This window comes from Notamacropus eugenii, chromosome 5, assembly GCF_028372415.1.
Source record: "Notamacropus eugenii isolate mMacEug1 chromosome 5, mMacEug1.pri_v2, whole genome shotgun sequence".
NCBI lineage: Eukaryota > Metazoa > Chordata > Mammalia > Diprotodontia > Macropodidae > Notamacropus > Notamacropus eugenii.
In genome coordinates, this window is record NC_092876.1 from 25,544,079 (window position 1) to 25,605,026 (window position 60,948).

A 60,948-nucleotide genomic window follows, 5' to 3' on the forward strand; every position below is an offset into this window, starting at 1 on the left:
CAAGTCAAGACAAAACTGAAGGGAGTGTTGGTGCATGGTTTTCTGTTTGCAGATGATTGTGCACTCAGTGCAGCCTCTGAAGCTGAGATGCAATGAAGTATGGATTGATTCTCTGCTGTCTGTGCTTATTTTGACCTAACAATTAACTCTGAGAAAGCATAGGTGCTCCATCAGCCACCACCACACCATCCATACTCTACTTCATTAGAGTAAATGAAGTTTTGAATGTTGTCGATTGTTGGGGTGTAAGCTCTGTTCTCACGTGAACAGCTTTGGGTCAGGTAAAGGTGAGGGCTTCTAAACTGCCAAGCTCTCACGAGGCCCCCCTGGGAACAGCTGGGAATTGAGGAGTGAAACAGGAGCTATCTAGTTTTTCCACCTCTTCTCAGTGGAAACTTGCTGGGGAGAGCATCCCACCCTTGAGATTGGTCCGTGGTCTGAGCACACCTTGTTGTTAAGTGGCTAGGGGCTTTGAGCATGCACGATGTCCATGAGCGAACTAAGCAGCTGGGAGAGCTTAAATGGGGACAGGAAAGCTTGAGCGTTCCCTCTTTTCCTTGCTCCTCGGGAGGGAGAAGTAGGCTCCCACGGGGCGTTCCCTTGGGGAGCACTAGCCCTGCATACTGAGAGGGGGAGGGTTCCTTTCTCCTCCGGAAGGAGAAGGGGGCTCCAAGGGGAAAACTCGTCCTGCATGCTGACATGTGGCTGGTAACCAGAATAAAGCCTACACTTGTTTGACTCTGGAGGTCTCTTCTCTCATACGTTTATCTGGCTGATCACCGAGGACCTGAGTTAGGTAAGAAGGACCCAGCAGCCCACAACAGTTAGGCCGGACAGTAGACAGCAACAACCACACTGTGTGAGGAATTTTTCTGATAGACTTAGCCCTTCACAGCAATGCAACGACCTAAAAATTCCCCACAGACTCTTGAGGCAAAATGCTGTCCACATCCAGAGAAAGAACTATGGAACTGGATCTCAGAAAGAAGCAGACTATTTTCTGTTGTGTTATATTTTGTTTTGTTTTGGTTTTTCTCATGGTTTCTCCCATTCATTTTAACTCTTCTACACAACATGATTAAGGTCAAAATATATTTTGTAAGAATGTATATGTAGAACCCATATAAGATTGCATGCCATCTCAGGGAGGGAGTGGGGAAGGAGGGGGAGAAAATGTAAGATTTATGGAAGAGATTGTAGAAAACTGAAAACAAATAAATTAATTTTTAAAAAATTTAAAAAATAAGAAAGTATATGGAAAGTAAACCAGAGAGGGAGAGAGAGAGAGAGAGAGAGAGAGAGAGAGACAGAGAGAGAGAGAGAGAGAGAGAGAGAGAGAGAGAGAGAGAGAGAGAGAGAGAAGTTGTAACATATATTGTTATAAGATGACTCAATCGTTTTTCAGTCATGTCCAACTCTGTGGCCCTATTGGTGCTCTCTTGGCAGAGACACTGGAGAGTTTGGCCATTTTCTAAGATTAGGTCTGATGGTTTTTGATCACCATGACAGTTTCCCCTTGAGGAGAGCCATAGGGTTATAGAACACACTCATGGAAAAATATTGTCAACAACATTTTGTGGAAGTGAGTACAGTTTTGTCTCCCACATCATATTTTGTCTGGTGCCAGCCTTTTTTCTCCTTGATAACAACCCTCCCCCAAAATAATATTTTGTCCTGTTCCCTGGATCAGGACATGCAAATCAGCCAGCTCTAGAGGGATCTTAGCTGGGTACACGAGAGACATCTCTACTCTAGAAGTTCCCATGGACTATGTGTAGCCCACTTGCTGTTGTGTATCCCAAGCTTGTATTGGTTGGATTAGCCACAGTAGGCCGAAAGCTGGACTTTTATTAAGGCAGGAAGACCTGGGTTCAGGACCTACCTGGCTCACATCCCTGCTGTGAGATCTGGCACACGGCGGTCTCATGCTCAGTGCTCTGGGAAGTGTGGCTCACAAACAAGCTGGCAGAGAAGGTGCCAGCCTGCAGTGGTGCAGGGAGTCTCATCACCTTCCCATGACAGTGAAATCCCCTGCCCTGCCCCTCAACTTCACAGTTCCTGTCTCTGCATGTTCATCTACATTGTTTTGATCTTTATCCAAGACTCAGCTAGGGCCAGCTGCTCTGTGAAGCCCTTACAGAGGGCGGGACCTGCTGCATCACCCCAACCCACCCCCAAGTAGAGCTGAGGGCTGGGATGGGATTGTTTTTCACCCACCACCTGGCTCAGTGGGGTACCCAGAGCAGGTGGCTAATGAAGGTTTGTTGAAAATTTAATGTCACATATCTAAGTTATCTGCAGGTATCTTTTTGACCCCTTACTATGGGTGAATCCCGGGCTTGAGGCTCATAGTAGGAAGGGGGCACTGTGAGGGTGAAACACTGAGGAGAGGCTGGGGGGCATTGTGAGGATGAGACCACTGAGGAAAACTGAGATTCATGGTGGGAATGTGAGCATTGAGGGGAGACAGGGGTGTCACTCTAAGGATGAGCCCATTAGGCAGATAGGTCCTGGATAAACCCATGTCGAGAAGAGTGTTCTCTAGAAAATGGGACAGTTGGCTCATTGGGTCATCTTCTCTTTTTTTTTTTTTTCACTGTGATATAATCTGGATGGGGAAGGGTCCATGAGGAAATTTCCTCTGCAAGGGACAAATTCCTGACTCTCAGGCCATAGGGGGTGGGTTTAAATCCCACTTCTAATGCAGAGTTTCAGTGAGACCTTTGGTCCTCAGTTTCCTCATCTGAAACAGGTGACGTTCAGATTAAATGGTTCCACTCCCATAAACCAATGCATGTCAGCATTAGGGGCCAAGATGAAGTCATGTGCCCAGGATGGGTCAGAGGCCTGCTTGTCCCCAGATCTCCTAGCTCTCTGTCCATTAAACTGGGGCCATTCTATGAGCTCTATCAGGGGTTGAGCTAAGACCAAAACAGTGGCAGGGAGTGGGGGATGATGGGGAAGAAGGGGCATATATTTGGTTTCTTCTCCTCCATGAAGCCATAGACAGACTGAGGCCCCAGCTGGGTAGGGCAGATTGTATTTTTGAGTGTCAGTGTATACTTCCACATCCTTCCTGCTAAACTCCATCCAAATGCCAAATCATCTAGGCATTGTAAGAGATACTCTTGACACCACTAAGGTATCAAGGAAAAATTATTGCAGCAGATTTCAGAAGAAGTGAACCCCTTTGGCCAAAAGTGGGCTCAACCCCCTCTTAGGAAGGAAGAGCACTGAATACAGAAGGGAAATGAGGTGTATACCATTAGTTCAAGAAGGGACAGACTGGTCCCTTCTCCATTAAGTCATCAACTTCTCTACATACCCATTACATAACCACCCTTGGTGTGATTCCCACCTCCCAAACAAGCTTTAACATAGTACTCATGATCAGAAAACAGAGGGATAATTTGAGGCGGGGGGTGTGTCTGCTTATATGCATGAGGTTCCTTAAACAAGTGCAGTGAAGAAAAGTTTACTCCTGGTTATTCCAGGTCATTTTTCTTGGCTAATTCCAGCTAGCTGTAGATTTGGGTCCGTCATCAAAAACTGCAATTTTCTCAAGGCCACTGATATTCTCTCAAGTGGTAGAGTCCGCCTGCAGTCTGCTGGCCTTCTTATTATCTGAGGATTATCTTATTATCTCGTTCTTAATGATTTCACCAACTAATAATATCTTCTGTGGAAACTGAACGTTTGTTGTCTCTCACAGCATGGTATGAGGGAAGGTTATTGGGAGGGGGGAGCCATTTGTGTTTAAGGTCATTCTCATAGAAAAATGGGTCATGGGGCTCTCAAGGTCTTAATGGGTCACAGAAGGGCCAGCTGCCCTCAGAGTTGGGGGAGGTACCCCCACAGGGCGAGGAGCAATCCGGCTCCCACTGCCCAGCCTTGCACTGTGGTGGTAGAAACCTTGTTGGGGACAATCTGGCATTCCTCCTTGACAGAGATGGGAACATAATCCTGAATATCGCTGAGGAGGTGGCAACTTGTGTTGGCTATGGAGGCACAACCCTGGATGCTGAAGTCAATTTGAATCCCGTCTGTTCCCAGAAAGACACAGAAAGAACTGTCACTTTAGAACTGGGGACTGTCATCCAGATCTACCAGCTACTACCCCCAAGGAGTCCAGATCCCACAGTTACCAACCCCCCAGGTACCCAGGAATCCAGATCTCCCAGGTACCACCCACTCCCCAGGGACCCAGGCTTCCTGATTCAACAGCTTAGGACCCAGTTCCTCAGCCCCTCCTGATTCCCTGACTCTTGTTCTTTCAGGGTCCCAGGTGTTGTAATACCTCAGTCCTAGTTCCAGAAGTAGCCAGGTATGGCCCTCACCTTGAATGAACTGGAAGAGTCCCTGGTAACAGTGGGAAGTGTCCTCTGGGCAGGGCAATGAAACAGGGTTTGAGCAGGAGGACCCCAAGGCCACACAGCTTGGACAGTGGTGACTACCATTAGAAGGGGCAGCTGTTTGGCGAGAAAGAGGATCAGGGGCTTGTTGGGGTATCACGGGGTCAGTGGCCCCCATGGTTTCCCCTCTGCTTCCTCCCTCTCTGTCTCTGTCTCTCTCTGCACTTTTCTGGGCCCTCATTTCATGGTGTTTGTGACAGAAAGAGCCCAGGATGTACTCCTCATGTTGGCTCTGTTCTAGACTAGTGCATGTCACTCCTGTTCTCTGAGTAACAATAGCTCTTAGATGAGAGTAAAAATCTTTGCTCATTGTCCAATTTAACATTGTTTCTCCATATATGGTGAAACCAAGGCTTGGCAAGGGCCAGGACTGGCCCAAATTTGCAGATGATCAAAGGCAGGGTTCCTGGGGTCTCTCTTTCATGAGTGGCTAGGCTCCCTCAGGTCCTGGTTTACCTGGAAGAGTCAAATTCAGGAGGGAATCTGTGCTGTTGATGCCATTACACAGGTCTGAATTGCAAACTCTGGTGTAGGAGATGATGGTGAACCCTGCACCTGTAATCTTGCTAGGGCCAGAGGCAGTGATCCCATCTGCTGTGCACCCTTTATAGGTCACGATGGTGCTTCTGAGTCCTGGAGGTAGAGAGGGACAGAGAATTGGGGGCTCAGGATACCTGGCATCCTAGGAGATGTGGACTGGGGCTCCAGATGTGTGAGTCCCTGAGAAGTAGGGGGACTAAACATTGAGGACTCCCAAATCTCTGAGAGGCTGGAGGGTAGAGGTCAGGATTACTGGATCTCTTATGGGGTTAGGGACTGGGGAATAAGATGTGTGAGTCTTGAGGAGCTGGAATTCAGGGTGATTAGGATGCCTGGGTCTCTATAGTCTTTGAAAAGGATGAAACTGGGACCTCCTCACCTGACTCTGTTAACAGTATAGTCTCCTGACACACTTCCCCAGCCCCGCAGGTGATGGTGTTTGCACTTGTTAGGTGGATCAGGTTCTGTGTCATGTTTTGTTCCATCATGAAATCCGTTCCTGAATAACAATCCAAAGCCCCAGTACCTGGAGGGGTTAGGGTATAGTTCAGCACCAGTCTCTTTCCCTTTGGGGATCCAGATCCTGCACCATTCCTCTCCCACCCCAGGTTGACCTCATGGGAGCCCTCCTGAGGGAAGCACTGGCATTGGGTAGGAGGAAGGGGATCTGTGGGAAATATTCCATTTCCCACATGAATGGAATATTCAATTCCATTTCTGGACTGCCCTGATTTTCTCACACCAACCCTCTGGGTTTGGGCCACAGTTATCCCCATTTCACAGATGAAAAAATGGAGATTCGTGCTTGGGGTCACACAAGGAATGAGTGACCGAGCCAAGATTCAAAACCTGTCCCTCTGAATCCAAACCCTGAGCATTTTCCACTAGGTGAAAATTTGCAGCATCACTGTGTCCTCCAATCAGGAGCCAGCATCCCCCATTGGCTGTCCTGCATAGGATTCTGCGGATCCTCCCTACTCCTTAGGGATGCAGACTCCAGATCCTGCATGCCTCCCTCATTCCCTCCCTCCTAAGGACTGAGGCATTGAGATCTTCAGCCCCCATCCCATCAGGAACCAAGGAGTCCCCATTCATCAGTTCTTGCATCCCACACAAACCATCCCACATGCCTGGATCTGCAGCTCTACACTTTCAGGCACCCAGAGGTCTGGCCCTCCTCCCTTTCTCCCACAAGGATGACTCCACTCTCCAGCATTCCTCCTCCTCCTCCTCCTCCTCCTCCCAAGATCTTGCACTTTGGACTCCTGGTCCTAGACAGAGGCCCCTGTGGACCAGTCACCCCTCCCAACATACAAGGAAGCATGAGAGCTGCTCCAAGGAGCCAGAGTAACAGCTTGGATCTCATGGTCCTGAGACTTGGTCTGGAGAGGACCTGAAGGATGTTTCTGACACCTTCCAAGTGATCCAACTTCCCTCCTTATGTCCGTCTGGTGAGCAAAGATCTGCCTCGGGGAGAGAAAAGAAGAGCCCTAATTACTTAACCATTGGGTCAAAGGAAAGGCCTTCCAGGGTACAGCCCCTCAACAGCCAGTTTCAGGTCCCTTAGGGAAATTTCAGCCCCCAGCCCCCACAGTCCTCAGAAACTCAGGTACTCAGCCATACCCCAGGGACTCAGGCCCTCTGATTCCCTAGACCCTGCCTCTCAGGGGTATCTAGCAGGGTCCCTGGTCCTTAGTTTTCCCATCAGGTGAGGACATCTCTGTCTTACCTCAGTCCAGAATGTCAATAACCTATGAAGACAGCTGGGGATGGCAGGGGGGAGAAGTTTCACAACCTGACATTGACTTTGACCCCCACCCCATCTTTCACACAACCTTCCTCCTGCCTAGTCCTCCTTCTCTCGTCATGCTTTCTCCTCCCGTCTCCCAATCCTGTCTCCTTCCTTACATTTAGAGTAACGATTGAGAGGCAGGGAATTTTATCATTACTTATTATTGCCAAGTCCTGTACTTAGTATAAAAAGAAACATGGGAAGGGAGTGAATGATGTACTAAGTACTTCTTACAAATACTCTCTCATTCGACCTTCACAACCATGGGGAAATGGATGCAATTATTATCCCCATTTTATAGGTGCGGAGACTGAGAGTTACACAGCTTGTAAGCATTTGAGGCTGGATTTGAACTCAGGTCTTCCTGACTCCAGGCCCAGCGCTATCCCCTGGATCACCAGCTGTTGCCAAAGTGTGTGTGTGTGTGGGGGGGGTCCTTCCTCTAATGGAGGAGGCAACATGCAAACATCCCCAGACACATGTCCATACATGGTAAATGGAAGGTTATCTTAGAGGAAAGGGATAAGGATCTGAGGGACCAGGAAAGGAGTCTCCCAAGAGTGGGGATGTCAGCTGAGTCTCCCAGAATGCCAAGATAGCCTGGAGGCAGAAGGGAAGAGGTAGAGCCTTCCCCATATAGGGGACAGACAGTGAAAATGCCAGCCATGGGTCGTGTTGTGTGAGAAGCAGCCAGAAGCTCAGCCACTGGATGTAGTATGTTGAGGAGGGTAAGGGTGAGAAGGATTTGAAAAGCCAAAGTGAGGATATTGCCTTTGCCCCTGGAGGTCATAGGGAGCCACTGGAGTTTACTGAGTAAGGGATGACATGATCCATCATGGGCTTTGGGACAATTCTTTTAGGATGGGGTGGGGGTAACATCAACTGGGTCTCAAGTGTAGGGAAACAACATGACCAAGTGTCATGAGAGCTTCCTCACCCAAACAGGCATCACTGAGGAGACATGAACCCCAACCTGGGAGCCGTTCCTACGTGAACCATTGGGAGTTGTGCTATGCCTGGTGAGACAATGTTAGAAGTGTAAGGGATCTTAGACCTACAACCTAGAATGAGAGTGGCAGAAGAGATCTTAGAATACAGAATGTTGCAACTAAGAAGAAAGTTAGAGGATGTCAGAGCTGGGATGGAGCCTTAGAATATGGGATGTCAGAGCTAGAAGGGATCTTGAAGCAAAGAATGTCTGAAAATAAGGTAACCTTGTTACACAGGGTGTCAGAGCTGAGAAAAGAACTTAGAACATGGTATGTCACATCCAAGATGGGCCTTAGAACAAAGAATGTCTGAATGCAGCAGAACTTTAGACCAGGGAAAATGTAGACCAGTGGGCATTTTAGCGCTATGGGATTGGCGCTCAATGGACAGTACATTGACTTTGGAGTCAGAGTAATGGGTTTTGGATCTCAGCTTTGTTGCCTTGGCAACAGCTGGTGTGCCCTTCGGAAAGCCTCCCAATGTCTCTAGTCCTAATTTTCCTCATCTTTCAAAAGAGGGAGTCTAATAGGATTATTTCTGAAGCCCCCTTGAGCTCCAAATCTGTGACTCTAGAATCTAGCCCAATTTTACAGAAGGGCAGATTTTAGCCCAGAGGGGAAGTATCTTGTCCAGGGCTACACAGTGAGTTGTGGGCAGACCTGTGACCAGGACTCAAGGCTCTGGAACCCTAGCTCTGTTCTCCTTCACTTTGCCAGTGACAGCTCTAGTCTGACTCCTCAGATTCAGGAGACCTGGATGAAAATTGTGAGGGTCTTGCCAGATACCATCCACAATCCTTCAAAAGGTTTCTTTGTCTCTTGAATTGAGTATGGGCTCGACAGAGCAACCTGAAACCCACTGAGATGCTGTATAACCTCCCAGGGAAGAGGGATAGGAGAGGAGAACCTGTGGGCTTGCTGGACCTCCAACCCACATACTCACCAGAGTCACAAAGATGCTGATTCCCCCAGCCCCTGTGCCATCCTCCTCTCACATACCAGTCAAGGTCAAGGTGGCTCCCAGGTCACAGGGTAGTAGTAGTTTGCCACTCAGATACTACTGTAGTCCTCTTGAAGTGGTTGTCTAGAGCTTCTGTCTCTCTCCTGAGTCTGGCTGTTATTTTTATTCCTCTTTTCTTAGCCCCACCTTAGATCAATGTCCTTGAGATTATATTGATTTAAGTGCCGTGTAAAAGTACCAAAATTCCAGGATTGCACAACACCTTCTGCAATAAAGTCATAAACTGAATTCTGAGTCTGACCGCCCCTAAATGCACTCTCCCCTTTACCTCCCAGAAAATAATCCTCTGTTTATTCTGAATATTCTTTGCATGTTCACTGGAAAAAAACAAGCATTTATTTATTAAGGACCCACTATGTCCGAGGCACTCTGCTAAACACTTTATAAAAATGATGTCATGTGATCCTTCCAACAACCTTGTTGTTTTCTAAGGTGAAAGGTCCAGAACTCCCCTGGGTGGGGAACCATGTACCTCCCCCATAACTGTGAAGTGTTCTTTTGATACTAAAGGAAGAGACCAACGAGGTCCAGATTGATTATAGGTAGTAGATGATTCCGTTAGGTTACTTGTATTGGAGGCCAGTATGATGGATCCCTGCCAAGAGTTCAGATAAATCAGTAGTGTGGGGTGGTGGCCAGATCAATGGAGGATCGCTTCAGAAGAACCCCCAAAATCCATTTGGTAATTTTAGAAAAATTCTAGAAAAAAAAGGGGAGAGAACCTAGAGAGTGCATCACTACTGATCAGTGGATATTTTTGGTTTTGTGCTTAGGCATCAAACCAACGTTGTATCCAAACATTAGTCTGTGAATTGATCATGTGCTGGTCACATATGGATCACGATATTCTTGTTACAACTTTCATTGGTCATAGTATCTTAAATTATGATTCAATATCTAAGTTATGATTTTTAAGAGATCACTGTGTTTGAGCTTCCACCTTTCACAGAATTTAAGTTTTTTGCGGACTTTTACTTGTTACTTATATTTTATGTCTTTCCCCCAATTGGGACCCCACACTAAGTAAACTATTAGTTTGTCAGCAAAGAGATGCAAGTCTCCTCTTTTTCATCCATATTTAGCCCCTCAATGCCTTTTCCTGTTATCATAATTAATAATAGTGACATTGGGTACCTTTTCTTCAACCTTGATCTTTTTTGCAAAGCTTCTAGTGTTTCTCCTTTACAAATAAAGGTAACTCTTGGTTTAAGGAAAATTCTTGGAGTTATATTAAAGAAAAGGGTTTTCCATGTCCACACTTCTTTCTTAAAAACAAACAAATGCAAATTAGGACTATATTTTCTCAAAGACTTTTTCTGTATCGTGCCATTATCGTATTTCTTTTGTTCTTAATATAATTTAGTATGTTAATAATTTTTACTAATATTGAAATATTTTTTGAATTTTGACATAAATTGAATTTCACACAGTGAATATACTTAGAAATATGTCAGCGTAAACTCTTTGCCAGAAATTTTTGTACTAATTTTGCATCAAAATTTATTAATGATCTATAGTTCTCTTTCCCTGCTTTATCCCCTCTGGGTTTGGTTAGCAATACCATATTTGTCTTACAGCAAGAGTTTATATAACATAGAATTGTTTGTTCTTTAATATTTGATGGAATTTACTTGTAAATTCTTGTGATCTGAGAGGTTTTTTTTCTTGTGGAAGTTCATATTTATGAAGGGTTTTTAAGCTGGGTACAGATACTTGTTTGTCTTTTTGTAAGTTTATTTATTTTTAGTTTTCAACATTCATTTCCATAAGTTTTAAATTTTCTCTGCCTCCCTCCCCTTCACCCTCCCCAAGATGCCATGCAATCTGATACAGGCTCTACATATACATTTCTATTCAACACATTTTCACATTAGTCATGTTGTATAAAAGAATTAGAACAAATGAGAGCAAACATGAGAAAGGAAAAAACAGAGCAAAACAAAAAAAAAGGAAATAGTCTGCTTCAGTCTGCATTTAAACACCATATTTCTTTTTCTGAATGTGAATGGCATTTTCCATTTAGTCTTGGAATTGTTTTAGGTCCTTGCATTGCTGAGAAGAACTAAGTCTATCAAAGTCAGTCATTGTACGCTATGGCTGTTACTGTGTACAGTGTTCTCCAGATTTTGCTAACTTTACTGAACATCAGTTCATAAAAATCTTTCTAGGTTTTTGTGAAGTCTGCCTGTTCATCATTTTTTCTAGCTCAATAGTAGTCCATTACATTCATATACCACAACTTGTTCAGCCATTCCCCAGTTGATGGGTATCCTCTTGATTTCCAGTTCTTGGCCAGCACAAAAAGAACCCCTACAAATATTTTTGCACATGTGGGCCCTTTTCCCATTTTTATGATCTTGTGGGGATACAGACCTAGGAGTGGTATTTCTGAGTTAAAGGGTATGTATACTTTTATAGCCTTTCAGGTGTAGTTCCAAATTGCCCTCCAGAAAGGTTGGATCGTTTCACAACTCCACCTACAATGCAGTAGTGTTCCGACTTTCCCGTATCCTCTCCAACACTTATCATTTTACTGTTTTGTCATGTTAGCCAATCTGATAGGTATGATGTGGTACCTCAGAGTTGTTTTGATTTGCATTTCTCTAATCAATAGTGACTTAGAGCATTTTTCATAAGACTATAGATAGCTTTAATTTCTTCCTCTGAAAACTGCCTGTTCATATCCTTTGACCATTTATCAGTTGGGGAATGACTTGTATTCTTGTCAATTTGACTCACTTCTTTATGTGTTTTAGAAATCAGACCTTTATCAGAGACACTGGTTGTAAAAATTCCCACTTTTCTGCTTTCCTCCTAATCTTGATTGCACGAATTTGTTTTCATAAATATTTTGATAACTGCATTTTAATATAATTGATTTCCTTTACAAGCCTAAAAATTTGATTTTATATGTTAAAAAAAACACACTAATCTGAGAAAGGGTCCATAGACTGCATTAGACTTCCAAAAAGGTCTTTGAGCTACAAAAAAGTTTTAAACTTCTAATTTATGTCTTGTTCATTTCCTTTTGAGATTGTGTTATATTTCAATTATCTCTTTTCTGTTTAAGAAATTTGTGTATTCTGAGCAATATCCTCAAATTTGCACTCACCAAATATCTGAGGCTGTTATCCTAGGTTCAGAATAGTCCATGGGTCTTCTAAAACCATAACTTATGAAGCCCCATAGACATGTTTCACTTTCAGAGTCAGCCTAAGGGGGGGGGGGTGGTGGAGCCAAGATGGCGGAGTAGAAAGACGCATATACACATAGCTCCGAACCAACAACCCATAGAACATCAGTAAAAAGGAACTCACGGTGAACTCTGGAGTAGTAGAGGCCACAGCACAGTGGAGCAAAGGAGATTTCTGTTCCAGAGGGACCTGCAAACCTCTCGCAAAAGGTCCCTCGCGCTGCGGACACAGAGCCCAGCCCAGCCCTGCCCCGGCCCCAACACCAAGAGGAGAAGATCCTAGCGGACTTCAGGGACAGGATCTCCAGCAGCCATGCGGGTCCCTCCACCCACAGGTGACGGGGGTCGGTGAGAGGGTCTTCTTGGCGGGTCGAGAGGGGAGTGGGGTGCCCCCATGACTCGGGCCCCCTTGGGAGGCAGTAGCTGATGCAGCGGCAGACCAGGGCTCCCCAAGAGGGCAGGAGCCTGGATCCATTGTTGAAGGTCTCTGCATAAACCCCCTGAGGGAACTGAGCCTGAGAGGCGGCCCTGCCCTGACCTGAGTACCTGAACTTAATCTCACACTGAATAGCAGCCCCGCCCCTGCGGAAGCCCTGAGACTGGGAAGCAGCATTAGAATCTCAGACCCCAAGCTCTGGCTGGGAGAATCAGGAGGCGAGGTAGGTGTGAGGAGAATATTCAGAGGTCAAGTCACTGGCTGGGAAAATGCCCAGAAAAGGGAAAAGAAATAAGACTATAGAAGGTTACTTTCTTGGTGAAGAGGCATCTCCTCCCTTCCCTTCTGATGAGGAAGAACAATGCTTACCACCAGGCAAGGACATAGAAGTCAAGGCCTCTGTATCCCAAACACCCAGACTAAATATTCTGTGGGCTCAGGCGACGGAAGAGCTCAAAAAGGATTTTGAAAATCAACTTACAGAGGTGGAGGAAAAGCTGGGAAGAGAAATGAGAGATATGCAGTCAAAGCATGAACAGCAGGTCAGCACCCTGCTAAAGGAGACCCAAAAAAATGCAGAAGAAAATAACAACTTGAAAAATAGGCTAACTCAATTGGCAAAAGAGGTTCAAAAAGCCAATGAGGAGAAGAATGCTTTCAAAAGCAGAATTAGCCAAATGGAAAAGGAGATTCAAAAGCTCACTGAAGAAAATAGTTCTTTCAAAATTAGAATGGAACAGATGGAGGCTAATGACTTTATGAGAAACCAAGAAATCACAAAACAAAACCAAAAGAATGAAAAAATGGAAGATAATGTGAAATATCTCATTGGAAAAACAACTGACCTGGAAAATACATCCAGGAGAGACAATTTAAAAATTATGGGACTACCTGAAAGCCATGATCAAAAAAAGAGCCTAGACATGATCTTTCATGAAATTATCAAGGAAAACTGCCCTGAGAGTCTAGAACCAGAGGGCAAAATAAATATTCAAGGAATCCACAGAACACCGCCTGAAAGAGATTCAAAAAGAGAAACTCCTAGGAACATTGTGGCCAAATTCCAGAGTTCCCAGGTCAAGGAGAAAATATTGCAAGCAGCTAGAAAGAAACAATTCAAGTATCACGGAAATACAATCAGGATAACACAAGATCTAGCAGCTTCTACATGAAGGGATCGAAGGGCATGGAATAGGATATTCCAGAAGTCAAAGGAACTAGGACTAAAACCAAGAATCACCTACCCCAGCAAAACTGAGTATAGTACTTCAGGGGAAAAAATGGTCTTTCAATGAAATTGAGGACTTTCAAGCATTCTTGATGAAAAGACCAGAGCTGAAAAGAAAATTTGACTTTCAAACACAAGAATGAAGAGAAGCATGAAAAGGTGAACAGCAAAGAGAAGTCATAAAGGACTTACTAAAGTTGAACTGTTTACATTCCTACATGGAAAGACAATATTTGTAACTCTTGAAACTTTTCAGTATCTGGGTACTGGGTGGGATTACACACGCACACATGCACACACACACACACACACACACACACACACACACACATAGAGACAGAGTGCACAGAGTGAATTGAAGAGGATGGGATCATATCTTAAAAAAAAATGAAATCAAGCAGTGAGAGAGAAATATATTGGGAGGAGAAAGGGAGAAATTGAATGGGGCAAATTATCTCTCATAAAAGAGGCAAGCAAAAGACTTATTAGTGGAGGGATAAAGAGGGGAGGTGAGAGAAAAACATGAAGGTTACTCTCATCATGTCCCACTAAAGGAAGGAATAAAATGCACGCTCATTTTGGTATGAAAACCTATCTTACAATACAGGAAAGTGGGGGATAAAGGACAAGCAGGGTGGGGGGGATGATGGAAGGGAGGGCATGGGGAGGAGGGAGCAATTTGAGGTCGACACTCATGGGGAGGGACAGGATCAAAAGAGAGAATAGAAGTAATGGGGGACAGGATAGGATGGAGGGAAATATAGTCAGCCTTATACAACACAACTATTATGGAAGTCATTTGCAAAACTACACAGATTTGGCCTATATTGAATTGCTTGCCTTCCAAAGGGAAGGGGTGGGGAGGGAGGGAGGTAAAGAAGTTGGAACTCAAAGTGTTAGGAACAACTGTCGAGTAATGTTCTTGCCACTAGGAAATAAGAAATACAGGTAAAGGGGTATAGAAAGCTATCTGGCCCTACAGGACAAAAGAGAAGATAGAGACAAGGGCAGAGAGGGATGATAGAAGAGAGAGCAGATTGGTGATAGCGGCAATTAGAATGCTCGGTGTTTGGGGGGTAGGGGACAAAAGGGGAGAAAATTTGGAACCCAAAATTTTGTTAAAATGAATGTCAAAAAAATAAATTAAAAAAAAAAAAGAATCAGCCTAAGGACAAAAGTAACTCAAAGTAAAGACATTAACTGGAATTACATAGTAAGAACAGTAGATACATACATAGCATGCCTTTCCCCATTAATTAGGGTTGTGTTGTGTTCATCCTTCCTTTTTGAAGAAGACCATGACATCATAGAAATGACATGACTTGCACTTGACTTTGTTTTGAGTGAGAGATGGCAGTGAAAAGTCACCAGCTTCACTTTTTCCTCCTGAGTCATCTGAGTACAGTGACCAGATATTCATCAGGAAGACCAGAGATGGTCCAGAATGCAATGGGAGACCTGGGCCTTTTCTAAGGATAACCCAGCACATACTCTCCTTTACTTTTTGGGGTTTACTGGTTAGATGTTCTTTCTTCCTTCCTTCCTCCTTTCTCCCTCCATCCCTTCCTCTTTCCATTGCCTCCCTCTTTCCTTCCTTCTTTGTCATTCTCAAAATCTTTAATCCAGTGCATTCTGAAGGCTGTTAAATTGGACAAAAATAGGTCCTGCCCAAGCTATAATAACTAAATTACACTGGAAGGGGGATATATAGAAAAACTGGTAGTAATTTGGTTTGAACTTTTTGCTAAATATGTGCACTATAAGTGACTAGAGTATACACAGAGTTCACAAGGAGAGAAGCACATTAGTAGGGAACGCAGAAGGCCAAGACCACTCATGCATCAGGAACCAAAGAGTTTCAATGTCTTTTCTCTTTTTGTGGTCTCCTCACAAAACTCCCTCCAAAACAAAGCATCTCTGTTGGCCTCTCTGGTTCTCCTCTCCATTGGACTCAGCATCTTCTACTGGACAAGTTGCTTTACCACTGTCAATGATGGGAGAGAAGAGAGAAAAACCCTTTCCCTCCTCTACTATATTTTGAAAGAGTTACAAAGGAAGAGGGAAAGAGAGCTTTCTTCTCAAGAGCTGGGTTTTTTGTTCCATAAGTGGCTCTTAACTGCCAGAGATGACTGATCCCACACTGCTCACTCTTGCATTTTAAGGCCACCAGTGGAAGGGCTAACAAGGAGAGAATGAGGCTGATGACTTTGACTTCATGCATCTCTGCCTCACTTAAATACAATTTACACAAAAATCCAAACACATCACCCCATAACCTTTTACCATTACACCCATCTCCTGTGGTGACAGGCAAGTATTGAAGCAGCAGGTTCTGATACACTGGGAGCTGTACTCACAATCCTGCGCACAGGAGGCCCAGACTATAGGATAGTTTTCTCACTGAATTGAAGGAGCAGTGGGATTCAGCAGCCCCCTGGATGTCTGAGTCACCTTTTATGACTGCACTACTTATCTCCTGCTGTGAAGTACGGGTAGAAAACGTGCCCTAAAAATTGTCTGCTTCCTCGACCCTTCCCTGATTACCATGGCAGATGGTAATCCCACCCTGTGGTTAACACAGAAAAAAAGTGCATAAAAATGTCTGCAAAGACAATTTCCCTCACCATCATGGAATGTGTGCACATTTATAGACAACACAAAATCAAGAGAACTCAACAGGTATCACTTCCAAATACCAGCCCTGAGTGAAACAAGACTGGCAAATGCAGGCCAGCTTACCAAAGTTGGAGGTGGATACAACTTTTTCTGCAGTGGCCACAGTGAAGGGGAGGGCTGTGAAATTGGTGTAGGCTTTGCAATCAAAACTAATCTAGTCAATAAGCTTGTAAGCCTGCCAAAAGGAGTGAACAGCAGGCTCATGACAATGTGATTTCCACTTGCAGGAAAATGTTATGCCACCATCATCAGTGGCTATGATTCCACCATCATGAACCCTGATGAGGTCAAAGAAAAGTTTTATGAAGACCTTATCATCCATGTGCAGAAAGACCACAACCTTGTAATTCTGGGTGAATTTCATGTTAGAGTAAGCTCAGACTACTAGACTTGGCAGGGAGTCCTAGGGAGGAATGGAGTTGGACATACCAACAGCAGTGGTCACTTACCACATAAGCTTTGTGTATCTCATGACCTTCTCATTACTGACACTGTCTTCCATTTACCTAAACCCAATAAAACTTCGTGGGTGCATGCTCACAGCAAACGTTGGCATCTAATACACTATGTGATTGTAAGGAGAAAAGATAGGGAGGATGTGAGAGTGACAAAGGCAATGTGTGGTGCAGAGTGCTGGACTGATCATAGCCTTATACTCTCCAAGCTAAATATTCCCATTCAACACAAGAGGTGTCCCGAAAGGAAAATGACTTCCAGAAGAATTAAGGTCTACAGATTGGAGCTCTTCTCTGAGAAGGAAGAGTTTGTTGTTAACTTGGAGGGAAAGTTGAGCCAACACACAGCTGGCAACAGTGCAGCAGAAAAGCAGTGGGCAGCTTTCAGAGATTTGTTGTACAGGACTGCATTTGCTCATCTGGGTCAGAATACTCGCAAACACCAAGACTGGTTGGAGGAAAATGATAGGGAAATTCAGAAGCTGCTAAATGAAAAACGAGAACTCCACAGGGTTTACCAACAGTATAGTTCATCCATCTCTAATATGGTAGCACTTACCTCTATCAAAAGTAGAATACAAGCAAAGCTTAGAGAGATGCAGGATTCTTGGCTCAGTAAGAAGGCAGATAAAATTCAGTTTTATGCTCATCCAAAGTGCTTTTATGACACTCTGAAGGCTATGTATGGGTCAAAGACCTATGGTGCATCACAACTACCCAGTGCTGATGCAACCACATTGATCAGAAATCAGGACATGATTCTACAGAGATAGGCTGAACACTTCTACAGTGTTCTCAACAGCCTATTATCAATCAATGCTGAAGCCATTGACATCACCTCAATTTGAAATCACTTCCTCCTTGGCTGCACTTCCAACTGAAGCAGAGGTGTTGAGGACCATTAGGCTTGTTTCTTATAGCAAAGCATCTGGTGCTGATTCTATTCCTGCTGAGATTTACAAGGTAGAGGGACCATTGCTCATACTAAAGCTGACTGAAATATTCCAGGTTATATGGCAAGAGGAGGTTATCCCCCTGGAGTTCAAGGATGCCTCTGTTTTTCATCTCTGTAAAGGAACAGGGAATATATTGGCCTGTGAAAATCAGAGGGGGAGTCTCTGTCTTAGTCATTGCTGGCAAGATTATTGCTAGAGTCCTCTTCAACAGGCTGATCCTTCACCTTGAAGATGGTCATCTACCTGAGAGCCAATGTGACTTCATAAAGGGCAGAGCAACAGTTGATATGGTGTTTGCTGCTCAACAACTCCAGGAGAAGTTAGTCATGAGGGCTTATGGAAAATTACATCGAAATTTGGTTGCCTGGAGAAGTGCATCAGCATCACATGTGAGTTTCATGACGGCATGTTTGCCCAGATTCTGGATAGTGGACAAAGCTCTCCTGTTTTCCCAGTCATCAATGGAATGAAACAGGGCTGTGTGCTTGATCCTATGCTTTTTAGCATGATGTTTTCAGCCATGCTGTCAAATGTCTTCACTGAGGATGGACACAGCATCAAGGTCAACTACCATACTTACAGAAAATTCTTCAACTTGAAAAGCCTACAAGTCAAGACAAAACTGAAGGGAGTGTTGGTGCATGGTTTTCTGTTTGCAGATGATTGTGCACTCAGTGCAGCCTCTGAAGCTGAGATGCAATGAAGTATGGATTGATTCTCTGCTGTCTGTGCTTATTTTGACCTAACAATTAACTCTGAGAAAGCATAGGTGCTCCATCAGCCACCACCACACCATCCATACTCTACTTCATTAGAGTAAATGAAGTTTTGAATGTTGTCGATTGTTGGGGTGTAAGCTCTGTTCTCACGTGAACAGCTTTGGGTCAGGTAAAGGTGAGGGCTTCTAAACTGCCAAGCTCTCACGAGGCCCCCCTGGGAACAGCTGGGAATTGAGGAGTGAAACAGGAGCTATCTAGTTTTTCCACCTCTTCTCAGTGGAAACTTGCTGGGGAGAGCATCCCACCCTTGAGATTGGTCCATGGTCTGAGCACACCTGTTGTTAAGTGGCTAGGGGCTTTGAGCATGCACGATGTCCATGAGCGAACTAAGCAGCTGGGAGAGCTTAAATGGGGACAGGAAAGCTTGAGCGTTCCCTCTTTTCCTTGCTCCTCGGGAGGGAGAAGTAGGCTCCCACGGGGCGTTCCCTTGGGGAGCACTAGCCCTGCATACTGAGAGGGGGAGGGTTCCTTTCTCCTCCGGAAGGAGAAGGGGGCTCCAAGGGGAAAACTCGTCCTGCATGCTGACATGTGGCTGGTAACCAGAATAAAGCCTACACTTGTTTGACTCTGGAGGTCTCTTCTCTCATACGTTTATCTGGCTGATCACCGAGGACCTGAGTTAGGTAAGAAGGACCCAGCAGCCCACAACAGTTAGGCCGGACAGTAGACAGCAACAACCACACTGTGTGAGGAATTTTTCTGATAGACTTAGCCCTTCACAGCAATGCAACGACCTAAAAATTCCCCACAGACTCTTGAGGCAAAATGCTGTCCACATCCAGAGAAAGAACTATGGAACTGGATCTCAGAAAGAAGCAGACTATTTTCTGTTGTGTTATATTTTGTTTTGTTTTGGTTTTTCTCATGGTTTCTCCCATTCATTTTAACTCTTCTACACAACATGATTAAGGTCAAAATATATTTTGTAAGAATGTATATGTAGAACCCATATAAGATTGCATGCCATCTCAGGGAGGGAGTGGGGAAGGAGGGGGAGAAAATGTAAGATTTATGGAAGAGATTGTAGAAAACTGAAAACAAATAAATTAATTTTTAAAAAATTTAAAAAATAAGAAAGTATATGGAAAGTAAACCAGAGAGGGAGAGAGAGAGAGAGAGAGAGAGAGAGAGAGAGAGAGAGAGAGAGAGAGAGAGAGAGACAGAGAGAGAGACAGAGAGAGAGACAGAGAGAGAGAGAGAGAGAGAGAGAGAGAGAGAGAGAGAGAGAGAGAGAGAGAGAGAGAGAGAGTTGTAACATATATTGTTATAAGATGACTCAATCGTTTTTCAGTCATGTCCAACTCTGTGGCCCTATTGGTGCTCTCTTGGCAGAGACACTGGAGAGTTTGGCCATTTTCTAAGATTAGGTCTGATGGTTTTTGATCACCATGACAGTTTCCCCTTGAGGAGAGCCATAGGTTTATAGAACACACTCATGGAAAAATATTGTCAACAACATTTTGTGGAAGTGAGTACAGTTTTGTCTCCCACATCATATTTTGTCTGGTGCCAGCCTTTTTTCTCCTTGATAACAACCCTCCCCCAAAATAATATTTTGTCCTGTTCCCTGGATCAGGACATGCAAATCAGCCAGCTCTAGAGGGATCTTAGCTGGGTACACGAGAGACATCTCTACTCTAGAAGTTCCCATGGACTATGTGTGGCCCACTTGCTGTTGTGTATCCCAAGCTTGTATTGGTTGGATTAGCCACAGTAGGCCGAAAGCTGGACTTTTATTAAGGCAGGAAGACCTGGGTTCAGGACCTACCTGGCTCACATCCCTGCTGTGAGATCTGGCACACGGCGGTCTCATGCTCAGTGCTCTGGGAAGTGTGGCTCACAAACAAGCTGGCAGAGAAGGTGCCAGCCTGCAGTGGTGCAGGGAGTCTCATCACCTTCCCATGACAGTGAAATCCCCTGCCCTGCCCCTCAACTTCACAGTTCCTGTCTCTGCATGTTCATCTACATTGTTTTGATCTTTATCCAAGACTCAGCTAGGGCCAGCTGCTCTGTGAAGCCCTTACAGAGGGCGGGACCTGCTGCATCACCCCAACCCACCCCCAAGTAGAGCTGAGGGCTGGGATGGGATTGTTTTTCACCCACCACCTGGCTCAGTGGGGTACCCAGAGCAGGTGGCTAATGAAGGTTTGTTGAAAATTTAATGTCACATATCTAAGTTATCTGCAGGTATCTTTTTGACCCCTTACTATGGGTGAATCCCGGGCTTGAGGCTCATAGTAGGAAGGGGGCACTGTGAGGGTGAAACACTGAGGAGAGGCTGGGGGGCATTGTGAGGATGAGACCACTGAGGAAAACTGAGATTCATGGTGGGAATGTGAGCATTGAGGGGAGACAGGGGTGTCACTCTAAGGATGAGCCCATTAGGCAGATAGGTCCTGGATAAACCCATGTCGAGAAGAGTGTTCTCTAGAAAATGGGACAGTTGGCTCATTGGGTCATCTTCTCTTTTTTTTTTTTTTCACTGTGATATAATCTGGATGGGGAAGGGTCCATGAGGAAATTTCCTCTGCAAGGGACAAATTCCTGACTCTCAGGCCATAGGGGGTGGGTTTAAATCCCACTTCTAATGCAGAGTTTCAGTGAGACCTTTGGTCCTCAGTTTCCTCATCTGAAACAGGTGACGTTCAGATTAAATGGTTCCACTCCCATAAACCAATGCATGTCAGCATTAGGGGCCAAGATGAAGTCATGTGCCCAGGATGGGTCAGAGGCCTGCTTGTCCCCAGATCTCCTAGCTCTCTGTCCATTAAACTGGGGCCATTCTATGAGCTCTATCAGGGGTTGAGCTAAGACCAAAACAGTGGCAGGGAGTGGGGGATGATGGGGAAGAAGGGGCATATATTTGGTTTCTTCTCCTCCATGAAGCCATAGACAGACTGAGGCCCCAGCTGGGTAGGGCAGATTGTATTTTTGAGTGTCAGTGTATACTTCCACATCCTTCCTGCTAAACTCCATCCAAATGCCAAATCATCTAGGCATTGTAAGAGATACTCTTGACACCACTAAGGTATCAAGGAAAAATTATTGCAGCAGATTTCAGAAGAAGTGAACCCCTTTGGCCAAAAGTGGGCTCAACCCCCTCTTAGGAAGGAAGAGCACTGAATACAGAAGGGAAATGAGGTGTATACCATTAGTTCAAGAAGGGACAGACTGGTCCCTTCTCCATTAAGTCATCAACTTCTCTACATACCCATTACATAACCACCCTTGGTGTGATTCCCACCTCCCAAACAAGCTTTAACATAGTACTCATGATCAGAAAACAGAGGGATAATTTGAGGCGGGGGGTGTGTCTGCTTATATGCATGAGGTTCCTTAAACAAGTGCAGTGAAGAAAAGTTTACTCCTGGTTATTCCAGGTCATTTTTCTTGGCTAATTCCAGCTAGCTGTAGATTTGGGTCCGTCATCAAAAACTGCAATTTTCTCAAGGCCACTGATATTCTCTCAAGTGGTAGAGTCCGCCTGCAGTCTGCTGGCCTTCTTATTATCTGAGGATTATCTTATTATCTCGTTCTTAATGATTTCACCAACTAATAATATCTTCTGTGGAAACTGAACGTTTGTTGTCTCTCACAGCATGGTATGAGGGAAGGTTATTGGGAGGGGGGAGCCATTTGTGTTTAAGGTCATTCTCATAGAAAAATGGGTCATGGGGCTCTCAAGGTCTTAATGGGTCACAGAAGGGCCAGCTGCCCTCAGAGTTGGGGGAGGTACCCCCACAGGGCGAGGAGCAATCCGGCTCCCACTGCCCAGCCTTGCACTGTGGTGGTAGAAACCTTGTTGGGGACAATCTGGCATTCCTCCTTGACAGAGATGGGAACATAATCCTGAATATCGCTGAGGAGGTGGCAACTTGTGTTGGCTATGGAGGCACAACCCTGGATGCTGAAGTCAATTTGAATCCCGTCTGTTCCCAGAAAGACACAGAAAGAACTGTCACTTTAGAACTGGGGACTGTCATCCAGATCTACCAGCTACTACCCCCAAGGAGTCCAGATCCCACAGTTACCAACCCCCCAGGTACCCAGGAATCCAGATCTCCCAGGTACCACCCACTCCCCAGGGACCCAGGCTTCCTGATTCAACAGCTTAGGACCCAGTTCCTCAGCCCCTCCTGATTCCCTGACTCTTGTTCTTTCAGGGTCCCAGGTGTTGTAATACCTCAGTCCTAGTTCCAGAAGTAGCCAGGTATGGCCCTCACCTTGAATGAACTGGAAGAGTCCCTGGTAACAGTGGGAAGTGTCCTCTGGGCAGGGCAATGAAACAGGGTTTGAGCAGGAGGACCCCAAGGCCACACAGCTTGGACAGTGGTGACTACCATTAGAAGGGGCAGCTGTTTGGCGAGAAAGAGGATCAGGGGCTTGTTGGGGTATCACGGGGTCAGTGGCCCCCATGGTTTCCCCTCTGCTTCCTCCCTCTCTGTCTCTGTCTCTCTCTGCACTTTTCTGGGCCCTCATTTCATGGTGTTTGTGACAGAAAGAGCCCAGGATGTACTCCTCATGTTGGCTCTGTTCTAGACTAGTGCATGTCACTCCTGTTCTCTGAGTAACAATAGCTCTTAGATGAGAGTAAAAATCTTTGCTCATTGTCCAATTTAACATTGTTTCTCCATATATGGTGAAACCAAGGCTTGGCAAGGGCCAGGACTGGCCCAAATTTGCAGATGATCAAAGGCAGGGTTCCTGGGGTCTCTCTTTCATGAGTGGCTAGGCTCCCTCAGGTCCTGGTTTACCTGGAAGAGTCAAATTCAGGAGGGAATCTGTGCTGTTGATGCCATTACACAGGTCTGAATTGCAAACTCTGGTGTAGGAGATGATGGTGAACCCTGCACCTGTAATCTTGCTAGGGCCAGAGGCAGTGATCCCATCTGCTGTGCACCCTTTATAGGTCACGATGGTGCTTCTGAGTCCTGGAGGTAGAGAGGGACAGAGAATTGGGGGCTCAGGATACCTGGCATCCTAGGAGATGTGGACTGGGGCTCCAGATGTGTGAGTCCCTGAGAAGTAGGGGGACTAAACATTGAGGACTCCCAAATCTCTGAGAGGCTGGAGGGTAGAGGTCAGGATTACTGGATCTCTTATGGGGTTAGGGACTGGGGAATAAGATGTGTGAGTCTTGAGGAGCTGGAATTCAGGGTGATTAGGATGCCTGGGTCTCTATAGTCTTTGAAAAGGATGAAACTGGGACCTCCTCACCTGACTCTGTTAACAGTATAGTCTCCTGACACACTTCCCCAGCCCCGCAGGTGATGGTGTTTGCACTTGTTAGGTGGATCAGGTTCTGTGTCATGTTTTGTTCCATCATGAAATCCGTTCCTGAATAACAATCCAAAGCCCCAGTACCTGGAGGGGTTAGGGTATAGTTCAGCACCAGTCTCTTTCCCTTTGGGGATCCAGATCCTGCACCATTCCTCTCCCACCCCAGGTTGACCTCATGGGAGCCCTCCTGAGGGAAGCACTGGCATTGGGTAGGAGGAAGGGGATCTGTGGGAAATATTCCATTTCCCACATGAATGGAATATTCAATTCCATTTCTGGACTGCCCTGATTTTCTCACACCAACCCTCTGGGTTTGGGCCACAGTTATCCCCATTTCACAGATGAAAAAATGGAGATTCGTGCTTGGGGTCACACAAGGAATGAGTGACCGAGCCAAGATTCAAAACCTGTCCCTCTGAATCCAAACCCTGAGCATTTTCCACTAGGTGAAAATTTGCAGCATCACTGTGTCCTCCAATCAGGAGCCAGCATCCCCCATTGGCTGTCCTGCATAGGATTCTGCGGATCCTCCCTACTCCTTAGGGATGCAGACTCCAGATCCTGCATGCCTCCCTCATTCCCTCCCTCCTAAGGACTGAGGCATTGAGATCTTCAGCCCCCATCCCATCAGGAACCAAGGAGTCCCCATTCATCAGTTCTTGCATCCCACACAAACCATCCCACATGCCTGGATCTGCAGCTCTACACTTTCAGGCACCCAGAGGTCTGGCCCTCCTCCCTTTCTCCCACAAGGATGACTCCACTCTCCAGCATTCCTCCTCCTCCTCCTCCTCCTCCTCCCAAGATCTTGCACTTTGGACTCCTGGTCCTAGACAGAGGCCCCTGTGGACCAGTCACCCCTCCCAACATACAAGGAAGCATGAGAGCTGCTCCAAGGAGCCAGAGTAACAGCTTGGATCTCATGGTCCTGAGACTTGGTCTGGAGAGGACCTGAAGGATGTTTCTGACACCTTCCAAGTGATCCAACTTCCCTCCTTATGTCCGTCTGGTGAGCAAAGATCTGCCTCGGGGAGAGAAAAGAAGAGCCCTAATTACTTAACCATTGGGTCAAAGGAAAGGCCTTCCAGGGTACAGCCCCTCAACAGCCAGTTTCAGGTCCCTTAGGGAAATTTCAGCCCCCAGCCCCCACAGTCCTCAGAAACTCAGGTACTCAGCCATACCCCAGGGACTCAGGCCCTCTGATTCCCTAGACCCTGCCTCTCAGGGGTATCTAGCAGGGTCCCTGGTCCTTAGTTTTCCCATCAGGTGAGGACATCTCTGTCTTACCTCAGTCCAGAATGTCAATAACCTATGAAGACAGCTGGGGATGGCAGGGGGGAGAAGTTTCACAACCTGACATTGACTTTGACCCCCACCCCATCTTTCACACAACCTTCCTCCTGCCTAGTCCTCCTTCTCTCGTCATGCTTTCTCCTCCCGTCTCCCAATCCTGTCTCCTTCCTTACATTTAGAGTAACGATTGAGAGGCAGGGAATTTTATCATTACTTATTATTGCCAAGTCCTGTACTTAGTATAAAAAGAAACATGGGAAGGGAGTGAATGATGTACTAAGTACTTCTTACAAATACTCTCTCATTCGACCTTCACAACCATGGGGAAATGGATGCAATTATTATCCCCATTTTATAGGTGCGGAGACTGAGAGTTACACAGCTTGTAAGCATTTGAGGCTGGATTTGAACTCAGGTCTTCCTGACTCCAGGCCCAGCGCTATCCCCTGGATCACCAGCTGTTGCCAAAGTGTGTGTGTGTGTGGGGGGGGTCCTTCCTCTAATGGAGGAGGCAACATGCAAACATCCCCAGACACATGTCCATACATGGTAAATGGAAGGTTATCTTAGAGGAAAGGGATAAGGATCTGAGGGACCAGGAAAGGAGTCTCCCAAGAGTGGGGATGTCAGCTGAGTCTCCCAGAATGCCAAGATAGCCTGGAGGCAGAAGGGAAGAGGTAGAGCCTTCCCCATATAGGGGACAGACAGTGAAAATGCCAGCCATGGGTCGTGTTGTGTGAGAAGCAGCCAGAAGCTCAGCCACTGGATGTAGTATGTTGAGGAGGGTAAGGGTGAGAAGGATTTGAAAAGCCAAAGTGAGGATATTGCCTTTGCCCCTGGAGGTCATAGGGAGCCACTGGAGTTTACTGAGTAAGGGATGACATGATCCATCATGGGCTTTGGGACAATTCTTTTAGGATGGGGTGGGGGTAACATCAACTGGGTCTCAAGTGTAGGGAAACAACATGACCAAGTGTCATGAGAGCTTCCTCACCCAAACAGGCATCACTGAGGAGACATGAACCCCAACCTGGGAGCCGTTCCTACGTGAACCATTGGGAGTTGTGCTATGCCTGGTGAGACAATGTTAGAAGTGTAAGGGATCTTAGACCTACAACCTAGAATGAGAGTGGCAGAAGAGATCTTAGAATACAGAATGTTGCAACTAAGAAGAAAGTTAGAGGATGTCAGAGCTGGGATGGAGCCTTAGAATATGGGATGTCAGAGCTAGAAGGGATCTTGAAGCAAAGAATGTCTGAAAATAAGGTAACCTTGTTACACAGGGTGTCAGAGCTGAGAAAAGAACTTAGAACATGGTATGTCACATCCAAGATGGGCCTTAGAACAAAGAATGTCTGAATGCAGCAGAACTTTAGACCAGGGAAAATGTAGACCAGTGGGCATTTTAGCGCTATGGGATTGGCGCTCAATGGACAGTACATTGACTTTGGAGTCAGAGTAATGGGTTTTGGATCTCAGCTTTGTTGCCTTGGCAACAGCTGGTGTGCCCTTCGGAAAGCCTCCCAATGTCTCTAGTCCTAATTTTCCTCATCTTTCAAAAGAGGGAGTCTAATAGGATTATTTCTGAAGCCCCCTTGAGCTCCAAATCTGTGACTCTAGAATCTAGCCCAATTTTACAGAAGGGCAGATTTTAGCCCAGAGGGGAAGTATCTTGTCCAGGGCTACACAGTGAGTTGTGGGCAGACCTGTGACCAGGACTCAAGGCTCTGGAACCCTAGCTCTGTTCTCCTTCACTTTGCCAGTGACAGCTCTAGTCTGACTCCTCAGATTCAGGAGACCTGGATGAAAATTGTGAGGGTCTTGCCAGATACCATCCACAATCCTTCAAAAGGTTTCTTTGTCTCTTGAATTGAGTATGGGCTCGACAGAGCAACCTGAAACCCACTGAGATGCTGTATAACCTCCCAGGGAAGAGGGATAGGAGAGGAGAACCTGTGGGCTTGCTGGACCTCCAACCCACATACTCACCAGAGTCACAAAGATGCTGATTCCCCCAGCCCCTGTGCCATCCTCCTCTCACATACCAGTCAAGGTCAAGGTGGCTCCCAGGTCACAGGGTAGTAGTAGTTTGCCACTCAGATACTACTGTAGTCCTCTTGAAGTGGTTGTCTAGAGCTTCTGTCTCTCTCCTGAGTCTGGCTGTTATTTTTATTCCTCTTTTCTTAGCCCCACCTTAGATCAATGTCCTTGAGATTATATTGATTTAAGTGCTGTGTAAAAGTACCAAAATTCCAGGATTGCACAACACCTTCTGCAATAAAGTCATAAACTGAATTCTGAGTCTGACCGCCCCTAAATGCACTCTCCCCTTTACCTCCCAGAAAATAATCTTCTGTTTATTCTGAATATTCTTTGCATGTTCACTGGAAAAAAACAAGCATTTATTTATTAAGGACCCACTATGTCCGAGGCACTCTGCTAAACACTTTATAAAAATGATGTCATGTGATCCTTCCAACAACCTTGTTGTTTTCTAAGGTGAAAGGTCCAGAACTCCCCTGGGTGGGGAACCATGTACCTCCCCCATAACTGTGAAGTGTTCTTTTGATACTAAAGGAAGAGACCAACGAGGTCCAGATTGATTATAGGTAGTAGATGATTCCGTTAGGTTACTTGTATTGGAGGCCAGTATGATGGATCCCTGCCAAGAGTTCAGATAAATCAGTAGTCTGGGGTGGTGGCCAGATCAATGGAGGATCGCTTCAGAAGAACCCCCAAAATCCATTTGGTAATTTTAGAAAAATTCTAGAAAAAAAAGGGGAGAGAACCTAGAGAGTGCATCACTACTGATCAGTGGATATTTTTGGTTTTGTGCTTAGGCATCAAACCAACGTTGTATCCAAACATTAGTCTGTGAATTGATCATGTGCTGGTCACATATGGATCACGATATTCTTGTTACAACTTTCATTGGTCATAGTATCTTAAATTATGATTCAATATCTAAGTTATGATTTTTAAGAGATCACTGTGTTTGAGCTTCCACCTTTCACAGAATTTAAGTTTTTTGCGGACTTTTACTTGTTACTTATATTTTATGTCTTTCCCCCAATTGGGACCCCACACTAAGTAAACTATTAGTTTGTCAGCAAAGAGATGCAAGTCTCCTCTTTTTCATCCATATTTAGCCCTTCAATGCCTTTTCCTGTTATCATAATTAATAATAGTGACATTGGGTACCTTTTCTTCAACCTTGATCTTTTTTGCAAAGCTTCTAGTGTTTCTCCTTTACAAATAAAGGTAACTCTTGGTTTAAGGAAAATTCTTGGAATTATATTAAAGAAAAGGGTTTTCCATGTCCACACTTCTTTCTTAAAAACAAACAAATGCAAATTAGGACTATATTTTCTCAAAGACTTTTTCTGTATCGTGCCATTATCGTATTTCTTTTGTTCTTAATATAATTTAGTATGTTAATAATTTTTACTAATATTGAAATATTTTTTGAATTTTGACATAAATTGAATTTCACACAGTGAATATACTTAGAAATATGTCAGCGTAAACTCTTTGCCAGAAATTTTTGTACTAATTTTGCATCAAAATTTATTAATGGTCTATAGTTCTCTTTCCCTGCTTTATCCCCTCTGGGTTTGGTTAGCAATACCATATTTGTCTTACAGCAAGAGTTTATATAACATAGAATTGTTTGTTCTTTAATATTTGATGGAATTTACTTGTAAATTCTTGTGATCTGAGAGGTTTTTTTTCTTGTGGAAGTTCATATTTATGAAGGGTTTTTAAGCTGGGTACAGATACTTGTTTGTCTTTTTGTAAGTTTATTTATTTTTAGTTTTCAACATTCATTTCCATAAGTTTTAAATTTTCTCTGCCTCCCTCCCCTTCACCCTCCCCAAGATGCCATGCAATCTGATACAGGCTCTACATATACATTTCTATTCAACACATTTTCACATTAGTCATGTTGTATAAAAGAATTAGAACAAATGAGAGCAAACATGAGAAAGGAAAAAACAGAGCAAAACAAAAAAAAAGGAAATAGTCTGCTTCAGTCTGCATTTAAACACCATATTTCTTTTTCTGAATGTGAATGGCATTTTCCATTTAGTCTTGGAATTGTTTTAGGTCCTTGCATTGCTGAGAAGAACTAAGTCTATCAAAGTCAGTCATTGTACGCTATGGCTGTTACTGTGTACAGTGTTCTCCAGATTTTGCTAACTTTACTGAACATCAGTTCATAAAAATCTTTCTAGGTTTTTGTGAAGTCTGCCTGTTCATCATTTTTTCTAGCTCAATAGTAGTCCATTACATTCATATACCACAACTTGTTCAGCCATTCCCCAGTTGATGGGTATCCTCTTGATTTCCAGTTCTTGGCCAGCACAAAAAGAACCCCTACAAATATTTTTGCACATGTGGGCCCTTTTCCCATTTTTATGATCTTGTGGGGATACAGACCTAGGAGTGGTATTTCTGAGTTAAAGGGTATGTATACTTTTATAGCCTTTCAGGTGTAGTTCCAAATTGCCCTCCAGAAAGGTTGGATCGTTTCACAACTCCACCTACAATACAGTAGTGTTCCGACTTTCCTGTATCCTCTCCAACATTTATCATTTTACTGTTTTGTCATGTTAGCCAGTCTGATAGGTATGATGTGGTACCTGAGAGTTGTTTTAATTTGCATTTTGGTGATCAATAGTGATTCAGAGCATTTTTCATAAGACTATAGATAGCTTTAATTTCTTCCTCTGAAAACTGCCTGTTCATATCCTTTGACCATTTATCAGTTGGGGAACGACTTGTATTCTTGTGAATTTGACTCACTTCTCTATGTGTTTTAGAAACCAGAGCTTTATCGGGGACATTGGTTGTAAAAATTCCCACTTTTCTGCTTTCCTCCTAATCTTGGTTGCATGAATTTGTTTTCATAAATATTTTGATAACTGCATTTTAATATAATTGATTTCCTTTACAAGCCTAAAAATTTTATTTTATATGTTAAAAAAAAAACAAACTAATCTGAGAAAGGGTCCATAGACTGCATTAGACTTCCAAAAAAGTCTTTGACCTACAAAAAAGTTTTAAACTTTTGATTTATGTCCTGTTCATTTCCTTTTGAGATTGTGTTATATTTCAATTATCTCTTTTCTGCTTAGGCAATTTGTGTATTCTGAGCAATATCCTCAAATGTGCACTCACCAAATATCTGAGGCTGTTATCCTAGGTTCAGAATAGTCCATGGGTCTTCTAAAACCGTAACTTATGAACCCCCACAGATGTGTTTCACTTTGAGAATAAGCCTAAGGACTAAAGTAACTCAAAGTAAAGACATTAATTGGAATTACATAGTAAGAACAGTAGATGCACACATAGCATGCCTTTCCCCATTAATTTGGGTGGTTGTTGTGTTCGTCCTTCCTTTTCGAAGAAGATCATGGCATCACAGAAATGATGTGCCTTGCACTTGACTTTGTTTTGAGTGAGGGATGGCAGTGCAAAGTCACCAGCTTCACTTTTTCCTCCTCATTCATCTGAGTCCAGTGACCAGATATTAATCAGGATGACTGGAGATGGCCCAGGATGCAATGGGAGACGTGGTCCTTTTCTAAGGATAACCTAGCACATACTCTCCCTTACTTTTGGGGGTTTACTGGTTAGATGTCCTTTCTTCCTTCCTTCCTCCTTTCTCCCTCCATCCCTTCCTCATTCCATTCCCTCCCTCTTTCCTTCCTTCTTCGTCATTCTCAAAACCTTTAATCCAGTGCATTCTGAAGGTTGTTAAGTTGGACGACAATAGGTCCTGCCCAAGCTATAATAACTAAATTACACTGGAAGGGGAATATATAGAAAAACTGGTAGTAATTTGGTTTGAACTTCTTGCTAAATATGTGCACTATAAGTGACTAGAGTATACACAGAGTTCACAAGGAGAGAAGCACATTAGTAGGGAACACAGATGGCCAAGACCACTCATGCATCAGGAACCAAAGAGTTTCAATGTCTTTTCTCTTTTTGTGGTCTCCTCACAAAACTCCCTCCAAAACAGAGCATCTCTGTTGGCCTCTCTGGTTCTCCTCTCCATTGGACTCAACATCTTCTACTGGACAAGTTGCTTTACCACTGTCAATGATGGGGGAGAAGAGAGAAAAACCCTTTCCCTCCTCTACTGCATTTTGAAAGAGTTACAAAGGAAGAGGGAAAGAGAGCTTTCTTCTCAAGAGCTGGGTTTTTTGTTCCATAAGTGGCTCTTAACTGCCAGAGATGACTGATCCCACACTGCTCACTCTTGCATTTTAAGGCCACCAGTGGAAGGGCTAACAAGGAGAGAATGAGACTGATGACTTTGACTTCATGCATCTCTGCCTCACTTAAATACAATTTACACAAAAATCCAAACACATCACCCCATAACCTTTTACCATTACACCCATCTCCTGTGGTGACAGGCAAGTATTGAAGCAGCAGGTTCTGATATACTGGGAGCTGTACTCACAATCCTGTGCACAGGAGGCCCAGACCATAGGATTGTTTTCTCACTGAATTGAAGGAGCAGTGGGATTCAGCAGCCCCCTGGGTGTCTGAGTCACCTTTTATGACTGCACTACTTATCTCCTGCTGTGAAGTACAGGTAGAAAAGGTGCCCTAAAAATTGTCTGCTTCCCCAACCCCTCCCTGATTACCATGGCAGATGGTAATCCCACCCTGTGGTTGAAACAGAAAAAAAGTGCATAAAAATGTCTGCAAAGACAATTTCCCTCACCATCACGGAATGTGTGCACATTTATAGACAACACAAAATCAAGAGAACTCAACAATTATCACATCCAAGTACCAGCCCTGAGTGAAACAAGACTGGCAAATGCAGGCCAGCTTACCAAAGTTGGAGGTGGATACAACTTTTTCTGCAGTGGCCACAGTGAAGGGGAGGGCTGTGAAATTGGTGTAGGCTTTGCAATCAAAACTAATCTAGTCAATAAGCTTGTAAGCCTGCCAAAAGGAGTGAACAGCAGGCTCATGACAATGTGATTTCCACTTGCAGGAAAATGTTATGCCACCATCATCAGTGGCTATGATTCCACCATCATGAACCCTGGTGAGGTCAAAGAAAAGTTTTATGAAGACCTTATCATCCATGTGCAGAAAGACCACAACCTTGTAATTCTGGGTGAATTTCATGTTAGAGTAAGCTCAGACTACTAGACTTGGCAGGGAGTCCTAGGGAGGAATGGAGTTGGACATACCAACAGCAGTGGTCACTTACCACATAAGCTTTGTGTATCTCATGACCTTCTCATTACTGACACTGTCTTCCATTTACCTAAACTCAATAAAACTTTGTGGATGTATGCTCACAGCAAACATTGGCATCTAATATACTATGTGATTGTAAGGAGAAAAGATAGGGAGGATGTGAGAGTGACAAAGGCAATGTGTGGTGCAGAGCGCTGGACTGATCATAGCCTTATCCTCTCCAAGCTAAATATTCCCATTCAACACAAGAGGTGTCCCCAAAGCAGAATGACTACCAGAAGAATTAATGTCCACAGATTGGAGATCTTCTCTGAGAGGGAAGAGTTTGTTGTTAACTTGGAGGGGAATGTTGAGCCGACACACAGTTGGCAACAGTGGAGCAGAAAAGGAGTGGGCAGCTTTCAGAGATTTGGTGTACAGCACTGCATTTTCTTCTGTGGGTCAGAATACTCAACAAGATTGGTTTGAGGAAGATGATGGGGAAATTCAGAAGCTGCTAAATGAAAAACAAGAACTCCACAGGGTTTGCCAACAGGATAGTTCATCCATCTCTAAGATGGTAGCACTTACCTCCATCAAAAGTAAAATACAAGAAAAGCTTAGAGAGATGCAGGATTCCTGGATCAGTAAGAAGGCAGATAATATTCAATTTTATGCTCATCCAAAGTGCTTTTATGATACTCTGAAGGCTATGTATGGGCCAAAGACGTATGGTGCATCACAAGTACTCAGTGCCGATGGAACCACATTGATCAGTAATCAGGACATGAGTTTATAGAGATAGGCTTAACACTTCTATAGTGTTCTCAACAGACCATTATCCATCAATGCTAAAGTCACTGACATTTTCTCAGTTTGAAATCAATTCCTCCTTGGCTGAACTTCTAACTGAAGAAGAGGTTTTGATGGCCATTAGGTTCCTTTAGTGTGGCAAAGCTCCTGGTGCTGATTCTATTCCTGCTGAGATTTACCAGGTGGAGGGACCATTGATCATACTTAAGCTGACTGAAATATTCCAGGTTATATGGCAAGAGGAGGTTATCCCCCAGAAATTCAAGGATGCCCCCATTGGTCATCTCTGTAAAGAAACAAGGAACAGATTGTCCTGTGACAATCAGAGGGGGAGTCTCTGTCTTAGTCATTGCTGGCAAGATTATTGCTAGAGTCCTCCTCAATAGGCTGATCCTTCACCTTGAAGATGGTCATCTACCTGAGAGCCAGTGTGACTTAAGAAAGGGCAGAGCAACAGTTGATATAGTGTTTGCTGCTCAACAACTCCAGGAGAAGTGAGTCGTGAGGGCTTATGGAAAATTATGTCAAAATTTGGTTGCCTGGAGAAGTGCATCAGCATCATATGTCAGTGTCATGACGGCATGTTTGCCTAGGTTCTCAATAGTGGACAATGCTCTTGTGCCTTCCCAGTCACCAATGGAGTGAAACAGGGCTGTGTGCTTGCTCCTGTGCTTTTCAGCATGATGTTTTCAGCCATGCTGTCAAATGCCTTCAGTGAGGACGAACACAGCATCAAGTTCAGCTACCATACTTATAGTAAATTCTTCACCTTGAAAAGCCTACAAGTCAAGACCAAAGTGAAGGGAGTTGGTGCATGATTTTCTGTTTCCAGATGATTGTGAACTCAATGTAGCCTTTGAAGTTGAGATGCAACAAAGTATGGATTGATTCTCTGCTGTCTGTACCAATTTTGACCTAACAATTAACTCTGAGAAAACATAGGTGCTCCATCAGCCACCACCACACCATCCATACATGGAACCATTGGTTAGAGTAAATGAAGTTATGAATGTTGTGGATAAGTTCACTTATCTTGGTAATGTACTTTCCAGGGATGTACACATTGATAATGAGGTTGATGCATGCATTTCCTGAGCTACCTCAGTGTTTGGGAGGCCCCAAAGGAAAATATAGGAGAGAAGAGGTATTAAACTGACTACCAAACTGATGCCTGTGAAACATGGACAGACTACAAGCGCCATGCCAAGAAAATGAATCACTTCCATTTGAACTTTCTTAGGAAGGTTCTGAGGATCACCTGGCAGGATAAGGTACCAGACACTGAGGTCCTTCCTTGAACTCAACTGCCAAGTATTCAAACAATGCTTCAAAGAGTGCAACTCCAATGGACTGGAAACATTCTTCAAATTCCAAACATATGCTTGCCAAACAGACCGTTTTGTGGAGAACTCACACAGGGCAAGCATTCACAGAAGAAGTGATACAAGGACACTCTCAAGGTCTCTCTTTAGAACTTTGGATTTCATTGTGTGACACGGGAGACACTGGCACAGGACTGTTCAGTATGTATGGTGTGCCCACATCAGAAAAGCTGCTGTCGTGTCTTATTCTTTCTGACCCGATTTGGAGTTTTTCTTGACAAAGATAATAGAGTAGTTGGCCATTTCCTTCTCCAGCTCATTTTACAGATGGAGAACCTGAGGCAAACAGGGTGAAGAAATTTGCCTAGGGTCACACAGCTGGTAAGTGTCTGAGGCCAGACTTGAACGCAGGTCTTCCTGACTCCAGCACTCTATCCACTGCACCACCCAGCTGCCCTAATCTGCTGCCTAGTTTTCCCATTTCTACCACAATCCCATCTCTTGCACCTTCCCTTCCCTTCTCTCACCACCTCTGCCACCCAATTGCCATCCTCACCTCCAGCCTCTCTTCTCATTAATCCATCCTGTCTGCTTGATTTTCCTAGAACACAGGTCTGCCCATTTCACTTCCTTCTCAAGAATGGGTTCCTGCTTGCCTCTAAGATGATATACAAGCACATCTGCTTGGCCTGGAAAGTCTTTCACAATATGGTTTCAACCTCCTTTTCCTGGTGAAATTCACATTACAGCCCCCATTCCCCACTCTTTGTTTCAATTAAACTGTCCTGCTTCTGCCCCCTGCATGTGGCTTTTCATCTCCTGCCTCTGTCACTACGCACAAGCTGTGAACCTTGCCTGACGTGCCCTCTTCTCTCACTTCTGCCTCTTGGAACACCTGAATCCATTGGAGACTCAGCCCAGGTGCTCCCTCCTACAGGAGGTCTTTTCAAATTTCCTTAATGTCTCCCCTTAATGGCCTCCTCCTCTTCCTACAATGCTCTGTCCCTCTGCAATTGGCTTTGTATTTTTTCTACATTTATCTCCAGTGGAATGTGCGTCCCCTGAGTACAAGTTTTTTGTCTGTGTTTTATTCCAAGGGTCCTGACTTTGACTTAAATAAAGTAGGTGTTTGGGGGGCATTGAACATCGCACCTGTCCTTGCTGTCACCTTGTGGCCACAAAGGGAGGATGCATGTCCCTAAATCTTCCTGCTAAGAGGTGGAGACTCATTCCTTTAAGGAAAATATCAATGGTACTAGGGGACCCCTGGGCTTTAACTAAGGCCTTGTGTTTGGTTGATTTCTGGCTGGACTGAGAGATTTGTAGGGTCTTATTGATGCCACTTCTTAGCTGGGCATGCCAGTGCCCAAACCTCCAAACTTCCAAGGCATTAGGAGATGGGGGAGAGGAGAATGGCCCCTGACTTGATTCCAGCTCACAGATTTGGGGAATTGAAATCCCCTGCCTTTGAGTTCCCTGGGTGGGACAGAGGGAGAGCAGTCAGATAGCTTCCCTCCCTTCCTCCTGGCCTCTGTCTCCTGCCCCTTCTTGGGCTCTATGGCCCCCTTCTCTCTCTGCTTCTGTTCTTTCGCTCTTACTTCCCAAAGTCCTAATCTTTTACATTTTTCTGCTTCTGGCCCAAGGTAAAACACATGCATCCCTTGCTCCACTTCCTTGCCCCAAGAAGTCAAGGTTTGAATGCCATGAGCTCAGCCTTCTGACCTTGGTCCATTCCTCATGTCTGCTCCTCCATATGGATAATGTGCCACCATTGGATACACCAGGCTGTTGGTTGTGATGATCGAGCTATGGCTGATGGAGGTCAATGACTCTATGTGGACAAAGAGACAGAATCTCCCTTTCTGTCTACCTCACACCTGCACTGCCCCCCATTATTAAATTGTATGAGAATGCTCTTAATAGTGGCATTAGTGGAATAGGTGAGGCTAGAAAATTGGACCTCTTTGTGTGTGGCAGAGTGTGGAATAGTTGTGAGTGAGTTCAGGAAGTATGAGTAGGGAAGGTAACAATATTTATAAGCACCTCCTGTGTGCCAACTATTTTACTCATGTTATCTTGTTTGGTTCTCACAACAACACTTTGTTATTATTGTCCTCTCTTACAACTGAAGAAACTGAAGCAGACTGGGATTAAGTGACTTGCCCAGGGTCACACAGCTAGTAAGCGTCTGAAGCTGGATTTTAACTTTCATCTTCCTGATTCCAGGCTCATTGATTTCTCCACTATGTCCACAGCAACCTCAGGTATGGTAGACTCCTAGTATAAGAACATTATAGAACTCTCCTGCTATGCAGGTCCTTGGCTCCAAAGGATGTTCAGCCCTCTATTTAAGCATTTCTGCTACTCAAAAGTTTCTTCCTACCATTTTTATGAAGGTCATCTCTTGAGGTGCCCCCACAACCAACTGAGATAAATCCATGTTGTGCTCAACATTCTCTTAGCCAATCAGGGGTCACATTTCCTTTCACGTATCTAGCCCATGGATGTTTATCCAGGCACTGAATAAAATGGTGGATTGGGTAAGTAACAACTTCTTTGTAAAAATAAGGAGTAGGTGGGGTAGAAATTTAAGTAACTTAAGTGGTCTGTTATTTCCAAGTTAGTGGAAAAAGAATATTTCTTTTAGTGTCTGAGCCTTGGGTTTGACTCTGTGTAACCAGGTCTCTCAGTTACTTCCCCTACAAAATGGTGCAGTTGACATCAAGGGCCCCTTTCAAACTATAGATCTTTATTCTGTGTTCACTATTACTGGGATTTTTGAAGACTGTTACCTGGATTGGAGCATTTTTTTCTTTTCCTTATTCTTCCTTTTCTGGAGATGGTGGATAGTGTGGAAATTTCTCTTGTATGAATATATATATGTTTATGTATATATATTCACACACACACATACATACATATGTACACAAATATACATATGCACACAAATGTACATATATACATACATATACACTATATGTACATACATGTAGATATATGTAAATTTATAAAATCTGTCCGGCAATTAAGTGATGCAATGGGTAGAATGCTGGGCCTGAAGTAGGAAGACTCATCTTCCTGAATTCAAATGCAGACACTTCTTAGCTGTGTGACCCTGAGCAAGTCACTTCACCCTGCTTACCTCAGTTTCCTCATCTGGAAAATGAGCTGGAGAAGGAAATGGCAAGCAGTTCTAAGATCTTTGACAAGAAAAACCCAAAAGGGGTCACAGAGTCAGACACAACTGAACAACAATAACACATATTCGTAATAAGTTTTGTTTTTCTTGTCTTCTCAACCAAGAGGGGAGGGGAAAGCGAGAGGAAAAGAATTTGAAAGTGAAAATAGAATAAAAATTAATTTGAAAAAGGATATTGTGTGACTATCATGATTTAACAAAAATGCAAATAATCTGAATTTGGGCATTTTGTTAGCAGATTTTCTCCATGTTTTATGTGACTACTTTTCTTTGGTGTCTGTTAAGAATACTATGTTTGTAACATAAAAGTTTGCTGTTTTTTTTAAAAGCAACTATCCATTTTGATGAGGTTCAGTTCTTCTAATGCTTTGTCCATCCGTTGGTGTCTCGACAATGATCTCTTGTTCAGGATCCCTGCAGCTCGATGAAAATTGACCCTCCCAAATCCATTGGAACTGAAATCTCTTCACCTGTCATCTGGACAACTCAAGCATCTTCCTATTCTGGTTCAGCCTCCACACTGTCCATTCTAAGATGAGACCACCATGACAGTTTCCCCTTAAGAGAGGTTGTAATTTATAGCAACTCTCTTTGTGGTGGAGAAGAAGTGGAAATTGAAGGGATGCCCATCAATTGGGGAATGGTTGAACAAGTTGTGGTATATGAATGTAATGGAATACTATTGTGCTATAAGAAATGAACAGAAAGACTTTCAGGGAGGCCTAAAAGGACTTACATGAGCTGATGCTGAGTGAAAGGAGCAGAACCAGGAGAACTTTGTACACAGCAACAACCACAGTGTGTGAGGAATTTTTCTGATAGACTTAGCCCTTCACAGCAATGCAAGGACCTAAAAAATTCCCAATGGACTCTTGAGGCAAAATGCTGTCCACATCCAGAGAAAGAACTGTGGAACTGGGTCTCAGAATGAAGTGGACTATTTTCTATTGTGTTATATTTTGATTTGGTTTGGCTTTTCTCATGGTTTCTCCCATTCATTTTAATTCTTCTATGCAACATGACTAAGGTGAAAGTATATTTTGTTAGAATGTATATGTAGAACCCATATAAGATTTGCATGCCATCTCAGGGAGGGAGTGGGGAGGGAGGGGGAGAACATGTAAGATTTATGGAAGAGATTGTAGAAAACTGAAAACAAATAAATTAATTTTTAAAAAATTTAAAAAATAAGAAAGTATATGGAAAGTAAACCAGAGAGAGAGACAGAGAGAGAAAGAGAGAGAGAGAGAGAGAGAGAGAGAGAGAGAGAGAGAGAGAGAGAGAGAGAGAGAGAGAGAGAGAGAGAGTTGTAACTTATATATTGTTATAAGATGAGTCAATCGTTTTTCAGTCATGTCCAACTCTGTGGCCCTATTGGTGCTCTCTTGGCAGAGACACTGGAGCTGTTTGTCATTTTCTAAGATTAGGCCTGATGGTTTTTGACCACCATGACAGCTTCCCCTTAAGGAGAGCCATAGGCTTATAGAACACACTCATGGAAAAATATTGTCAACAACATTTTTGGGGAGTACAGTTTTGTCTCCCATATCATATTTTGTCTGCTGCCAGCCTTTTTTGCTCCTTGATAACAACCCCCCCCCAAAATAATATTTTGTCCTGTTCCCTGGATCAGGACATACAAATCAGCCAGCTCTAGAGGGGTCACCCATAACCAGCATCTAAGAGTTGCGTTCTCAGAAGAGCACTTTGGAGCACCCCCTTCCTGCTGAATGGACCCGTGTCTCTGTGCTTGCCACCACAGTGCTGTCCATAAGTTATAATCTATGCCAGTGTGTACGCCTGAGATGTATGCAGGGTTTGCTTTTCCTGTCTTCCTTTTCCCTCTTCCCCATTGCTTGCAATCAACTAATAAAGCTTTGCGTTGAACTAACTCCCACCATTTTACATGTTATTCTCCGAAGCTGAATCATTCAGGGGTTGTTTCCCCTGACATCTCTGGCTGGTCCACGGGCCTTTCCTTAGACACAAAGTGGTCAGAGATGTAATTATTTCTCTCTTATATTAATAGCCAATTATTGAATCAAAATTAAGGTTTTCTCTTTTGATTTCCTTCTTCAGAAACCATCCTCTGTAGGTTATTCAGTCAGCTGCTGAAGGACGTTGCTGATGGATACCATTGTCCAGATCTTTGGGGTGCTTGCCTTTTGATTTTGGGTGAGACCCCACTCAACTATGAAACTTACAGACAGAATCCAGTCTAGCTGAGGCCTTGCCCTTAGGAAATAAGCCCCTGTTCTTGGGACCTTTCAGTAGAATTTAGCTTATGAGGGGAAAACCAGACAGAGCAGTCTGGGTAGAGATATATTCTTTTGTCCAGATTGCTGGAGGCAGCTGAATCTCATCACTAGGTTATGTTCTTTGCAGGAGGAGATCAAGAATTTTTGTCCATTTCCTCCTTAATTTGTCCACCCTCTCATTGATTGTTAACCAATTAAAGTTGATGGCAATCCTCAGGGACACTCTCTTTTCCAAAAGCATTTAAACATTCAAGCAGCCTCCATGAGGGGTCTTTGGTTTATGAGGTACAGTCACTGACCACATGTTATTAATTTTATTTGTTAGCCATAATTAATAAAATGGTTGTTAATTACCCAGAAATTGTGTCTCTTAGACTTTCCATTTGTCACATGGTTACCTGGATAAGAGCTAGAACTCCTCTTGCTGTGACTTGGATTCGAACTAAGGTTGCTGCAGCCACAACACAGAGTACTAACCACTATATGATCACAGCTCACCCCTGAGGAGACAAATGCTTTCACTGACCATGTACATGGTATCAAGGTCAACTACCATACTGATGGTATGTTCTTCAATTTGAAAAGGCTACAATCCAAGGCCAAAGTGGTGCATGGCTTTCTGTTTGCAGATGACTGTGCACTCATTGTAGCCTCTGAAGCTGAGGTACAACAAAGTTTGGATCAATTCTCTGCTAATTTTGGCCTAATACTCAACACCAAGAAAACATAGGTGCTCCCTCAGCCACCACCCCACATGTAACCATCAGTTACAACAAGTGGAGAAGTTTTGAATGCTTAGGTCATACACTTTCCAGGGATGTACACATTGACAATGAGGTTGACACATGCATTGCCAGAGCTAGCTCAGTGTTTGAGAGGCTCCGAAGAAAAGTTTGGGAGAGAAGAGGTATCAGACTACCAGACTGAAGGTCTAAAGAGCCATCGTGCTGACCTCATTGTTTTATGCCTGTGAAATCTGGACAGTCTACCAGCACCATGCCAGGAAACTGAATCACTTCCATTTGAACTGTCTTGGGAAGATTCTGAAGATCACCTTGCAGGATAAGGTAGCAGACCCTGAGGTCCTTGCTTGAACTGAACTGCCAAGAATTCAAACTGTGCTTCAGAGAGCACAACTCCAATGGGCTGGCCACATTGTTCAAATGCAAAATGTAGGCTTGCCAAAAAGACTATTTTATGGAGAACTCACATGGAGCAGACAATCACATGGTGGTCAGAAGAAACGATACAAGGACTCTCTCAAGAATTTTGGATTTGACTGTGTATCGTGGGAGATACTGGCACAGGACCACTCAGCATGGCATGACCACATCAGAAAGAGTGCTGTGCTCTATGAGCAAAGCAGAGGTGAAATAGCACAAAGGAAATGTGGGATGCTCAAATTTGGAGTATGCACCCCAAATGTTCACATGAACTTTCTGTGCCCAGTCTGTGGTAGAGCATTCCAAGCTCGTATTGGTCTGATCAGCTACAGTCAGACACATTGAAACTTGAGCTTATCATGGTGATGTCGTTTTGGTCCTCTTCAAGAATGAAGGACAACCATCACCACCACCTGGATAAGAACTTCACCTACTGACAGCTGTACCTTCACTGGGGGCCCAGGTGGAGAAAACAAGGGTCACTATGTTCTCTCTGGCGGGGATTCTCTTATGTCAGAAGGGTATCACACACTAGCAAAGTGATGATCTGAAAGTGAAGCTCAGACTGCATCACTCCACTGCTCAAGAAGCTCTATGGGTCTCTATTGTCTCTAAGAAAAAATACAAACACTTTTGTTTGGCATTTAAGACCCTGTGCAACCTGGCTCTAAATTAATTTCCCAACATTATTATTCATCCCTCCCCCTTACAAATTCTTCAGTTCTGTCAAGCTGGTCTTCCTGTCGTTCTTCATACATGATACTCCATTTCCCACCTCCATGCCTTTGAATAAGCTGTCTGCTATGCCTGGAATGCTCTCTCTCTGTCCTAATCTATGTCTCTTACAACCATTATCTCCCCTCAAGGGTCAGCTCAAAAGCTGTATTCTTTAAGAGGCCTTCCCCTCGTTGTTAGCCACCACTCTCCCCCAATGGAAACCATTATGTATTTATTTCGTATATGTCCTCAAGAAGCAGCTATCATGGTACCTGGCATATAATGATCATGATGATTAAAAACAATACTAATGGATTTGCAAAACACTTTACCTATGTTAATTCACTAGCTCCTCGAAGTAATCTCGGGACATAGGTGCCATTCTCATCACCATTTTGCAGATGAGGAAACTGAGACCCAGAGAGGTCAAATGACTTGTCCAGGGGACACAGCTTGTGAGTTTCTGAAGCAGGATTTAAACTTAGGTACTTAATAAATGCTTGTTGATTGACAGGCTGATTAGCAGGGAAGTTTCCAGGACGGCCCATCCATGGTGCCCTCTCACCCAGTTGGATGTCTGTCCCAGTACTAGGGCATCAGTCTAACCCAAGCACCTTTATCAGACCTGAGGCCTCATGACCTAAGGCCAGGACGGGAGGAAGGGAACCCATTCTGTTCTGGGCAAGGAGACTTTCTTATCCTCTGAAGGGGACCTCAAAATGAGAATTTAGAAATACCCATCACCCCCTGCCTCCTGGATGTCCTCAGTTCTGAGGGGGAGTCAGGAGAAGGGGTCATGGTGGGGTCACATGTGTGAGAAGTCCTGATAACTATGGGGCACTTGCTTCCCTTCTCTGTGGGTAGAGGGAAGAGGACATTTCTTAGGGGAGGCAGGAAGCCACTGTACTCATCCAACAGCGGGGGAGGAACCCAAGATCTGGAATCTAAGCCCTTTTCTTAAAGAGTCCAAGTGACCTGACCTTGAGGAGATAAACGAGTGGAGGAGTGAACCAGAGGTAGGAATGGTTCCAGAGCGGCTGAGACAGTCGGAGTCAGAGGTGGAGTTGGAGGCAGAGGCAGAGGCAGAGGCAGAGGCAGGGGCGCACGACCACCAGCTCTGCCGGCAGGGTAGGAGAGAAATCTCAGCGTGGGTAGGAGAGCACAGCCTCATGGAGGTGCCCTGGGACCTTCCCCGTGGCTGGCCAGGTTGTTGGAAGAGATTCCTGTTTACAGGTAAGAGAGGTGCTGTGGGACAATTTACTGAGCCATGGGCTATGACTCAGGAGACCCCCCTCTGGGACCTGACCCAGTCCTTGCTTGACTTGTAACCTGAGGTAGGGGACAATGGTCTTCCCTTCCCTGGGCTTCTGTTTTCTTAGGCTGTAAAATGAGGGATAGGAGTGGAGAGGTGGGGATCTTTAGAATTTTGGAGGAAGGAAGGAAGGAAGGAAGGAAGGAAGGAAGGAAGGAAGGAAGGAAGGAAGGAAGGAAGGAAGGAAGGAAGGAAGGATAGAAATAGTTTTCAGTAACCACCTACTATGTACCAGAAGGGCAGGTAGGTGGCTCCATAGTGCACAGAGCTCTAGGTTTGAAAACAGGAAGACTCATCTTCCTGATTTCAAATCTGCCTTCAGACCCTTAGTATGTGACCCTGGGCAAATCACTTAACCCTGTTTACCTCAGTTTCCTTATCTGTGAAATGAGTTGGAGAAGGAAATGGCAAACCATTCCAGTATCTTTGTTAAGAAAACCCCAAATAGGGTCACGAAGAGTCAGACACAACAAAAAACAACATATACCAGGCACTGTGCTAATCACTGGTGATACAATGCAAAAAGACAAGACAGGGCCTGCCCTCAAGAAGCTTTTATCTTAATAAGAGAAAACAACACATGTGGACTCCCGGTGGCCAGGAAGGGATTCTGTTCAGGGCAGTCACAGGGATGGTGAGGGGAGTCATGGAGTAATGGGATGGCTTGACCTTTCTAGGAAAGGAGGTGTCCTTTTAATGACTGTTCCCACAACTAGAGTCAGAAGTCATGGGTAGAGGAAGGAGTATAACGATGGCTTGGGATCATCATGGTGGTCCGGGTTAAGAAATAGTGAAGGAAAACCTGGGCAGGAGCTGGAGGGCCGTTGGTCAGAGATGCACAAGAATCTGTATTTAAGTTTCCGTTCTGCTCTTTACTAGCACTATGACATTGAGGAGGAGGTCAGTATTCCTCTCTGGGACTCAGTTTCCCCATCTGTAAAACAAGAGGGTTAGACTAGATAGTCTTAAGGGTCTTTTCAATTTTAGTGCATAGAATGCCAGCATCGGAGTTAGGATGACAAGGTTAAGTGCTGCCTTTGACACATATGGCCCTAGTCTCTGGGAAAGGTGGGTTCTAGGCTTGAGGAGGACCTAGTGAACCCAAGTCTTCTTGATTTGGGGACAGGGAAGAAAAGAGAAGGGAAGGGAAGGGAAGGGGTGGGGAATAAAAGATAAGTCAAGGATGTCCTGAGATAACTGCCACTGGAAAGTAAAAGACACCCAGAATCTGGAGCCGGGGAAAAAAACAGGGTTCTTAAGAATCTCTTGTCAAATCCCCTCTTTTCACAGGTGGGGAAAAGGATTTATAGATGGGGGAAATGACATGCCCCAGGTCCCATAGGTAATAATAGATAAAATGACTGTCCCAAACAGGATTATTTATGGCTATATGTAACATTATATTTTTATAAATATGGGATTATTTATATGTGTATATTACTAATAGGTAAAATAATAATGCAGAGGGTATTATTTATATAGCATTCATAGTTAGACATTTTTATAAATATGGTATTATGTATATATTATTAATAGCAGGTGAAATAATGAACCCAGGTCCTGAGTGAGGACTTTCTCCATCCCATTGCTTCTTTAAGGGGATATGATCTTCATTAAGAACAACATTAAAAGGGGGAGGGGATTAATGATCCCTTCTCCCTCCCTCCACCCTCCCTCTCCCTCTCTGGCCTTCTCTATCCCTTTCTAGTTCTTTGAAGTGAGATCACTGGGCTATCCCACCCAGCAGGGTCACTCAGAGATGACCAAGGGAGTCAGGAGTTACATAAGGAAGAGTGGGGGTGTCTCCGTCAGGTACTTCTGATGGGAGTTCCACCTCTGAAGCCACAGGCTGGGGGAGTGTATGCCAATTATTGAGGTTAGGATGGGAGATGGAAGTTTTTGGAGAAGGAAGGTCCTAGATTTGGGGGTTCATGGTGGGGATGGGGTCCAGAGAATGAGTGAGAGGATACAGGGGAAAGGAGGGGTATCTGGTATCTCTAGAGCCTACCAGAGATACCAGAGATGTCCCTGGGCTGCCCCAATAACCTTAGACAAATCACTGAACTTCTGGCCCCTGTATAAGAAGGATATGGAAGGAAATAGCTCTAAAGGTGTTGGTAGCCTGAAATCCTCAGTGCAAATCCTGGGCTCACGATCTCTCTGGCCAAGTGTCAGGGAGGGAGAGAAGAAAGGAAGGAAAAAAGGAGAGAGAGAGGGAGGGAGGGAGAGAAAGAGAGAGAGAGATGCAAAGGAGCAGAGAGAGAGGGAGAGAAGGAAGAAGAGAGGGGTAAGGAAGGAGGGAGAGAGGGAAGGAAGGAAGGAAAGAGGGAAAAGAGAGGGAAAGGGGAAGAGAAAGAGGGAGAAAGGAAGGAGGGAAGAAAAGGGAGGAAGAGAAGAAGAGGAGGGAGGGAAAGAAGGAAGGAAGGAAGAAGGGAGAGAGTGAAAGAGAGAAGTAAGGAAGGAAGAGACTAGCTCAAAGACAGGGAAGCTGAGAATGGGGAGGTCCTCGGGCTTCAGATGTAACCAGCTCCAACCCTCAGGGACTTTCTGCTTGACTCCATGACCTTGGGCAAATTACTCCCTCTGCCCAGGCTTCCTTATCCTCCTCTGCAAGATATAAAGGCTGGACAAAAGTATCTTAAAGGATTCTAGCCCTAGAGCTGGGCCAGCCCTGAGAAGCCATCTAGTCCAATCCCCTCATTTTACAGACGAGGAAACAATTTCAGAGAAGTCACACAGCCAGTAAGAAGTAGAGTAGTTCTAGAACCCTGATCCATGATTGGCTAAAGACCCAGCGTCCCAAATGCTCTTCTCCATGTCTTGCCCAGAGTGACACAGTAAATGTCTGAGGCACACTTGAACCCCTGGTCTTCCTAATTTCTAGTCAAGTCACTTAATTAGGACCACATCACCAGTGCAGGTCTTCTCCATACCAGGAAATGTCAGAACTGGGACTTGAATCCATGACTTCAAGTTTTCAGGCCAGTGCATTCTAGGGAAAAGCTAGACCAAGTAGGGCTGGTTCTAAAGAGATAGCTTTCCCTGAGAGATGATCCAAGCACAGGTGGCAGGTCCCACCATTCTCTGGACTGGGAATGGGGAATAATTCTGCCCTCAGTGTCCATCCCTGTCTCCAGGGTATCCATTTTATCAATCCCAGAATATATGAACAAAGTCACACAGCTGATTAGGGACATTTAGTGACAGTAGTGTAATTGTCAAACTTTCTCCTTTTCCTTGGTCCCTTAGGAAGATGAATGAATAAATGAATGAATGAAAAAACGTTTATTAAACATTTGCTGCATGCTGAGCACATGCTTAGGAGGGGACCAGTGATGCTGACGTTGTCTTTCTCCTTTCTTTATCAGCCGTAATCCTCAGTTCTTACATCCAGCTAGCTTCTTTGGCCCAACTGAGCATAGCACCTATTCCTTCCCCTGGGTCAGTTGGAAGCAACATCACCCTGGCTGTCCATGGGATCCCAAAGGAGCCTCAAAGTTATTCCTGGTTCCGGCAGATGATAGAGGAGTCCAGCAAGATTGCTACTTATGCAGTCCAGTCGGGAGAGCAGACTAGAGGACTCAACTACACTGGCCGGGAGAGCATTTTCCCAAACGGCTCCCTATTTATCACCAATCTTACTTCCAATGATGACGGTGTTTACATTATACAAGTCGCCAACAAAGATTTGAAGCCAGTATTGGGACAGGGGCATTTGCAAATCAATGGTAAGAGCCTTCCCAAGGACTAAGGTCATCCTACCCATTTCGGGAAGATTTTCTTTCCTATCCCAACGTCTGGGGGTTGGGGGTGGCTTTCAGAACCATGGAGAGTCACCCTGTGAATTACTGACAAAACTCATGGGATGTTCCTCTTCTAATGGAATGTAAACTCCTTGAAAAGGTTTGTTCCAATTTTGTCTTCTCACCTTTAGTGCCTGGTACAGAGGAAGTCCATAATAAATGGTTTTGATTGGTTGGCTTATTCATCTGAGGATGAGTCCAAGAATTAAGAAGGGGGGGAGGGGAACTTCTTGTTCCTTTTTATACTTCAATTAAAAGAATTTTTAAGCACCTACTGTGTCCCAGGCCCTTGGTGGGGGCCCTAGAGGACTTCCTTCCCAGTGGCAGAAGGAAGGGATGAGAGTGAGCCCAGAGAATCAAAGAGCGTGAAATTGGAGATTTTCCTTTTCCACTCCCCTACTCCAGGGGAGAAACATCTGTCTTTATAAAGACACCAATAGAAGACAAATCCATGTGTCTGCATACTAGGGCAGCTGGGGTCGGACAGCTCAGGCCATGTCTCAGGGTCCCTCTCAAGGAAGGGACACATCTCAGCCCAGAGGAGCCAAATAAAGCTGGGGTGGGCTAGGGCATGGGGCATGCCACTCTCAGTCACCTTACAATTTCTTATAATACTTTCCTTTGGCCTCAAACCAGACTCAACATCCCACCTGCCCCATGGATCATGATGGAATCTGAGCAAGCCCAGGAACTTAGGTCATTGAACCATAGATTTAGAGCCAGAAGGGATCTCAGAGGACATCAGGTACAACGCTTTTATTTTACAGATGAAGAAACTGAGACACACAGGTGATGCCCAGGGCTACTCAGTTAGTAAGTGTCTGAAGTAGGACTTGGACCCTGGTCTTCTTAATTCTTCAGTCCAGTGCTCTAGGGCCTCTGCTCAGAGTTAGAAGATGTCAAAACTGGGAGGAGCCTTAAAACAAAGAATAATGGATCTGGGAGAAGCAGAGACTCCCAGATAATAATAGCCAGCATTTAGAGAGCACTTTAGACATATTGCATTTGATCCGCACAAGAACTCAAGAAGGTTGTTGTTGGTGCGGTTTCATTTCAGTCTTGTCTGACTCTCCATGACCCCATTTGGGGTTTTCTTGGCAAAGACACTGGAGTGGTTTGCTATTTCCTTCTCCAGATCATTTTACAGATGAGGAAACTGAGGAAAACAGTTAAACAACTTGTCTAGGGTTACACAGTTAGTAAGTATCTGAGGCCAGGTTCGAACTCAGGAAGAAGAGTCTTCCTGACTCTAGGTCTGCCAGTCTATCCACTCCACAACCTAGCTGCACTAACTCTGGAAAGTAGGAGTTGTTATTATTTCCATTTTTACAGATGAGGAAAGTGAGGCAAAGTGATTTGCTCAGGGTCACACAGCCAAGTAACTGCCTGAGGTAGGATTTAAACCCAGATCTTTAGGTTATAAATTCATCACTCTGTCTTTGCCACTAGTATGTGTACATGTGTGTACATGTTTGTTCATGCGTGTGTGTGTGTACGTGTTTGTGTGCAAGTACAGGTAGTGGGGGTTTTGTCTCAGGCACTAACATTTGACAGTTTGAGGGTGTCATTTCCTCAGAGTGGGGGATGAAAGCAATCTCAATATAGGAAATGGGGTAAATGGGGTCACTGATAATGGTAGAAGTGAGGAAGGAGGAGTATGGGACAGAACATCTCCCCTTTTAATCTGGAAACTCTGGAAGCAGAAACCTTGACTGGCCCACTTAGATCAGGGGCACCCTGAAGGCAGGCTGTTTTTTCCTCTCTTACAGGCTTTCTCCCCACAGTTTCTAGCAGAGGGTGCTGCCTAGGAGGAACCTTAGAGAACAACCAAGATAAGAAGGGCCTTAGAACAGAAAACATCCAAGTTAGGAGAGTCCTTCATACATAGAATGCAGAGGGAAGAAGATCCTTAGTATTCTGAATATCAGAGCTGGGAAAGACCTTAGAACAAATAATATATGACCTGGAAAAAAATATGGAGATCATTTAACCCTAAATTTGAACGTGAGAAAATGAGAATGAAGAAGGATAAGGGAATCTACCCAGGAGAGGAAGCCTAGTCCATACAGGATTGGCCTCTGACCCAAGAAGGTCTAGGTTCAAATTCTACCTCTGAACCATCCTGGCTCTGTGACCCTGGGTAAGACCCTTCAATTCTGAATTGTCCAAGAAACTCTCTAAGACTGTAAGTTGGAGAGAAGATACTGACTGGCATTGGTAGAGGGAGTTTCTCACCCAGGAGTTCTCTCTTCCAGTGAAGTCATTGATCTGGTCCTATCCCATACAGCTGGCCTAAGTAGAATGTCTTCTCCAAATCAGGTTCTTTCCATCCAATCCCTAGTTCTTAAGGTAGATATACCTAGAGACTACTAGAATTTAACTTGGCCTTCCATCCCCTGAACATAAGCCTCATCTTCTCTTGAGAGGATACTGCCCATAGCCTGTTCACTGGCTTCTTGGTCTCTGGTCTCTCATTTTCTTGTCTCCACTTTCCTGGTGCTGGACTCTACTCGGACCTCTGGCCACCAGCTTCCTGTTATTTTCATCTATAGCTCTAATGAGGGTGGGGCAGATGGGGCTTTTACCTAGGGTAGTGATACTGGGGTGGGCACTACTTTTTCCCCTCAGTTTTCCCCACACTTGCTGGTCCTCCATTAGCCCCATGCCATATAACATGGCAAGGGTCCTGAACCTTTCCTGTAGCCTGCATTCTACCACAAGTTTCTCATTCCTCTTGGACTTCACCTTTCTGCTTGCTTCCTCTTGTCTCCTTGAGGTGGTATCCCTGCAACTCCCTCTTGGGGCAGAGGTCATAGGGCTATGGATTTAGAGCTGGGAGGAATCTTCAAGACCATGGAGTCCAACACCTTCAATTTGGAGAAGGGGAAAGTGAAACACAGAGAGGTTTGGGTGACTTACCTAGGGTCATACAGCCAGTAGCAATCAGTCAAGAAGCATTTATTGACCAGTTACTAGTAAAAGTGTCTGAGACAGGTTTTGAGCTGAACCAAGCTCTTTCTGACTCGAAGTTCTATCCTCTGTCCACCACACCATGGTGCTGCTCAAGTGTTGCCTTGCATGAGTACATCTGAGGCTTGGAATAGTGTTGTCTGCATAGCTCCCCTCCCACTCCTCCTGGATGCTAGCATTCCTAGCTACACCTCTGTTAACAACAGCAATCACTATTTGTATAATACTTACTCTGTGCTTCATAACAACTCTGGGAGGTAGGTGCTCCATTTTAAAGATGAGTAAATTGAGGAAGAAGTCAAGTAACTTGCCCAGGGTCAGAGCTTGGAAATATCTGAGGCTGATTTGGTCTTCCTGACTCCAGACTGCCCACTGCCCCAAGTAACTACTCAGATCTAGCTGCCCTGCTCTTCTCATACTACTCATTCTGATATATAGAAGCTACCAATATGTGTCCAAGACCCTCCTCCCAAGTCCTATTCTCCAGTCATTCTCTACATTTCTTTTACTGGAGAAAACAGGATTCAGTTTTCATTTCTCCCTCCCTTCATCCCCCTTCTGTGCACTTCTCTGGCTCTCCTTGACTTTCTGGTCTCTCCAAGGTTCAAGACAGATGCCACCTTCTCCAGGAAGCCCCACCTCTGATCACCTTAGTGCCCAGGGAACTCTCCCTTCTCTGTCATTCAAAGCCCATCTGAAGATTTGTATCCCCTGAGAGCCTCACCCTGAGCACTCTCCCACAGGGAACTCTGTATTCTCTGAACCGATAATGCCAGGGGCTCTCCCACAGACCCTTGTGTCTAGTTATCTGCAGTCCTGCCTTTCCTTTCCCTCATAGAATATAAGTTCTCTCAGGTCAAAATCTTAACCTTCACTCCCCACAGGGCTGAGAACAGAGTCGTCCAGACGCTTTGGTTCAAGTCTCAGCTCAGTGGGACTTGCTGTGAGACCTTGGGTGAATCCTTGCCTCACTTTGGGCCTCCAGGTTGGACACTATAACCCCAAATTCAGGAACTTAGGTTTTCAGGCTACAGTCTCATATTGACCCCTCTCTTCTCTTGACAGATTCTCCCAAGACCTCCCACTTTGGGTTAGTTGCCAGTATTGTCCTTGGAGCCCTGGCTGGTGTGGTCGTCATGGGTGTCCTGGGCTACTTTCTCTTCAAGCAAAGTCGAGGGTAAGGATTCCTCAGAAAAATGGACTTTACCAGGACCCATTCTTTTCTCAGACACAGGGATGTGCCCACCCCCTGTGTGTGTGTGTGTGTGTGTGTGTGTGTGTGTGTGTGTGTGTGTGTGACCACCATGAAGAACCTTGGTCACTAAAACCTCAGAGAGCTCTTCATCAATTCAGCCTCCCTTACAGCCAAGTGCTAAAGATAAAGGTCCACCTTGTTACCCCAAGTCAATCCTGAACTGACATCCATTTGCTGGGAAGTTGGTGTTCTCACCCATCTTCCTGGGGAATGGAGTTCTACCCTGGGCCCCAATCTTTTGCCCAGGTTCCTGCGTCTCAGTTCTAAACTGCTGTGCTGCTGTGCCCTGTCCTCCACAGGCTGCCCATTGAAATATCTCTCTCTCTTAGTCTGTCAGAGAGATTCCTCTGGCTGAGCCTTCCCCATGGATTTGTTTCCAACTGAACCCATGTTGCCCCCCACTTGTAGTCTTGGCCTTGTTGTGCTATCTGGAACCTGGTTTTTGGACTGTCCCCCCATTTCCCCTGGAGACTAGAGTCCAGCCCCTAAATGCCAGTCCTCACTCCGTCTCCCAGAGCTGGTTTTTATTCTAAAAGGAACATTGTTTTCTGAAGTCCTATATGTCTCATCCCACATGCCTTCTAAGACTCCCTTCTCTTCCTCTCTCTTGCCTCCATGGTTTCCCTGTTTCCAGTTATCTACAGATAGACTCTCATGATACCATACTCAATACACCTACCACATCCCATGTGTTGTTCCCCATCCTGCCCCATCTCATCTTCTCAATGCTGACTGGTCACTGGCTGGACCTCATCCTATTTCTAGCTGCCTAATTTCCTAATGTGATCTGCTTAGATTTCAGTCTATTTTACATACATATACATGTACGAATATACGCACATACGCACACACACATAAAACATACACACATATGTGAAGTGTTTAATATACATGTGTATACACATATACATATAAATATTTAAAATGGTATTTATATATTTATAACATATATAATTCTGAATTTAACGAAAAAAAAGAAATTTCCCTATTCAAAATAGAACAGAAAGAGGGTTATTTATGAAACTGCATATCTTTACTATATACGTTTGCTATTTTAAAAAAGTAAATTTGTGTTGGCATTGTTTGCTCTGACGTTGCCTAAAATTTCCACTATATCTCTTCCCTCTGAGAGAGGGGGGACATATGCCTTATATGTTATATCCCTCATAACAAAGAATTTTTTTAAAGAAAAAGGAAAGCAGATAAAAACAGTCAAACTGATTGATACTGGGAAAAAACCAACTAACAACTGACACTACGTATGTAGAGATCCACTGATCCTGCAGTGCTCCCTATCCCACTATCTCTGCAGAGGAATGGGTGGGAAAGTGTCTTCTTTTATCTCTTCTTTGGCAATCACAGGTCACTTTTTTTTAAAGTATCTAATAAAGCCAACAAGTTACTTCCAAAGCTATACCCTTCTGTGTATCAAAAAAAAAGTTTTCATGACCTTTTTTTATTTTTTGGCAACACTATGTCCTCCTTCCATTCCCTGATTAAAAAAAAAAAAAGAAAAACTCTTTGTAACAAAATTGGCAGAGTCAAGGAAAATATTCACACATGAGTTAAGTCTGTGTCCAGCCTAATGCCGTGGGCTGCTGGGTCCTCTTACCTATCTCAGGTCTTCGGTGGCCAGCCGGATAAACATATGAGAGAAGAGACCTCCAGAGTCAAACAGGGGTGTAGGCTTTATTCCGGATACAAGCTACATAGCAGCATGCAGGGCGAGTTCTCCTCATGGGAGCCCCCTTCTCCTTCCCAAGGAGAGAAGAACCCAACCCCCAGGCTTTCCTGTCCCCATTTAAGCTCTCCCAGCTGCATAGTTCGCTTGTGGGCCGGGCATGCCCTCAGCCCCTTAGTCATTTAACAAAAGGTGTGCTCAGACCATGGACCAATCTCAAGAGTGGGATGCTCTCCCCAGCAAGTTTCCACTGAGAAGAGGTGGAAAACAAGATAACTTGCATCTCACTCCCTCAATTCCCAGCTGTTCTCTGGGGGGCCTCGTGAGAGCGCAGAGGTTTCAAGAAGCCCCCACCTTTACCTGACCCGAGACCATTCACGTGAGAACTGAGCTTGTACCTGAACAAGTCTGAAAAAATCTGTGTCATTCTATCTCCTTGAGTTCATGCAGCCTCTGTTAGTATGTGAGCAGCAAGCTGTATTAACAGTCCTCCAGAAGAGTTCCTAAGTCTTTCAAAGTTGTTTGTCTTTATGATATGTATACATTGGTTTCCTAGCTTGACTCACTTTGCTCTGCATCAGTTCACACAGGTCTTCTCAGGTTTCTCTGACACCTTTTCATTTGTCATTTTCTGTGTTATTCCTAATGCACCTTCCTCATTTGATCTTCTACTGACCGCTTCTTGCCTGATAATCCCAGTGCCTTACCTTTACCTACCTACAATGCTTCCATATTGTCAATTGCCTCCTCTCAATTGATTCCTCTCATGATTTACCCTCCACTCTGTACTCCTTCCAGGACATCCCCTGTTGATCACTCTTATATTGACACTACCTGCTCTCAAATTCCCCAGAATTCTATCCACCTATTAGAAATTCCTCCCCCCCCCCCTAGGATGCCCACTTGTTTTCCCAATCACATGCTTACTCCAGGAAGTCTTCTTCTTCTCCCAGGGTTGGCCTATGTTATTGCCAACCAACTGTCGACACTGATAAGATCTCTCACTGACCCACTGGCCTGACTATGCTCCTGGCTAAGGCAGTTATCAGCATGGAAATGGGAGTGTGACTGGGAATGGACAGTTCTTTTCATACTGACTTCAGGGCTCTACCCCTTCCTGGATTCTCAGGTCTTCACGGAGCACAAGAGAAGATTCTGTCCAAAGACAAAGGCATCATGCTGGAAATCAGAATAATGGTGAGTTTCTGAATTTGAGAAGGGAAGGGTTTTTTGATGTTGTCCCTTCTCCATCTGAGAGTAACCAGTATGGCTTAAGTGGGAGGTATACTTTAGTTACAGTCAGGACTTTGAGATCTGAGTCCCAACTTTAATGTTCATTGTGAGACCCTGTACAAGTCACGAGACTTTCTAGTTTCATTGTCCATAAAATGGGAATGCTCATACATGTCCTACCTTCCTTCAGATTTTCATGGCATCTTTCAACTAACTTGGCTATATTTTTCCTATAAATAGGTCTCAACAGTAAAATTCATGAATCATCAGAGAATACTCCCATAGTTAAGATACTCATGACTGGCTTATTGCAAATATACCAAATCTAAAGGATCTATGCTTTCATTGATGAGGGTGTTTCTTATAGCCATACAAACCCCAGCCTTTCTGCAGACTCTCTTTCAGGATAAGTTCACCACAAGAGAGGTCCACCCAACATATGGAGGAAGGGACTGTCTTCCAGAACTTCTTTCCTCATCCAAGATGTACCCATGAAATATGTGAGTTGTCACTGAACCACAGAGTTGGAAGGGACTTCAATGGCCTTCTAGTCCAGCCCATATGAGAAAGATCCACTATAACACACTCTGATAGGTGACCCTCCAGCCTTGACTGGAAGACCTCTAGTCAAGGGGAACCCAATGCATCCCAAGGTAACCCATTCCACCCTGGACAACTCTTGTTGGTAGGAAGCTATCTCCTAACCTTAAGCCTCAATCTGCTTTTGGGCATCTTCTATCTATGGCTCCTGATCCTGCTCTCTTGGGGGTCAAACAGGTCAAGTCCAATTCCTTTTTGTCCTACAGTCCTTGAAATACTTGAAAATAACTCTCATGATACACCGTGTCCCACTGCCCAGTCTTCTGTTCTCTAGTCTAAACAACCAACATATAACATGGATTCTAGGCCCTTTGCCATCTGGTTGTCATCCACTGGACACTTGTGACCTTCCTAACCTTTGTTAGTCAGAACTGAGCACAACCAGTAAGTCAGTAGTATATATTAAGCATCTGCTATGTTCTAGGCACTGTGCTAAGAGCTAGGGATACAAATAGGGAAAAAGAAAGTCCCTGTCTCCCTGGAGCTTACATCTTTTCTTTTCCTTTTCTTTTCTTTTCTTTTCTATTCTTTTCCTTCCTTCCTTCCTTCCTTCCTTCCTTCCTTCCTTCCTTCCTTCCTTCCTTCCTTCCTCCCTTCCTTCCTCCCTCCCTTCCTTCCTTCCTTCCTTCCTTCCTTCCTTCCTTCCTTCCTTCCTTTCTTTCTTTCTGGAGGCAATCATATTTAAGTGACTTGCCCAGGGTCACACAGCTTATAAGTGTTTCAGGCCAGATTTTAAACTCAGGTTCTCCTGACTCCAGGACCAGTGCTCTATCCACTATGCCATCTAGTTGACCCATCGAGGAAAGAGAACACTCAAAAAAATATGATCTGACTGGGTCAGAGTCCATACAGTGCAATTACTTTTTCCCCTTCCTCTTAAGGGTGTATCTCTCTTAATACAGCCCAAGACGTCATTCATGTTTTTGCCCATCACATTACCCTTATGATTTGAAGTTCACTGAAACCCTTAGCTCTTTTTTTAGACAAGCTATTGTCTATCCATCTTTCTCTTGAAAACTTGATTGTACCGAATGCAAGACTTTTCATTTATCCCTATGACATTTGATCTTATTAAGCTTTCGAACAATGCTTGAATTCACTAAGATCTTTTCTGGATACTGACTGTCACCCAGTGTGTTCCTTCTCCCAGCTTTGCGATTCTATGATCTTCTTCTTAGGTCATCAGCCCTCATTCTTACTGTCTAAAAGAATCAAAGATGTGTTTATGAAACACTCTTTTAAGTGGAATGGAAATCTAGTTATCGTTATTGCTGCTTTGTTCTGTACTTGTGATTTTATCATTCAAATCCCTTCCCACAGGCAAAGAAAAGTCCCTCTGCCCATGCAGACTGGTACCCACTCCACAACCAAGAAACTTAGAGAGCTGTCTGGGACACTGAGACTTGCCGAGGTCCCACAATCAGGCTACATCTAAGGCTGGACTCAAACCTTGATCTTCCTGACTCTGAGACCAACTCTCTAGCCACCACATCAGTCTACCACTCAGACTCATTGCCATTGATGACAATAAGCAGCTGCCAGTCTCTGTGACTTTTCACATCTCAGATATGTTCCCTCCCTCCTCTAATAGCTTAGAAGAGAGGAGGTATGCCTAGTAGCTTTGCTCCCTGGGGTCCTCTTCCCCTTTAGCAATTCACATTTCACCTTGGAGAGAGAGATAGAGACAGTTTTGGTCCTTGAGGTTCAGAGAGGACTTCCTGTCTGGATTTCTCCCTCTCCAGGTAGAGAAGATATCATGTATGAAAATCACCAGTGGCATCGAGGCATGATCCTGACTGGCCAGGTAAGAACACCCCCATTCTTAGTCCCAGGTCTCTGGCTGTGCTCAATCCCTCCTCTCCCTTCCTCTCTGACAGAGATTCCCCAATCCAGGACTCATAGAGCAGGGTGTCCTCATTAAAAAGACCCATAAATTCTGGAATGTTACAGCTGGGAGGGTCCTCAAAGCATAGATTGTCAGAGTCGGTAGAAAAGGAAAGCGCAGCACTGGGAGGGACCTTAGAACAGAAAATATAGGAGAACTTTAGGATATAGATTGTCAGAACTGAGATGGATCTTACAATACGGAACTCTAGAGCTGGGAGGGACTTGGGAGTTGTCTGAAACAATTCTTTCATTTTATCATTGAGGAAGTTGAAGTCCAAAAAGTTTAAATGATTTGCTCAAGCTTTCATGGGTAGCAAGTACAAGAGTCAGAGCTCTTTTCCCACTGCCTCACCTTGGACCTTCCCCATATAAATCAGTGATGATTTATCCAAACAGAAGAACTTTCAACCCCATCCCCCCCACCAGGAAAACCAACTCCTTCTTCCTAGAACATCTGTATATCACAGAGCCCTATGTACATGAAGAAAGCACATCTTGTGAAAGGAGTCTGCCATGAAAACAACCAGACAAGCCTTAACTGTATACAGTGTTTTTACTCATAGTCATAGACTCAACAAAAGGAAAAAAAAACCACAACATATTTAAACATTCTCTACAGCTTTTCCCATGATTAGTCAATCAATCAATAAACATTATTAAATACCTACTATCTTCCAAGCACTTTTCTAGGGTCTGGAAATGCAAGGAAAAAAATGAAATAGTCCCTGCCCTCAAAGTACTTATATTCTAATGAGGGAGACAATATATAAACATAAATGTATGCATATATAACATGTATTTAGGAGGAGTAAATACATGTACATATAATGTGTATATATTTATGGAATAAATATGTGGATATACAATATTCATATAGACAAAAAAATAGGAGAGTTACTGCCCTCGGAAAACTTACCTTTTGTGGGTGGGGTGGAGGGCATGCAACAAATAGACTGTTTAGGAAAATGTAATGTGTATACATACACATATGTATATATTTTATGTATACTTATATGAACATGAAGCATCCTGAATATGTATTAAAATATTACATAAGTACATGTATACATGCATATCAATACATATGCATATATAAACATTGTCTCACCATTAGAATGAATGCATATTCTGATATATGCAAAATGGATTCAAAATGGATAGAGGGTAATTTCAGGAGAGAAGAGAAAGAGAATAAATGTGTATATAGCACCTACTGGATACAAGGCACTGTGCTAAAATGGAAGGTTGAACTTAAGCTGAGTCCTTTAAACATGCTCAGCTCTCAGAAGTTTTAGGAAAGATGAAGGCCAGTTGTTGAATTCCATCAGCAGTCTCTGCCACCCTTCTACAAGGAGAGAGCAAAGTGAATTCAACCAATAAAGCATGCCTCCTAAATGCTGTCCTACTCACAGTCTTCAGGAGAGTCATTGTCAAGTTCATGAGGAACTCAGAAGCTCAAAGTGAATCGATGCCTTGTGAGCCTTCAGCATCTCCTCCCACACCTGTGAACCAGCTGCCAACCTAAAGGCCACAGTGTCAGAAGGGAAAACGGGAGTCGAGGCCAGAGAATTGTCTCCTCACTCCCACCACCAGATAGCTTGCTTTTCCTTGCCCTAGATCTAGGTCTCAGAATTCGTACCAACGATTAATATATTTCCTTTGTAATCTTGTGCATCTAATTTTATACATTTAAAAGCACAATTCTGGACTTCACCAGACTGTCAATGACATTTAGGACACTAAAGAGTTTAAGCAACCCCCAAATTCTAGTTTACCTCCATCAGTATCTCCATCTTAGGAAACTGAGAGTCCAGAGAGATTGAGTGACTTGCCCAGTGCTATATGCAGTATCAGAGGTGACATTTGAACTCAGTTTCATTGACTGAGGAGTCAGTGCTCTTTCCACCATGCCACACTGCCCACTGTCACATTGGTGATCCTTGGTCCTCTTTCCTTCTCCACCCCTGAAGTCTTGGTGAGACTTGGTGAGGGGATGGAGGGAAGGTAGGGCTACCCATGCCTCTTATTTTTTCACAGGGAGGAGGCTTGTCATCCATTTCCTTTCCAGAGATTTTGGAGGCCCCCCACCAGGTACTGTGGGTGTGAGAAAGTAAAAACTCATGGATTTGGAGAGATCTTATAGTTCAGCCCTATCTTTTTACTTTCAGTCAGTCAATAAAAATTTTAAGCACCTACTATGTGCTAGGCACTGTTCTAAGAGCAGGGGTACACATGAAAAACAAAAAGTCTTTGACCTTGAGGAGCTTAAAATTGAATGAGGGAAAACCACACACAAGGTGATGTTGAAAAGGGGTGAGGGAAGGGGTACCTGAGATGGAGGTGAGGTCATGATGAAGAAGTCAAAGGAGTACAGCTGGGTGGGAAACAAAGAGATGCCTGGCCTGGGCTCCCTCCTTAAATGGAGGTTTGGGGAGGAATTCATTGTCCTGCCTGCTAATCAGAGGGGCAGAAGGCATTAGTAGGACAGGGAGGCTGAGAGAAGTCATTAATTGGTCCATGGTTATAAAAAAAGTAATCAGCCAAACTGAGACTCGAATCTCCATCTTGCGACTGCCAGCCTCAAATATGTCTTCTTTCTTCACAGGCATTGGACGTCAGCAAAATGGACATTTATGATGAAGTCATGGTCTGGCCAAAAGTCCAGGCCTGTTAGGGGACAGGGGAGACCCCCAAGATGAAGAGACTGTCCTGTTTTTCCCTTCTGGGGTGACCTCCTTCCCTTGGGATCCAGGGACATTCCACAGAGACAGTGTGTATTTTGTGGTGGAAAAGAGCACCCACTCAAGAGAGCGTCTACCTGAACCCTAAGGAGCACTTGTCTCCAGCATCGCAATGAACTGGGTCCCTCCTAGAGATCCTGCCACAGCCTTGAACATCAGATTCAGAGGTCATTGTCCAGTGGCAATGGCGACTTTGTAAAATGGGAGAATCAGAAAAGGGGAGATCAGGGAAGGGCCTTAGGATATAGAACATGGGATGGCAGAACCAGGAGGAACCTTAGAAAAAGAGAATATGAAACCTCTAAGAGAACTGTAACATTCTAAGTTCTGTTTTCAAAGGCTACCCCCTTCCTCACCAGCCCCAATTGTCTATGTTCTAAGGTCCCTCCCAGATCTTGCATTCTAGATTCTAGATTCCAAATATGAGTTGATTTATGTAAACTATTATCTCTGTTGTTCTAGGCACTTTATTTTTTATGAATTCAGCCCAAGGATGGTATTAATTTAATTCTATTCAATAAACATTTAAGGATCTGCTATATGATAGATATTGTCTGCTTGGCACATGGTAGGTACTTAGATGTTGGGGTAGAGCACTAGGTACTGCCACCACAAACACAGAAACCAAGAGTTCCTACCCTCAGATGTTCACTTTTTCTTGGGTGGCTGGAGGGCACACAACATGTATATAGACAAACAAAAATCAGTAAATACAAAAATGATATGGGAGAGAACACAAGCACCTGGGGGTGAGGGGGAAGGGAGAAGCGGAGTAGGTTGGGAGATGCCCCCTGAGCAGAGTCTGAAGAGGAACTTGGGATTCAGAGGCAGACATGGAGACAGGTGAGGGCAACACTTCAGGGTCAGGTCAAGGCATGAAGGTCTGAGCAAAGACTCAGCCCCTCTCCTACCTGCCACAACCCACACTGGCTATTTCTTAATTAACTGACTGGAACCTCTAAGGCTTTTTCCCCCCATATGATTTGCTGTTCATGTAATGTTCTCCTGATTGTTTGTCCAATTTTGGTTTTTTCACTAAAGTACAAGACTTTATATCCATATCTATTAAATTTCATCTGGTTTACTTGGGAATCCTTTGCAATGATCTATTTTTTAAAAAAAATTATCTTGCTAACTTCTATTTTTATATTGGATTAAATTTTTGAAGAGAAATCAAACAATATTCATTGCACACCCCTGGTAAATCCATGAGGAATACTCAATGTAAAACAGAAACATTTTGATATGTGCAACAAGGGTTAGATTTAGGATTAAAATTACTAGCAGTGTGACCTTGGGCAAGTCACTTAACTTTTCTTTGCCTCAATTTCCTCATCTGTAAAATGAGGATAATAATACTGTCAGGGTAGTTGTGAGGCTCGAACAAGATAATATTTGTAAAGCACTTAGCACAGTGCCTGGCCCGTAGTAGAAGCTTAATAAAATTCTTATTTCCATCATTCCTTCCTTAAAAGCCATGCTCCAGGTCACACAGATAGTAATCAGCAGAGTTGGGATTTGTGACCAGCCCGATTTCATGTTCTAGAAATATAAGCTACTATAATTCTTTTTGGTTTAAGAGATCTGGGACCACCAAAAGAGAAAATGAAGGGCTGGAGATGAGATTCTGCCTCTGTCAAACTAAGATCAGCTTTAGGTTCTAGCAGCCTATGTCTTTGTTCCCAGTTCCTGGTCCCTGGCTAAAAATTTCCTAAAGTCCTCTGGTAGCAAA

The 60,948-nt window shown here is 44.3% G+C and overlaps 3 protein-coding genes across 3 annotated transcripts; 1 reads left to right on the top strand and 2 right to left on the bottom strand.

Annotated features, from left to right (window-relative positions):
- Positions 1 to 2,992: 2,992 nt before the first annotated feature.
- LOC140503689 (CD177 antigen-like) lies at positions 2,993 to 8,946 on the bottom strand. The gene is made up of 6 exons (XM_072607861.1): positions 8,733 to 8,946; positions 6,267 to 6,415; positions 5,332 to 5,478; positions 4,869 to 5,045; positions 4,338 to 4,469; positions 2,993 to 4,043 (listed from the first exon to the last, which is right to left on the bottom strand). Exons 2-6 carry the CDS (start codon positions 6,316 to 6,318, stop codon positions 3,832 to 3,834), a joined length of 720 nt encoding a protein of 239 aa, XP_072463962.1. The 5' UTR covers positions 6,319 to 6,415; positions 8,733 to 8,946; the 3' UTR covers positions 2,993 to 3,831.
- Positions 8,947 to 21,355: 12,409 nt separating this feature from the next.
- On the bottom strand, positions 21,356 to 27,201 carry LOC140508543 (CD177 antigen-like). The gene is made up of 6 exons (XM_072616486.1): positions 27,096 to 27,201; positions 24,630 to 24,778; positions 23,695 to 23,841; positions 23,232 to 23,408; positions 22,701 to 22,832; positions 21,356 to 22,406 (listed from the first exon to the last, which is right to left on the bottom strand). Exons 2-6 carry the CDS (start codon positions 24,679 to 24,681, stop codon positions 22,195 to 22,197), a joined length of 720 nt encoding a protein of 239 aa, XP_072472587.1. The 5' UTR covers positions 24,682 to 24,778; positions 27,096 to 27,201; the 3' UTR covers positions 21,356 to 22,194.
- Positions 27,202 to 42,767: 15,566 nt separating this feature from the next.
- LOC140503684 (cell adhesion molecule CEACAM8-like) lies at positions 42,768 to 59,755 on the top strand. Its single transcript, XM_072607853.1, has 7 exons — positions 42,768 to 42,967; positions 46,415 to 46,774; positions 50,885 to 50,996; positions 53,885 to 53,952; positions 56,331 to 56,392; positions 58,513 to 58,566; positions 59,081 to 59,755. The coding sequence occupies exons 1-7, from the start codon at positions 42,904 to 42,906 to the stop codon at positions 59,147 to 59,149; spliced, it is 789 nt and encodes a 262-aa protein (XP_072463954.1). The 5' UTR covers positions 42,768 to 42,903; the 3' UTR covers positions 59,150 to 59,755.
- Positions 59,756 to 60,948: the final 1,193 nt, after the last annotated feature.

What these genes read in the sequence shown, in the direction of transcription:
- LOC140503689 (XM_072607861.1), bottom strand. Translation starts at nt 6,318, where the DNA reads ATGAGATCCAAGCTGTTACTCTGGCTCCTTGGAGCAGCTCTCATGCTT. An exon ending in AGCAGCTCTCATGCTTCCTT is followed by an intron (nt 5,479 to 6,266) that starts GTATGTTGGGAG and finishes TAACCCCTCCAG; the next exon opens with GTACTGGGGCTTTGGATTGT. An exon ending in TATACTGTTAACAGAGTCAG is followed by an intron (nt 5,046 to 5,331) that starts GTGAGGAGGTCC and finishes CTCTACCTCCAG; the next exon opens with GACTCAGAAGCACCATCGTG.
- LOC140508543 (XM_072616486.1), bottom strand. Translation starts at nt 24,681, where the DNA reads ATGAGATCCAAGCTGTTACTCTGGCTCCTTGGAGCAGCTCTCATGCTT. An exon ending in AGCAGCTCTCATGCTTCCTT is followed by an intron (nt 23,842 to 24,629) that starts GTATGTTGGGAG and finishes TAACCCCTCCAG; the next exon opens with GTACTGGGGCTTTGGATTGT. An exon ending in CCTGAATTTGACTCTTCCAG is followed by an intron (nt 22,833 to 23,231) that starts GTAAACCAGGAC and finishes CTCGCCAAACAG; the next exon opens with CTGCCCCTTCTAATGGTAGT.
- LOC140503684 (XM_072607853.1), top strand. Translation starts at nt 42,904, where the DNA reads ATGGAGGTGCCCTGGGACCTTCCCCGTGGCTGGCCAGGTTGTTGGAAG. An exon ending in CTCTTCAAGCAAAGTCGAGG is followed by an intron (nt 50,997 to 53,884) that starts GTAAGGATTCCT and finishes CTGGATTCTCAG; the next exon opens with GTCTTCACGGAGCACAAGAG. An exon ending in TTTTGGAGGCCCCCCACCAG is followed by an intron (nt 58,567 to 59,080) that starts GTACTGTGGGTG and finishes CTTTCTTCACAG; the next exon opens with GCATTGGACGTCAGCAAAAT.